The sequence below is a fragment of the Vanacampus margaritifer genome, chromosome 8 (genome assembly GCF_051991255.1).
Source record: "Vanacampus margaritifer isolate UIUO_Vmar chromosome 8, RoL_Vmar_1.0, whole genome shotgun sequence".
NCBI lineage: Eukaryota > Metazoa > Chordata > Actinopteri > Syngnathiformes > Syngnathidae > Vanacampus > Vanacampus margaritifer.
Window position 1 is genome coordinate 28,797,926 of NC_135439.1, and position 72,089 is coordinate 28,870,014.

A 72,089-nucleotide genomic window follows, 5' to 3' on the forward strand; every position below is an offset into this window, starting at 1 on the left:
ACCCTAACCCTAATGTAAAACCCCTTGTTTGTAACCCTAACCCTAATTTGAAACCCTAGTTTGAAACCCTAACCCTAATGTTAAACCCTAGTTTGAAACCCAAACCTTAATGTAAAACCCTATTTTGAAACCCTAACCCTAATTTGAAACCCCTGTTTGAAATCCTAACTCTAATGTGAAACCTTAGTTTGAAACCCTAACCCTCATAAAAAACCCTAGTTTGTAACCCTAACCCAAATGTAAAACCCTAGTTTGAAACACTAACCCTAATGTAAAACCCTAGTTTGAAACCCTAACCCTAATGTAAAACCCTAGTTTGAAACCCTAACCCTAATATAAAACCCTAGTTTGAAACCCTAACCCTAATGTAAAACCCTAGTTTGAAACCCTAACCCTAATGTAAAACCCTAGTTTGAAGCACTAACCCTAATGTAAAACACTAGTTTGAAACACTAACCCTAATGTAAAACCCTAGTTTGAAGCATTAACCCTAATGTTAAACCCTAGTTTGAAACCCTAACACTAAATTGAAACCCCAGTTTGAAACCCTAACCCTAATCTAAAACCCTAGTTTGTAACCCTAACCCTAATGTAAAACCATAGTTTGAAACCCTAACCCTAATGTAAAACCCTAGTTTGAAACCCTAACCCTAATTTGAAACCCTAGTTTGAAACCCTAACCCTAATGTTAAACCCTAGTTTGAAACCCTAACCCTAATGTAAAACCCCTTGTTTGTAACCCTAACCCTAATTTGAAACCCTAGTTTGAAACCCTAACCCTAATGTTAAACCCTAGTTTGAAACCCTAACCCTAATGTAAAACCCTAGTTTGAAACCCTAACCCTAATTTGAAACCCTTGTTTGAAACCCTAACCCTAATTTGAAACCCCTGTTTGAAATCCTAACTCTAATGTGAAACCCTAGTTTGAAACCCTAACCCTAATGTAAAACCTTAGTTTGTAAACTTAACCCAAATGTAAAACCCTAGTTTGAAACACTAACCATAATGTAAAACCCTAGTTTGAAACGCTAACCCTGATGTAAAACCCTAGTTTGAAGCATTAACCCTAAAGTAAAACACTAGTTTCAAACCCTAACCCTAATGTTAAACACTAGTTTGAAACCCTAACCCTAATGTAAAACCCTAGTTTGAAACCCTAACCCTAATGATAAACCCTAGTTTGAAACCCTAACCCTAAATTGAAACCCTAGTTTGAAACCCTAACCCTAATGTAAAACCCTAGTTTGAAACCCTAACCCTAATGTAAAACCCTAGTTTGAAACCCTAACCCTAATGTAAAACCATAGTTTGAAGCACTAACCCTAATGTAAAACACTAGTTTGAAACGCTAACCCTAATGTAAAACCCTAGTTTGAAGCATTAACCCTAATGTTAAACCCTAGTTTGAAACCCTAACACTAAATTGAAACCCCAGTTTGAAACCCTAACACTAATGTAAAACCCTAGTTTGTAACCCTAACCCTAATGTAAAACCTTAGTGTGAAACCCTAACCCTAATGTAAAACCCTAGTTTGAAACCCTAACCCTAATGTAAAACCCTAGTTTGAAACCCTAACCCTAATTTGAAACCCTAGTTTGAAACCCTAACCCTAATGTAAAACACTAGTTTGAAACGCTAACTCTAATGTAAAACCCTAGTTTGAAACCCCAAATCTAATTTGAAACCATAGTTTAAAACCCTAACCCTAATGTAAAACCCTAGTTTGAAGCATTAACCCTAATGTAAAACACTAGTTTGAAACGCTAACCCTAATGTTAAACCCTAATTTGAAACCTAACCCTAATGTAAAACCCTAGTTTGAAACCCTAACCCTAATGATAAACCCTAGTTTGAAACACTAACCCTAAATTTAAACCCAAGTTTGAAACCCTAACCCTAAGGTAAAACCCTAGTTTGAAACCCTAACCCTAATGTAAAACCCTAGTTTGTAACCCTAACACTAATGTAAAACCATAGTTTGAAACCCTAACCCTAATGTAAAACCCTAGTTTGAAACCCTAACCCTAATGTAAAACCCTAGTTTGTAACCCTAACTCTAATGTAAAACCCTAGTTTGAAACCCTAACCCTAATGTAAAACAATAGTTTGAAACCCTAACCCTAATGTAAAACCCTTGTTTGAAAACCTAAACCTAAAACAAAACCCTAGATTGAAACCCTAAGCCTAATTTGAAACCCTAGTTTTAAACCCTAACCCTAATGTAAAGCCCTAGTTTGAAACCCTAACCCTTATTTTAAACCCGAGTTTGAAACCCTAACCCTAATGTAAAATCCTAGTTTGAAACCCTAACCCTAATGTAAAACCCCTTGTTTGTAACCCTAACCCTAATTTGAAACCCTAGTTTGAAACCCTAACCCTAATGTTAAACCCTAGTTTGAAACCCAAACCTTAATGTAAAACCCTATTTTGAAACCCTAACCCTAATTTGAAACCCCTGTTTGAAATCCTAACTCTAATGTGAAACCTTAGTTTGAAACCCTAACCCTCATAAAAAACCCTAGTTTGTAACCCTAACCTAAATGTAAAACCCTAGTTTGAAACACTAACCCTAATGTAAAACCCTAGTTTGAAACCCTAACCCTAATGTAAAACCCTAGTTTGAAACCCTAACCCTAATATAAAACCCTAGTTTGAAACCCTAACCCTAATGTAAAACCCTAGTTTGAAACCCTAACCCTAATGTAAAACCCTAGTTTGAAGCACTAACCCTAATGTAAAACACTAGTTTGAAACACTAACCCTAATGTAAAACCCTAGTTTGAAGCATTAACCCTAATGTTAAACCCTAGTTTGAAACCCTAACACTAAATTGAAACCCCAGTTTGAAACCCTAACCCTAATCTAAAACCCTAGTTTGAAACCCTAACTCTAATGTAAAACCCTAGTTTGTAACCCTAACCCTAATGTAAAACCATAGTTTGAAACCCTAACCCTAATGTAAAACCCTAGTTTGAAACCCTAACCCTAATGTAAAACCCTAGTTTGTAACCCTAACTCTAATGTAAAACCCTAGTTTGAAACCCTAACCCTAATGTAAAACCCTAGTTTGAAACCCTAACCCTAATGTAAAACCCTTGTTTGAAACCCTAACCCTAATTTTAAACCCGAGTTTGAAACCCTAACCCTAATGTAAAACCCTAGTTTGAAACCCTAACCCTAATGTAAAACCCCTTGTTTGTAACCCTAACCCTAATTTGAAACCCTAGTTTGAAACCCTAACCCTAATGTTAAACCCTAGTTTGAAACCCTAACCCTAATGTAAAACCCTAGTTTGAAACCCTAACCCTAATTTGAAACCCTAGTTTGAAACCCTAACCCTAATGTAAAACCCCTTGTTTGTAACCCTAACCCTAATTTGAAACCCTAGTTTGAAACCCTAACCCTAATGTTAAACCCTAGTTTGAAACCCTAACCCTAATGTAAAACCCTAGTTTGAAACCCTAACCCTAATTTGAAACCCTTGTTTGAAACCCTAACCCTAATTTGAAACCCCTGTTTGAAATCCTAACTCTAATGTGAAACCCTAGTTTGAAACCCTAACCCTAATGTAAAACCTTAGTTTGTAAACTTAACCCAAATGTAAAACCCTAGTTTGAAACACTAACCATAATGTAAAACCCTAGTTTGAAACGCTAACCCTGATGTAAAACCCTAGTTTGAAGCATTAACCCTAAAGTAAAACACTAGTTTGAAACCCTAACCCTAATGTTAAACACTAGTTTGAAACCCTAACCCTAATGTAAAACCCTAGTTTGAAACCCTAACCCTAATGATAAACCCTAGTTTGAAACCCTAACCCTAAATTGAAACCCTAGTTTGAAACCCTAACCCTAATGTAAAACCCTAGTTTGAAACCCTAACCTTAATGTAAAACCCTAGTTTGAAACCCTAACCCTAATGTAAAACCATAGTTTGAAGCACTAACCCTTATGTAAAACACTAGTTTGAAACGCTAACCCTAATGTAAAACCCTAGTTTGAAGCATTAACCCTAATGTTAAACCCTAGTTTGAAACCCTAACACTAAATTGAAACCCCAGTTTGAAACCCTAACACTAATGTAAAACCCTAGTTTGTAACCCTAACCCTAATGTAAAACCTTAGTGTGAAACCCTAACCCTAATGTAAAACCCTAGTTTGAAACCCTAACCCTAATGTAAAACCCTAGTTTGAAACCCTAACCCTAATTTGAAACCCTAGTTTGAAACCCTAACCCTAATGTAAAACCCTAGTTTGAAACCCTAACCCTAACGTTAAACCCTAGTTTGAAACCCTAACCGTAATGTAAAACCCTAGTTTGAAACCCTACCCCTAATTTGAAACCCGAGTTTGAAACCCTAGCGCTAATGTAAAACCCTAGTTTGCAACCCTAACCCTAATTTGAAACCCTAGTTTGAAACCCTAACCCTAATGTTAAACCCTATTTTGAAACCCTAACCCTAATGTAAAACCCTATTTTGAAACCCTAACCCTAATGTAAAACCCTAGTTTGAAACCCTAACCCTAATGTAAAACCCTAGTTTGAAACCCTAACCCTAATGTAAAACCCTAGTTTGTAACCCTAACTCTAATGTAAAACCCTAGTTTGAAACCCTAACCCTAATGTAAAACCCTAGTTTGAAACCCTAACCCTAATGTAAAACCCTTGTTTGAAACCCTAACCCTAATTTTAAACCCGTGTTTGAAACCCTAACCCTAATGTAAAACCCTAGTTTGAAACCCTAACCCTAATGTAAAACCCCTTGTTTGTAACCCTAACCCTAATTTGAAACCCTAGTTTGAAACCCTAACCCTAATGTTAAACCCTAGTTTGAAACCCTAACACTAAATTGAAACCCCAGTTTGAAACCCTAACACTAATGTAAAACCCTAGTTTGTAACCCTAACCCTAATGTAAAACCTTAGTGTGAAACCCTAACCCTAATGTAAAACCCTAGTTTGAAACCCTAACCCTAATGTAAAACCCTAGTTTGAAACCCTAACCCTAATTTGAAACCCTAGTTTGAAACCCTAACCCTAATGTAAAACACTAGTTTGAAACGCTAACTCTAATGTAAAACCCTAGTTTGAAACCCCAAATCTAATTTGAAACCATAGTTTAAAACCCTAACCCTAATGTAAAACCCTAGTTTGAAGCATTAACCCTAATGTAAAACACTAGTTTGAAACGCTAACCCTAATGTTAAACCCTAATTTGAAACCTAACCCTAATGTAAAACCCTAGTTTGAAACCCTAACCCTAATGATAAACCCTAGTTTGAAACACTAACCCTAAATTTAAACCCTAGTTTGAAACCCTAACCCTAAGGTAAAACCCTAGTTTGAAACCCTAACCCTAATGTAAAACCCTAGTTTGTAACCCTAACACTAATGTAAAACCATAGTTTGAAACCCTAACCCTAATGTAAAACCCTAGTTTGAAACCCTAACCCTAATGTAAAACCCTAGTTTGTAACCCTAACTCTAATGTAAAACCCTAGTTTGAAACCCTAACCCTAATGTAAAACAATAGTTTGAAACCCTAACCCTAATGTAAAACCCTTGTTTGAAACCCTAAACCTAAAACAAAACCCTACATTGAAACCCTAAGCCTAATTTGAAACCCTAGTTTTAAACCCTAACCCTAATGTAAAGCCCTAGTTTGAAACCCTAACCCTTATTTTAAACCCGAGTTTGAAACCCTAACCCTAATGTAAAACCCTAGTTTGAAACCCTAACCCTAATGTAAAACCCCTTGTTTGTAACCCTAACCCTAATTTGAAACCCTAGTTTGAAACCCTAACCCTAATGTTAAACCCTAGTTTGAAACCCAAACCTTAATGTAAAACCCTATTTTGAAACCCTAACCCTAATTTGAAACCCCTGTTTGAAATCCTAACTCTAATGTGAAACCTTAGTTTGAAACCCTAACCCTCATAAAAAACCCTAGTTTGTAACCCTAACCCAAATGTAAAACTTTAGTTTGAAACACTAACCCTAATGTAAAACCCTAGTTTGAAACCCTAACCCTAATGTAAAACCCTAGTTTGAAACCCTAACCCTAATATAAAACCCTAGTTTGAAACCCTAACCCTAATGTAAAACCCTAGTTTGAAACCCTAACCCTAATGTAAAACCCTAGTTTGAAGCACTAACCCTAATGTAAAACACTAGTTTGAAACACTAACCCTAATGTAAAACCCTAGTTTGAAGCATTAACCCTAATGTTAAACCCTAGTTTGAAACCCTAACACTAAATTGAAACCCCAGTTTGAAACCCTAACCCTAATCTAAAACCCTAGTTTGAAACCCCAACCCTAATGTAAAACCCTAGTTTGTAACCCTAACCCTAATGTAAAACCATAGTTTGAAACCCTAACCCTAATGTAAAACCCTAGTTTGAAACCCTAACCCTAATGTAAAACCCTAGTTTGTAACCCTAACTCTAATGTAAAACCCTAGTTTGAAACCCTAACCCTAATGTAAAACCCTAGTTTGAAACCCTAACCCTAATGTAAAACCCTTGTTTGAAACCCTAACCCTAATTTTAAACCCGAGTTTGAAACCCTAACCCTAATGTAAAACCCTAGTTTGAAACCCTAACCCTAATGTAAAACCCCTTGTTTGTAACACTAACACTAATTTGAAACCCTAGTTTGAAACCCTAACCCTAATGTTAAACCCTAGTTTGAAACCCTAACCCTAATGTAAAACCCTAGTTTGAAACCCTAACCCTAATTTGAAACCCTAGTTTGAAACCCTAACCCTAATGTAAAACCCCTTGTTTGTAACCCTAACCCTAATTTGAAACCCTAGTTTGAAACCCTAACCCTAATGTTAAACCCTAGTTTGAAACCCTAACCCTAATGTAAAACCCTAGTTTGAAACCCTAACCCTAATTTGAAACCCTTGTTTGAAACCCTAACCCTAATTTGAAACCCCTGTTTGAAATCCTAACTCTAATGTGAAACCCTAGTTTGAAACCCTAACCCTAATGTAAAACCTTAGTTTGTAAACTTAACCCAAATGTAAAACCCTAGTTTGAAACACTAACCATAATGTAAAACCCTAGTTTGAAACGCTAACCCTGATGTAAAACCCTAGTTTGAAGCATTAACCCTAAAGTAAAACACTAGTTTGAAACCCTAACCCTAATGTTAAACACTAGTTTGAAACCCTAACCCTAATGTAAAACCCTAGTTTGAAACCCTAACCCTAATGATAAACCCTAGTTTGAAACCCTAACCCTAAATTGAAACCCTAGTTTGAAACCCTAACCCTAATGTAAAACAATAGTTTGAAACCCTAACCCTAATGTAAAACCCTAGTTTGAAACCCTAACCCTAATGTAAAACCCTAGTTTGAAACCCTAACCCTAATGTAAAACCATAGTTTGAAGCACTAACCCTTATGTAAAACACTAGTTTGAAACGCTAACCCTAATGTAAAACCCTAGTTTGAAGCATTAACCCTAATGTTAAACCCTAGTTTGAAACCCTAACACTAAATTGAAACCCCAGTTTGAAACCCTAACACTAATGTAAAACCCTAGTTTGTAACCCTAACCCTAATGTAAAACCTTAGTGTGAAACCCTAACCCTAATGTAAAACCCTAGTTTGAAACCCTAACCCTAATGTAAAACCCTAGTTTGAAACCCTAACCCTAATTTGAAACCCTAGTTTGAAACCCTAACCGTAATGTAAAACCCTAGTTTGAAACCCTACCCCTAATTTGAAACCCGAGTTTGAAACCCTAGCGCTAATGTAAAACCCTAGTTTGCAACCCTAACCCTAATTTGAAACCCTAGTTTGAAACCCTAACCCTAATGTTAAACCCTATTTTGAAACCCTAACCCTAATGTAAAACCCTATTTTGAAACCCTAACCCTAATGTAAAACCCTAGTTTGAAACCCTAACCCTAATGTAAAACCCTAGTTTGAAACCCTAACCCTAATGTAAAACCCTAGTTTGTAACCCTAACTCTAATGTAAAACCCTAGTTTGAAACCCTAACCCTAATGTAAAACCCTAGTTTGAAACCCTAACCCTAATGTAAAACCCTTGTTTGAAACCCTAACCCTAATTTTAAACCCGAGTTTGAAACCCTAACCCTAATGTAAAACCCTAGTTTGAAACCCTAACCCTAATGTAAAACCCCTTGTTTGTAACCCTAACCCTAATTTGAAACCCTAGTTTGAAACCCTAACCCTAATGTTAAACCCTAGTTTGAAACCCTAACCCTAATGTAAAACCCTAGTTTGAAACCCTAACCCTAATTTGAAACCCTAGTTTGAAACCCTAACCCTAATGTAAAACCCCTTTTTTGTAACCCTAACCCTAATTTGAAACCCTAGTTTGAAACCCTAACTCTAATGTGAAACCCTAGTTTGAAACCCTAACCCTAATGTAAAACCTTAGTTTGTAAACCTAACCCAAATGTAAAACCCTAGTTTGAAACACTAACCATAATGTAAAACCCTAGTTTGAAACGCTAACCCTGATGTAAAACCCTAGTTTGAAGCATTAACCCTAAAGTAAAACACTAGTTTGAAACCCTAACCCTAATGTTAAACACTAGTTTGAAACCCTAACCCTAATGTAAAACCCTAGTTTGAAACCCTAACCCTAATGATAAACCCTAGTTTGAAACCCTAACCCTAATGATAAACCCTAGTTTGAAACCCTAACCCTAAATTGAAACCCTAGTTTGAAACCCTAACCCTAATGTAAAACCCTAGTTTGAAACCCTAACCCTAATGTAAAACCATATTTTGAAGCACTAACCCTAATGTAAAACACTAGTTTGAAACGCTAACCCTAATGTAAAACCCTAGTTTGAAGCATTAACCCTAATGTTAAACCCTAGTTTGAAACCCTAACACTAAATTGAAACCCCAGTTTGAAACCCTAACACTAATGTAAAACCCTAGTTTGTAACCCTAACCCTAATGTAAAACCTTAGTGTGAAACCCTAACTCTAATGTAAAACCCTAGTTTGAAACCCTAACCCTAATGTAAAACCCTACTTTGAAACCCTAACCCTAATTTGAAACCCTAGTTTGAAACCCTAACCCTAATGTAAAACCCTAGTTTGAAACCCTAACCCTAACGTTAAACCCTAGTTTGAAACCCTAACCGTAATGTAAAACCCTAGTTTGAAACCCTACCCCTAATTTGAAACCCGAGTTTGAAACCCTAGCGCTAATGTAAAACCCTAGTTTGCAACCCTAACCCTAATTTGAAACCCTAGTTTGAAACCCTAACCCTAATGTTAAACCCTATTTTGAAACCCTAACCCTAATGTAAAACCCTATTTTGAAACCCTAACCCTAATGTAAAACCCTAGTTTGAAACCCTAACCCTAATGTAAAACCCTAGTTTGAAACCCCAAACCTAATTTGAAACCCTAGTTTGAAACCCTAACCCTAATGTAAAACCCTAGTTTGTAACCCTAATCCTAATGTAAAACCTCAATTTGAAACCCAAACCCTAATTTGAAACCCTAGTTTGAAACCCTAAACCTAATGTAAAACCCAAGTTTGAAACCCTAACCCTAATTTAAAACCCCTGTTTTGAAACCCTAACCCTAATGTAAAACCCTTGTTTGAAACCCTAACCCTAATGTAAAACCCTTGTTTGAAACCCTAACCCTAATTTGAAACCCTAGTTTGAAACCCTAACCCTAATATAAAACCCTAGATTGAAACCCTAACCCTAATTAGAAACCCTAGTTTGAAACCCTAACCCTAATGTAAAACCCTAGTTTGAAACCCTAACCCTAATGATAAACCCTAGTTTAAAACCCTAACCCTAATTAGAAAGCCTAGTTTGAAACCCTAACCCTAATGTAAAACCCTAGTTTGAAACCCTAACCCTAATGATAAACCCTAGTTTAAAACCCTAACCCTAATTTGAAACCCTAGTTTGAAACCCTAACCCTAATTTGAAACCCTAGTTTGAAACCCTAACCGTAATGTAAAACCCTAGTTTGAAACCCTACCCCTAATTTGAAACCCGAGTTTGAAACCCTAGCGCTAATGTAAAACCCTAGTTTGCAACCCTAACCCTAATTTGAAACCCTAGTTTGAAACCCTAACCCTAATGTTAAACCCTATTTTGAAACCCTAACCCTAATGTAAAACCCTATTTTGAAACCCTAACCCTAATGTAAAACCCTAGTTTGAAACCCTAACCCTAATGTAAAACCCTAGTTTGAAACCCTAACCCTAATGTAAAACCCTAGTTTGTAACCCTAACTCTAATGTAAAACCCTAGTTTGAAACCCTAACCCTAATGTAAAACCCTAGTTTGAAACCCTAACCCTAATGTAAAACCCTTGTTTGAAACCCTAACCCTAATTTTAAACCCGTGTTTGAAACCCTAACCCTAATGTAAAACCCTAGTTTGAAACCCTAACCCTAATGTAAAACCCCTTGTTTGTAACCCTAACCCTAATTTGAAACCCTAGTTTGAAACCCTAACCCTAATGTTAAACCCTAGTTTGAAACCCTAACACTAAATTGAAACCCCAGTTTGAAACCCTAACACTAATGTAAAACCCTAGTTTGTAACCCTAACCCTAATGTAAAACCTTAGTGTGAAACCCTAACCCTAATGTAAAACCCTAGTTTGAAACCCTAACCCTAATGTAAAACCCTAGTTTGAAACCCTAACCCTAATTTGAAACCCTAGTTTGAAACCCTAACCCTAATGTAAAACACTAGTTTGAAACGCTAACTCTAATGTAAAACCCTAGTTTGAAACCCCAAATCTAATTTGAAACCATAGTTTAAAACCCTAACCCTAATGTAAAACCCTAGTTTGAAGCATTAACCCTAATGTAAAACACTAGTTTGAAACGCTAACCCTAATGTTAAACCCTAATTTGAAACCTAACCCTAATGTAAAACCCTAGTTTGAAACCCTAACCCTAATGATAAACCCTAGTTTGAAACACTAACCCTAAATTTAAACCCTAGTTTGAAACCCTAACCCTAAGGTAAAACCCTAGTTTGAAACCCTAACCCTAATGTAAAACCCTAGTTTGTAACCCTAACACTAATGTAAAACCATAGTTTGAAACCCTAACCCTAATGTAAAACCCTAGTTTGAAACCCTAACCCTAATGTAAAACCCTAGTTTGTAACCCTAACTCTAATGTAAAACCCTAGTTTGAAACCCTAACCCTAATGTAAAACAATAGTTTGAAACCCTAACCCTAATGTAAAACCCTTGTTTGAAACCCTAAACCTAAAACAAAACCCTACATTGAAACCCTAAGCCTAATTTGAAACCCTAGTTTTAAACCCTAACCCTAATGTAAAGCCCTAGTTTGAAACCCTAACCCTTATTTTAAACCCGAGTTTGAAACCCTAACCCTAATGTAAAACCCTAGTTTGAAACCCTAACCCTAATGTAAAACCCCTTGTTTGTAACCCTAACCCTAATTTGAAACCCTAGTTTGAAACCCTAACCCTAATGTTAAACCCTAGTTTGAAACCCAAACCTTAATGTAAAACCCTATTTTGAAACCCTAACCCTAATTTGAAACCCCTGTTTGAAATCCTAACTCTAATGTGAAACCTTAGTTTGAAACCCTAACCCTCATAAAAAACCCTAGTTTGTAACCCTAACCCAAATGTAAAACTTTAGTTTGAAACACTAACCCTAATGTAAAACCCTAGTTTGAAACCCTAACCCTAATGTAAAACCCTAGTTTGAAACCCTAACCCTAATATAAAACCCTAGTTTGAAACCCTAACCCTAATGTAAAACCCTAGTTTGAAACCCTAACCCTAATGTAAAACCCTAGTTTGAAGCACTAACCCTAATGTAAAACACTAGTTTGAAACACTAACCCTAATGTAAAACCCTAGTTTGAAGCATTAACCCTAATGTTAAACCCTAGTTTGAAACCCTAACACTAAATTGAAACCCCAGTTTGAAACCCTAACCCTAATCTAAAACCCTAGTTTGAAACCCTAACCCTAATGTAAAACCCTAGTTTGTAACCCTAACCCTAATGTAAAACCATAGTTTGAAACCCTAACCCTAATGTAAAACCCTAGTTTGAAACCCTAACCCTAATGTAAAACCCTAGTTTGTAACCCTAACTCTAATGTAAAACCCTAGTTTGAAACCCTAACCCTAATGTAAAACCCTAGTTTGAAACCCTAACCCTAATGTAAAACCCTTGTTTGAAACCCTAACCCTAATTTTAAACCCGAGTTTGAAACCCTAACCCTAATGTAAAACCCTAGTTTGAAACCCTAACCCTAATGTAAAACCCCTTGTTTGTAACACTAACACTAATTTGAAACCCTAGTTTGAAACCCTAACCCTAATGTTAAACCCTAGTTTGAAACCCTAACCCTAATGTAAAACCCTAGTTTGAAACCCTAACCCTAATTTGAAACCCTAGTTTGAAACCCTAACCCTAATGTAAAACCCCTTGTTTGTAACCCTAACCCTAATTTGAAACCCTAGTTTGAAACCCTAACCCTAATGTTAAACCCTAGTTTGAAACCCTAACCCTAATGTAAAACCCTAGTTTGAAACCCTAACCCTAATTTGAAACCCTTGTTTGAAACCCTAACCCTAATTTGAAACCCCTGTTTGAAATCCTAACTCTAATGTGAAACCCTAGTTTGAAACCCTAACCCTAATGTAAAACCTTAGTTTGTAAACTTAACCCAAATGTAAAACCCTAGTTTGAAACACTAACCATAATGTAAAACCCTAGTTTGAAACGCTAACCCTGATGTAAAACCCTAGTTTGAAGCATTAACCCTAAAGTAAAACACTAGTTTGAAACCCTAACCCTAATGTTAAACACTAGTTTGAAACCCTAACCCTAATGTAAAACCCTAGTTTGAAACCCTAACCCTAATGATAAACCCTAGTTTGAAACCCTAACCCTAAATTGAAACCCTAGTTTGAAACCCTAACCCTAATGTAAAACAATAGTTTGAAACCCTAACCCTAATGTAAAACCCTAGTTTGAAACCCTAACCCTAATGTAAAACCCTAGTTTGAAACCCTAACCCTAATGTAAAACCATAGTTTGAAGCACTAACCCTTATGTAAAACACTAGTTTGAAACGCTAACCCTAATGTAAAACCCTAGTTTGAAGCATTAACCCTAATGTTAAACCCTAGTTTGAAACCCTAACACTAAATTGAAACCCCAGTTTGAAACCCTAACACTAATGTAAAACCCTAGTTTGTAACCCTAACCCTAATGTAAAACCTTAGTGTGAAACCCTAACCCTAATGTAAAACCCTAGTTTGAAACCCTAACCCTAATGTAAAACCCTAGTTTGAAACCCTAACCCTAATTTGAAACCCTAGTTTGAAACCCTAACCGTAATGTAAAACCCTAGTTTGAAACCCTACCCCTAATTTGAAACCCGAGTTTGAAACCCTAGCGCTAATGTAAAACCCTAGTTTGCAACCCTAACCCTAATTTGAAACCCTAGTTTGAAACCCTAACCCTAATGTTAAACCCTATTTTGAAACCCTAACCCTAATGTAAAACCCTATTTTGAAACCCTAACCCTAATGTAAAACCCTAGTTTGAAACCCTAACCCTAATGTAAAACCCTAGTTTGAAACCCTAACCCTAATGTAAAACCCTAGTTTGTAACCCTAACTCTAATGTAAAACCCTAGTTTGAAACCCTAACCCTAATGTAAAACCCTAGTTTGAAACCCTAACCCTAATGTAAAACCCTTGTTTGAAACCCTAACCCTAATTTTAAACCCGAGTTTGAAACCCTAACCCTAATGTAAAACCCTAGTTTGAAACCCTAACCCTAATGTAAAACCCCTTGTTTGTAACCCTAACCCTAATTTGAAACCCTAGTTTGAAACCCTAACCCTAATGTTAAACCCTAGTTTGAAACCCTAACCCTAATGTAAAACCCTAGTTTGAAACCCTAACCCTAATTTGAAACCCTAGTTTGAAACCCTAACCCTAATGTAAAACCCCTTTTTTGTAACCCTAACCCTAATTTGAAACCCTAGTTTGAAACCCTAACTCTAATGTGAAACCCTAGTTTGAAACCCTAACCCTAATGTAAAACCTTAGTTTGTAAACCTAACCCAAATGTAAAACCCTAGTTTGAAACACTAACCATAATGTAAAACCCTAGTTTGAAACGCTAACCCTGATGTAAAACCCTAGTTTGAAGCATTAACCCTAAAGTAAAACACTAGTTTGAAACCCTAACCCTAATGTTAAACACTAGTTTGAAACCCTAACCCTAATGTAAAACCCTAGTTTGAAACCCTAACCCTAATGATAAACCCTAGTTTGAAACCCTAACCCTAATGATAAACCCTAGTTTGAAACCCTAACCCTAAATTGAAACCCTAGTTTGAAACCCTAACCCTAATGTAAAACCCTAGTTTGAAACCCTAACCCTAATGTAAAACCATATTTTGAAGCACTAACCCTAATGTAAAACACTAGTTTGAAACGCTAACCCTAATGTAAAACCCTAGTTTGAAGCATTAACCCTAATGTTAAACCCTAGTTTGAAACCCTAACACTAAATTGAAACCCCAGTTTGAAACCCTAACACTAATGTAAAACCCTAGTTTGTAACCCTAACCCTAATGTAAAACCTTAGTGTGAAACCCTAACTCTAATGTAAAACCCTAGTTTGAAACCCTAACCCTAATGTAAAACCCTACTTTGAAACCCTAACCCTAATTTGAAACCCTAGTTTGAAACCCTAACCCTAATGTAAAACCCTAGTTTGAAACCCTAACCCTAACGTTAAACCCTAGTTTGAAACCCTAACCGTAATGTAAAACCCTAGTTTGAAACCCTACCCCTAATTTGAAACCCGAGTTTGAAACCCTAGCGCTAATGTAAAACCCTAGTTTGCAACCCTAACCCTAATTTGAAACCCTAGTTTGAAACCCTAACCCTAATGTTAAACCCTATTTTGAAACCCTAACCCTAATGTAAAACCCTATTTTGAAACCCTAACCCTAATGTAAAACCCTAGTTTGAAACCCTAACCCTAATGTAAAACCCTAGTTTGAAACCCCAAACCTAATTTGAAACCCTAGTTTGAAACCCTAACCCTAATGTAAAACCCTAGTTTGTAACCCTAATCCTAATGTAAAACCTCAATTTGAAACCCAAACCCTAATTTGAAACCCTAGTTTGAAACCCTAAACCTAATGTAAAACCCAAGTTTGAAACCCTAACCCTAATTTAAAACCCCTGTTTTGAAACCCTAACCCTAATGTAAAACCCTTGTTTGAAACCCTAACCCTAATGTAAAACCCTTGTTTGAAACCCTAACCCTAATTTGAAACCCTAGTTTGAAACCCTAACCCTAATATAAAACCCTAGATTGAAACCCTAACCCTAATTAGAAACCCTAGTTTGAAACCCTAACCCTAATGTAAAACCCTAGTTTGAAACCCTAACCCTAATGATAAACCCTAGTTTAAAACCCTAACCCTAATTAGAAAGCCTAGTTTGAAACCCTAACCCTAATGTAAAACCCTAGTTTGAAACCCTAACCCTAATGATAAACCCTAGTTTAAAACCCTAACCCTAATTTGAAACCCTAGTTTGAAACCCTAACCCTAATTTGAAACCCTAGTTTGAAACCCTAACCCTAATGTAAAACCCTAGTTTGTAACCTTAACACTAATGTAAAACCCTAGTTTGGAACCCTAACCCTAATGTTAAACGCTAGTTTGAAACCCTAACCCTAATGTAAAACCCTTGTTTGAAACCCTAACCCTAATGTAAAACCCTAGTTTGAAGCAGTAACCCTAATGTAAAACCCTAGTTTGTAACTCTAACCCTAATTTGAAACCCTAGTTTGAAAGCGTAACCCTAATGTAAAACCCTAGTTTGAAGCATTAACCCTAATGTAAAACCCTAGTTTGAAACCCTAACCCTAACGTTAAACCCTAGTTTGAAACCCTAACCGTAATGTAAAACCCTAGTTTGTAACCCTAACCCTAATGTAAAACCCTAGTTTGAAACCCTAACCCTAATGATAAACCCTAGTTTGAAACCCTAAACCTAATGCAAAACACTAGTTTGAAACGCTAACTCTAATGTAAAACCCTAGTTTGAAACCCCAAATCTAATTTGAAACCATAGTTTAAAACCCTAACCCTAATGTAAAACCCTAGTTTGAAGCATTAACCCTAATATAAAACCCTAGTTTGAAACCCTAACCCTAATGTTAAACCCTAGTTTGAAACCCTAACCCTAATGTAAAACCCTTGTTTGAAACCCTAACCCTAATGTAAAACCCTAGTTTGTAACCCTAACCCAAATGTAAAACCCTAATTTGAAAACCTAACACTAATGTAAAACCCTAGTTTGATACCCTAACCCTAATGTAAAACCCTAGTTTGAAGCATTAACCCTAATGTAAAACCCTAGTTTGAAGCACTAACCCTAATGTAAAACACTAGTTTGAAACGCTAACTCTAATGTAAAACCCTAGTTTGAAACCCCAAATCTAATTTGAAACCATAGTTTAAAACCCTAACCCTAATGTAAAACCCTAGTTTGAAGCATTAACCCTAATGTAAAACACTAGTTTGAAACGCTAACCCTAATGTTAAACCCTAATTTGAAACCCTAACCCTAATGTAAAACCCTAGTTTGAAACCCTAACCCTAATGATAAACCCTAGTTTGAAACACTAACCCTAAATTTAAACCCTAGTTTGTAACCCTAACCCTAATGTAAAACCTTAGTGTGAAACCCTAACCCTAATGTAAAACCCTAGTTTGAAACCCTAACCCTAATGTAAAACACTAGTTTGAAACCCTAACCCTAATTTGAAACCCTAGTTTGAAACCCTAACCCTGATGTAAAACCCTAGTTTGAAACCCTAACCCTAACGTTAAACCCTAGTTTGAAACCCTAACCGTAATGTAAAACCCTAGTTTGAAACCCTACCCCTAATTTGAAACCCGAGTTTAAAACCCTAGCGCTAATGTAAAACCCTAGTTTGCAACCCTAACCCTAATTTGAAACCCTAGTTTGAAACCCTAACCCTAATGTTAAACCCTATTTTGAAACCCTAACCCTAATGTAAAACCCTAGTTTGAAACCCTAACCCTAACCCTAATGTAAAACCCTAGTTTGAAACCCCAAACCTAATTTGAAACCCTAGTTTGAAACCCTAACCCTAATGTAAAACCCTAGTTTGTAACCCTAACCCTAATGTAAAACCCTAGTTTGTAACCCTAATCCTAATGTAAAACCTCAATTTGAAACCCAAACCCTAATTTGAAACCCTAGTTTGAAACCCTAACCCTAATGTAAAACCCTAGTTTGTAACCCTAACCCTAATGTAAAACCCTAGTTTGAAACCCTAACCCTAACCCTAATGTAAAACCCTAGTTTGAAACCCCAAACCTAATTTGAAACCCTAGTTTGAAACCCTAACCCTAATGTAAAACCCTAGTTTGTAACCCTAACCCTAATGTAAAACCCTAGTTTGTAACCCTAACCCTAATGTAAAACCTTAGTGTGAAACCCTAACCCTAATGTAAAACCCTAGTTTGAAACCCTAACCCTAATGTAAAACACTAGTTTGAAACCCAAACCCTAATTTGAAACCCTAGTTTGAAACCCTAAACCTAATGTAAAACCCAAGTTTGAAACCCTAACCCTAATGTAAAACCCTAGTTTGTAACCCTAACTCTAATGTAAAACCCTAGTTTGAAACCCTAACCCTAATGTAAAACCCTAGTTTGAAACCCTAACCCTAATGTAAAACCCTTGTTTGAAACCCTAACCCTAATTTTAAACCCGAGTTTGAAACCCTAACCCTAATGTAAAACCCTAGTTTGAATCCCTAACCCTAATGTAAAACCCCTTGTTTGTAACCCTAACCCTAATTTGAAACCCTAGTTTGAAACCCTAACCCTAATGTTAAACCCTAGTTTGAAACCCTAACCCTAATGTAAAACCCTAGTTTGAAACCCTAACCCTAATTTGAAACCCTAGTTTGAAACCCTAACCCTAATGTAAAACCCCTTTTTTGTAACCCTAACCCTAATTTGAAACCCTAGTTTGAAACCCTAACCCTAATGTTAAACCCTAGTTTGAAACCCTAACCCTAATGTAAAACCCTAGTTTGAAACCCTAACCCTAATTTGAAACCCTTGTTTGAAACCCTCACCCTAATTTGAAACCCCTGTTTGAAATCCTAACTCTAATGTGAAACCCTAGTTTGAAACCCTAACCCTAATGTAAAACCTTAGTTTGTAAACCTAACCCAAATGTAAAACCCTAGTTTGAAACACTAACCATAATGTAAAACCCTAGTTTGAAACGCTAACCCTGATGTAAAACCCTAGTTTGAAGCATTAACCCTAAAGTAAAACACTAGTTTGAAACCCTAACCCTAATGTTAAACACTAGTTTGAAACCCTAACCCTAATGTAAAACCCTAGTTTGAAACCCTAACCCTAATGATAAACCCTAGTTTGAAACCCTAAACCTAAATTGAAACCCTAGTTTGAAACCCTAACCCTAATGTAAAACCCTAGTTTGAAACCCTAACCCTAATGTAAAACCCTAGTTTGAAACCCTAACCCTAATGTAAAACCATATTTTGAAGCACTAACCCTAATGTAAAACACTAGTTTGAAACGCTAACCCTAATGTAAAACCCTAGTTTGAAGCATTAACCCTAATGTTAAACCCTAGTTTGAAACCCTAACACTAAATTGAAACCCCAGTTTGAAACCCTAACACTAATGTAAAACCCTAGTTTGTAACCCTAACCCTAATGTAAAACCTTAGTGTGAAACCCTAACCCTAATGTAAAACCCTAGTTTGAAACCCTAACCCTAATGTAAAACCCTACTTTGAAACCCTAACCCTAATTTGAAACCCTAGTTTGAAACCCTAACCCTAATGTAAAACCCTAGTTTGAAACCCCAAACCTAATTTGAAACCCTAGTTTGAAATCCTAACCCTAATGTAAAACCCTAGTTTGTAACCCTAATCCTAATGTAAAACCTCAATTTGAAACCCAAACCCTAATTTGAAACCCTAGTTTGAAACCCTAAACCTAATGTAAAACCCAAGTTTGAAACCCTAACCCTAATTTAAAACCCCTGTTTTGAAACCCTAACCCTAATGTAAAACCCTTGTTTGAAACCCTAACCCTAATGTAAAACCCTTGTTTGAAACCCTAACCCTAATTTGAAACCCTAGTTTGAAACCCTAACCCTAATATAAAACCCTAGTTTGAAACCCTAACCCTAATTAGAAACCCTAGTTTGAAACCCTAACCCTAATGTAAAACCCTAGTTTGAAACCCTAACCCTAATGATAAACCCTAGTTTAAAACCCTAACCCTAATTAGAAAGCCTAGTTTGAAACCCTAACCCTAATGTAAAACCCTAGTTTGAAACCCTAACCCTAATGATAAACCCTAGTTTAAAACCCTAACCCTAATTTGAAACCCTAGTTTGAAACCCTAACCCTAATTTGAAACCCTAGTTTGAAACCCTAACCCTAATGTAAAACCCTAGTTTGTAACCTTAACACTAATGTAAAACCCTAGTTTGGAACCCTAACCCTAATGTTAAACGCTAGTTTGAAACCCTAACCCTAATGTAAAACCCTTGTTTGAAACCCTAACCCTAATGTAAAACCCTAGTTTGAAGCAGTAACCCTAATGTAAAACCCTAGTTTGTAACTCTAACCCTAATTTGAAACCCTAGTTTGAAAGCGTAACCCTAATGTAAAACCCTAGTTTGAAGCATTAACCCTAATGTAAAACCCTAGTTTGAAACCCTAACCCTAACGTTAAACCCTAGTTTGAAACCCTAACCGTAATGTAAAACCCTAGTTTGTAACCCTAACCCTAATGTAAAACCCTAGTTTGAAACCCTAACCCTAATGATAAACCCTAGTTTGAAACCCTAAACCTAATGCAAAACACTAGTTTGAAACGCTAACTCTAATGTAAAACCCTAGTTTGAAACCCCAAATCTAATTTGAAAACATAGTTTAAAACCCTAACCCTAATGTAAAACCCTAGTTTGAAGCATTAACCCTAATGTAAAACCCTAGTTTGAAACCCTAACCCTAATGTTAAACCCTAGTTTGAAACCCTAACCCTAATGTAAAACCCTTGTTTGAAACCCTAACCCTAATGTAAAACCCTAGTTTGTAACCCTAACCCAAATGTAAAACCCTAGTTTGAAAACCTAACACTAATGTAAAACCCTAGTTTGATACCCTAAACCTAATGTAAAACCCTAGTTTGAAGCATTAACCCTAATGTAAAACCCTAGTTTGAAGCACTAACCCTAATGTAAAACACTAGTTTGAAACGCTAACTCTAATGTAAAACCCTAGTTTGAAACCCCAAATCTAATTTGAAACCATAGTTTAAAACCCTAACCCTAATGTAAAACCCTAGTTTGAAGCATTAACCCTAATGTAAAACACTAGTTTGAAACGCTAACCCTAATGTTAAACCCTAATTTAAAACCCTAACCCTAATGTAAAACCCTAGTTTGAAACCCTAACCCTAATGATAAACCCTAGTTTGAAACACTAACCCTAAATTTAAACCCTAGTTTGTAACCCTAACCCTAATGTAAAACCTTAGTGTGAAACCCTAACCCTAATGTAAAACCCTAGTTTGAAACCCTAACCCTAATGTAAAACACTAGTTTGAAACCCTAACCCTAATTTGAAACCCTAGTTTGAAACCCTAACCCTGATGTAAAACCCTAGTTTGAAACCCTAACCCTAACGTTAAACCCTAGTTTGAAACCCTAACCGTAATGTAAAACCCTAGTTTGAAACCCTACCCCTAATTTGAAACCCGAGTTTAAAACCCTAGCGCTAATGTAAAACCCTAGTTTGCAACCCTAACCCTAATTTGAAACCCTAGTTTGAAACCCTAACCCTAATGTTAAACCCTATTTTGAAACCCTAACCCTAATGTAAAACCCTAGTTTGAAACCCTAACCCTAATGTAAAACCCTAGTTTGAAACCCCAAACCTAATTTGAAACCCTAGTTTGAAACCCTAACCCTAATGTAAAACCCTAGTTTGTAACCCTAACCCTAATGTAAAACCCTAGTTTGTAACCCTAATCCTAATGTAAAACCTCAATTTGAAACCCAAACCCTAATTTGAAACCCTAGTTTGAAACCCTAAACCTAATGTAAAACAAAGTTTGAAACCCTAACCCTAATTTAAAACCCCTTTTTTGAAACCCTAACCCTAATGTAAAACCCTTGTTTGAAACCCTAACCCTAATGTAAAACCCTTGTTTGAAACCCTAACCCTAATTTGAAACCCTAGTTTGAAACCCTAACCCTAATATAAAACCCTAGTTTGAAACCCTAACCCTAATTAGAAACCCTAGTTTGAAACCCTAACCCTAATGTAAAACCCTAGTTTGAAACCCTAACCCTAATGATAAACCCTAGTTTAAAACCCTAACCCTAATTAGAAAGCCTAGTTTGAAACCCTAACCCTAATTTGAAACCCTAGTTTGAAACCCTAACACTAATGTAAAACCCTAGTTTGGAACCCTAACCCTAATCTTAAACCCTAGTTTGAAACCCTAACCCTAATGTAAAACCCTTGTTTGAAACCCTAACCCTAATGTAAAACCCTAGTTTGAAGCAGTAACCCTAATGTAAAACCCTAGTTTGAAACTCTAACCCTAATTTTAAACCCTAGTTTGAAACCCTAACCCTAATGTAAAACCCTAATTTGAAAGCGTAACCCTAATGTAAAACCCTAGTTTGAAGCATTAACCCTAATGTAAAACCCTAGTTTGAAACCCTAACCGTAATGTAAAACCCTAGTTTGTAACCCTAACCCTAATGTAAAACCCTAGTTTGAAACCCTAACCCTAATGATAAACCCTTGTTTGTAACCCTAACCCAAATGTAAAGCCCTAGTTTGAAACCCAACCCTAATGTAAAACCCTAGTTTGAAGCATTAACCCTAATGTAAAACACTAGTTTGAAACCCTAACCCTAATTATAAGCCCTAGTTTGAAACCCTAAACCTAATGTAAAACCCTAGTTTGAAACCCTAACCCTAAAACAAAACCCTAGATTGAAACCCTAAGACTAATTTGAAACCCTAGTTTGAAACCCTAACCCTAATGTAAAACCCTAGTTTGAAACCCTAATCCTAATGTTGAACCCTAGTTTGTAACCCTAAACCTAATGTAAAACCCTAGTTTGAAACCCTAACCCTAATGTTAAACCCTAGTTTGAAACCCTAACCCTAATTTAAAACCCTTGTTTGAAACCCTAACCCTAATGTAAAACCCTAGTTTGTAACCCTAACCCAAATGTAAAACCCTAGTCTGAAAACCTAACACTAATGTAAAACCCTAGTTTGAAACCCTAACCCTAATGTAAAACCCTAGTTTGAAGCATTAACCCTAATGTAAAACCCTAGTTTGAAGCACTAACCCTAATGTAAAACACTAGTTTGAAACGCTAACTCTAATGTAAAACCCTAGTTTGAAACCCCAAATCTAATTTGAAACCATAGTTTAAAACCCTAACCCTAATGTAAAACCCTAGTTTGAAGCATTAACCCTAATGTAAAACACTAGTTTGAAACGCTAACCCTAATGTTAAACCCTAATTTGAAACCTAACCCTAATGTAAAACCCTAGTTTGAAACCCTAACCCTAATGATAAACCCTAGTTTGAAACACTAACCCTAAAATTAAACCCTAGTTTGAAACCCTAACCCTAAGGTAAAACCCTAGTTTGAAACCCTAACCCTAATGTAAAACCCTAGTTTGTAACCCTAACCCTAATGTAAAACCATAGTTTGAAACCCTAACCCTAATATAAAACCCTAGTTTGAAACCCTAACCCTAATGTAAAACCCTAGTTTGTAACCCTAACTCTAATGTAAAACCCTAGTTTGAAACCCTAACCCTAATGTAAAACAATAGTTTGAAACCCTAACCCTAATGTAAAACCCTTGTTTGAAACCCTAAACCTAAAACAAAACCCTAGATTGAAACCCTAAGCCTAATTTGAAACCCTAGTTTTAAACACTAACCCTAATGTAAAGCCCTAGTTTGAAACCCTAACCCTTATTTTAAACCCGAGTTTGAAACCCTAAACCTAATGTAAAACCCTAGTTTTAAACCCTAACCCTAATGTAAAACCCCTTGTTTGTAACCCTAACCCTAATTTGAAACCCTAGTTTGAAACCCTAACCCTAATGTTAAACCCTAGTTTGAAACCCAAACCTTAATGTAAAACCCTAGTTTGAAACCCCAACCCTAAATTGAAACCCCTGTTTGTAACCCTAACCCTAATTTGAAACCCTAGTTTGAAACCCTAACTCTAATGTGAAACCTTAGTTTGTAACCCTAACCCTAATTTGAAACCCTAGTTTGAAACCCTAACCCTAATGTTAAACCCTAGTTTGAAACCCTAACCCTAATGTAAAACCCTAGTTTGAAACCCTAACCCTAATTTGAAACCCTAGTTTGAAACCCTAACCCTAATGTAAAACCCCTTGTTTGTAACCCTAACCCTAATTTGAAACCCTAGTTTGAAACCCTAACCCGAATGTTAAACCCTAGTTTGAAACCCTAACCCTAATGTAAAACCCTAGTTTGAAACCCTAACCCTAATGTAAAACCCTAGTTTGTAACCCTAACCCTAATGTAGAACCTTAGTGTGAAACCCTAACCCTAATGTAAAACCCTAGTTTGAAACCCTAACCCTAATGTAAAACCCTAGTTTGAAACCCTAACCCTAATTTGAAACCCTAGTTTGAAACCCTAACCCTAATGTAAAACCCTAGTTTGAAACCCTAACCCTAACGTTAAACCCTAGTTTGAAACCCTAACCGTAATGTAAAACCCTAGTTTGAAACCCTACCCCTAATTTGAAACCCGAGTTTGAAACCCTAACCCTAATGTAAAACCCTAGTTTGAAACCCTAACCCTAATTTGAAACCCTAGTTTGAAACCCTAACCCTAATGTAAAACCCTAGTTTGAAACCCTAACCCTAACGTTGAACCCTAGTTTGAAACCCTAACCCTAATGTAAAACCCTAGTTTGAAAGCGTAACCCTAATGTAAAACCCTAGTTTGAAGCATTAACCCTAATGTAAAACCCTAGTTTGAAACCCTAACCGTAATGTAAAACCCTAGTTTGTAACCCTAACCCTAATGTAAAACCCTAGTTTGAAACCCTAACCCTAATGATAAACCCTAGTTTGAAACCCTAACCCTAATGCAAAACCCTAGTTTGAAACCCTAACCCTAATGTAAAACCCTTGTTTGTAACCCTAACCCAAATGTAAAGCCCTAGTTTGAAACCCAACCCTAATGTAAAACCCTAGTTTGAAGCATTAACCCTAATGTAAAACACTAGTTTGAAACCGTCCGTCCGTCCGTCCGTCTTCTTCCGCTTATCCGGGGTCGGGTCGCGGGGGCAGCAGCTTTAGCAGGGAAGCCCAGACTTCCCTCTCCCCAGCCACTTCAGCCAGCTCATCCGACGGGACCCCAAGGCGTTCCCAGGACAGCCGAGAGACATAGTCTCTCCAGCGTGTCCTGGGTCGTCCCCGGGGCCTCCTGCCGGTAGGACATGCCCGGAACACCTCCCCAGGGAGGCGTCCAGGAGGCATCCGAACCAGATGCCCGAGCCACCTCAACTGGTTCCTCTCAACGTGGAGGAGCAGCGACTCGACGCCGAGTCCCTCTCGGATGACCGAGCTTCTCACCCTATCTCTAAGGGAGAGCCCGGCTACCCTGCGGAGGAAACTCATTTCGGCCGCTTGTATCCGGGATCTTGTTCTTTCGGTCACGACCCACAGCTCGTGACCATAGGTGAGGGTAGGAACGTAGATCGACCGGTAAATCGAGAGCTTCGCCTTTCGGCTCAGCTCCTTCTTCACCACAACGGACCGATACAGCGTCCGCATCACTGCAGACGCTGCACCGATCCGCCTGTCGATCTCCCGCTCTAACCTACCCTCACTCGTGAACAAGACCCCAAGATACTTGAACTCCTCCACTTGGGGCAGGACCTCCTCCCCGACCCGGAGAGGGCACTCCACCCTTTTCCGACTGAGGACCATGGTCTCGGATTTGGAGGTGCTGATCCTCATCCCAACCGCTTCACACTCGGCTGCGAACCGCTCCAGCGAGAGCTGGAGGTCACGGCTTGAAGAAGCCAACAGCACCACATCATCTGCAAAAAGCAGAGATGCAATGCTGAGGCCACCAAACCGGACCCCCTCAACGCCTCGGCTACGCCTAGAAATTCTGTCCATAAAAGTTATGAACAGAATCGGTGACAAAGGGCAACCTTGGCGGAGTCCAACCCTCACCGGAAACAAATTCGACTTACTGCCGGCAATGCGGACCAAACTCTGACATCGGTCGTACAGGGACCGAATGGCCCGTATCAGGGGGCTCGGTAACCCATACTCCCGAAGCACCCCCCACAGAACTCCCCGAGGTACACGGTCAAACGCCTTCTCCAAGTCCACAAAGCACATGTGGACTGGTTGGGCGAATTCCCACGCACCCTCGAGGATCCTGCTGAGGGTGTAGAGCTGGTCCACTGTTCCACGGCCGGGACGAAAACCACACTGCTCCTCCTGGATCCGAGATTCGACCTCCCGACGGACCCTCCTCTCCAGCACCCCTGAATAGACCTTACCTGGGAGGCTGAGGAGTGTGATCCCTCTAAAGTTGGAACACACCCTCCGGTCCCCCTTCTTAAAAAGGGGAACCACCACCCCGGTCTGCCAATCCAGAGGCACCGTCCCCGATGTCCACGCGATGCTGCAGAGACGTGTCAACCACGACAGCCCCACAACATCCAGAGCCTTCAGGAACTCCGGGCGGATCTCATCCACCCCCGAGGCCCTGCCACCGAGAAGCTTTCCAACCACCTCGGCGACTTCGACCCCAGAGATAGGGGAGCCCACTTCAGAGTCCCCAGACCCTGCTTCCTCAAAGGAAGGCGTGTTGGTGGAATTGAGGAGGTCTTCGAAGTACTCTCCCCACCGGTTCACGACGTCCCGAGTCGAGGTCAACAGCACTCCGTCTCCACTATACACAGTGTTAACGGTGCACTGCTTTCCTCTCCTGAGACGCCGGATGGTGGACCAGAATTTCCTCGAAGCCGTCCGGAAGTCGTTTTCCATGGCCTCACCGAACTCCTCCCATGCCCGAGTTTTTGCCTCAGCGACCGCCAAAGCCGCATTCCGCTTGGCCAGCCGGTACCCGTCAGCAGCCTCCGGAGTCCCACAGGCCAAAAAGGCCCGATAGGACTCCTTCTTCAGCTTGACGGCATCCCTTACCGCTGGTGTCCACCAGCGGGTTCGAGGATTGCCGCCACGACAGGCACCAACCACCTTACGGCCACAGCTCCGATCGGCCGCCTCAACAATTGAAGCGCGGAACATGGTCCACTCGGACTCAATGTCCCCCGCCTCCCCCGGGACAATGGAGAAGCTCTGCCGGAGATGGGCGTTGAAACTCTTTCTGACAGGGGATTCTGCCAGACGTTCCCAGCAGACCCTCACAGTACGTTTGGGCCTGCCTGGTCGGACCGGCATCTTACCCCGCCATCGGAGCCAACACACCACCAGGTGGTGATCAGTTGACAGCTCCGCCCCTCTCTTAACCCGAGTGTCCAACACATACGGCCGCAAGTCCGATGACACGACTACAAAGTCGATCATCGAACTACGGCCTAGGGTGTCCTGGTGCCAGGTGCACATATGGACACTCTTGTGCTTGAACATGGTGTTCGTTATGGACAGTCCGTGGCGAGCACAGAAGTCCAGTAACAAAACACCACTCGGGTTTCGATCGGGGGGGCCATTCCTCCCAATCACGCCCCTCCAGGTCTCACTGTCATTACCCACGTGAGCGTTGAAGTCCCCCAGTAGAACGAGGGAGTCTCCAGGGGGTGCGCTCTCCCGCACACCCTCCAAGGACTCCAGAAAGGGTGGGTACTCTGAGCTGCTGTTTGGTGCATAAGCACAAACAACAGTCATGACCCGTCCCCCCACCCGAAGGCGGAGGGAGGCTACCCTCTCATTCACCGGGGTAAACCCCAACGTACAGGCGGCTAGCTGGGGGGCAATGAGTATGCCCACACCTGCTCTGCGCCTCTCACCGTGGGCAACTCCAGAGTGGAAGAGGGTCCAGCCCCTCTCGAGAGGATTGGTACCAGAACCCAAGCCGTGTGTGGAGGTGAGTCCGACTATATCTAGTCGGAACTTCTCAGCCTCGCACACCAGTTCGAGTTCCTTCCCTGTCAGAGAGGTGACATTCCATGTCCCCAGAGCTAGCTTCAGTAGCCGGGGGTCAGACCGCCAAGGCCCCCGCCTTTGGCTGCCACCCAACTCACTGCGCACCCGACCCCTTTGGCCCCTTCCACCGGTGGTGAGCCCATGGGAAGGGGGACCCACGTTGCCTTTTCGGGCTGTGCCCGGCCGGTCCCCATGGGTATAGGCCCGGCCACCAGACGCTCGCCTTCGAGCCCCACCTCCAGGCCTAGCTCCAGAGGGGGGCCCCGGTGACCCGCGTCCGGGCAAGGGAAACGAAAATCCAATGTTTGTACTCATCATTGGGGTCGTTTGAGCCATGCTTTGTCTGGTCCCTCACCTAGGACCTGTTTGCCTTGGGTGGCCCTACCAGGGGCATGAAGCCCCGGACAACATAGCTCCCAGGCTCATTGGGACACGCAAACCCCTCCACCACGATAAGGTGATGACTCACGGAGGGGTAGTTTGAAACCCTAACCCTAATTATAAGCCCTAGTTTGAAACCCTAACCCTAATGTAAAACCCTAGTTTGAAATCCTAACTCTAATGATAAACCCTAGTTTGAAACCCTAACCCTAAATTGAAACCCTAGTTTGAAACCCTAACCCTAATGTAAAACCCTAGTTTGAAACCCTAACCCTAATGTAAAACCCTAGTTTGTAACCCTAACCCTAATGTAAAACCCTAGTTTGAAACCCTAAACCTAATGTAAAACCCTAGTTTGAAACCCTAACCCTAAAACAAAACCCTAGATTGAAACCCTAAGACTAATTTGAAACCCTAGTTTGAAACCCTAACCCTAATGTAAAACCCTAGTTTGAAACCCTAATCCTAATGTTGAACCCTAGTTTGTAACCCTAAACCTAATGTAAAACCCTAGTTTGAAACCCTAACCCTAATGTTAAACCCTAGTTTGAAACCCTAACCCTAATTTAAAACCCTTGTTTGAAACCCTAACCCTAATGTAAAACCCTAGTTTGTAACCCTAACCCAAATGTAAAACCCTAGTCTGAAAACCTAACACTAATGTAAAACCCTAGTTTGAAACCCTAACCCTAATGTAAAACCCTAGTTTGAAGCATTAACCCTAATGTAAAACCCTAGTTTGAAGCACTAACCCTAATGTAAAACACTAGTTTGAAACGCTAACTCTAATGTAAAACCCTAGTTTGAAACCCCAAATCTAATTTGAAACCATAGTTTAAAACCCTAACCCTAATGTAAAACCCTAGTTTGAAGCATTAACCCTAATGTAAAACACTAGTTTGAAACGCTAACCCTAATGTTAAACCCTAATTTGAAACCTAACCCTAATGTAAAACCCTAGTTTGAAACCCTAACCCTAATGATAAACCCTAGTTTGAAACACCAACCCTAAAATTAAACCCTAGTTTGAAACCCTAACCCTAAGGTAAAACCCTAGTTTGAAACCCTAACCCTAATGTAAAACCCTAGTTTGTAACCCTAACCCTAATGTAAAACCATAGTTTGAAACCCTAACCCTAATATAAAACCCTAGTTTGAAACCCTAACCCTAATGTAAAACCCTAGTTTGTAACCCTAACTCTAATGTAAAACCCTAGTTTGAAACCCTAACCCTAATGTAAAACAATAGTTTGAAACCCTAACCCTAATGTAAAACCCTTGTTTGAAACCCTAAACCTAAAACAAAACCCTAGATTGAAACCCTAAGCCTAATTTGAAACCCTAGTTTTAAACACTAACCCTAATGTAAAGCCCTAGTTTGAAACCCTAACCCTTATTTTAAACCCGAGTTTGAAACCCTAAACCTAATGTAAAACCCTAGTTTTAAACCCTAACCCTAATGTAAAACCCCTTGTTTGTAACCCTAACCCTAATTTGAAACCCTAGTTTGAAACCCTAACCCTAATGTTAAACCCTAGTTTGAAACCCAAACCTTAATGTAAAACCCTAGTTTGAAACCCTAACCCTAAATTGAAACCCCTGTTTGTAACCCTAACCCTAATTTGAAACCCTAGTTTGAAACCCTAACTCTAATGTGAAACCTTAGTTTGTAACCCTAACCCTAATTTGAAACCCTAGTTTGAAACCCTAACCCTAATGTTAAACCCTAGTTTGAAACCCTAACCCTAATGTAAAACCCTAGTTTGAAACCCTAACCCTAATTTGAAACCCTAGTTTGAAACCCTAACCCTAATGTAAAACCCCTTGTTTGTAACCCTAACCCTAATTTGAAACCCTAGTTTGAAACCCTAACCCGAATGTTAAACCCTAGTTTGAAACCCTAACCCTAATGTAAAACCCTAGTTTGAAACCCTAACCCTAATTTGATACCCTTGTTTGAAACCCTAACCCTAATTTGAAACCCCTGTTTGAAATCCTAACTCTAATGTGAAACCCTAGTTTGAAACCCTAACCCTAATGTAAAACCCTAGTTTGTAACCCTAACCCTAATGTAGAACCTTAGTGTGAAACCCTAACCCTAATGTAAAACCCTAGTTTGAAACCCTAACCCTAATGTAAAACCCTAGTTTGAAACCCTAACCCTAATTTGAAACCCTAGTTTGAAACCCTAACCCTAATGTAAAACCCTAGTTTGAAACCCTAACCCTAACGTTAAACCCTAGTTTGAAACCCTAACCGTAATGTAAAACCCTAGTTTGAAACCCTACCCCTAATTTGAAACCCGAGTTTGAAACCCTAGCGCTAATGTAAAACCCTAGTTTGCAACCCTAACCCTAATTTGAAACCCTAGTTTGAAACCCTAACCCTAATGTTAATCCCTATTTTGAAACCCTAACCCTAATGTAAAACCCTATTTTGAAACCCTAACCCTAATGTAAAACCCTAGTTTGAAACCCTAACCCTAATGTAAAACCCTAGTTTGAAACCCCAAACCTAATTTGAAACCCTAGTTTGAAACCCTAACCCTAATGTAAAACCCTAGTTTGTAACCCTAATCCTAATGTAAAACCTCAATTTGAAACCCAAACCCTAATTTGAAAGCCTAGTTTGAAACCCTAAACCTAATGTAAAACCCAAGTTTGAAACCCTAACCCTAATTTAAAACCCCTGTTTTGAAACCCTAACCCTAATGTAAAACCCTTGTTTGAAACCCTAACCCTAATGTAAAACCCTTGTTTGAAACCCTAACCCTAATTTGAAACCCTAGTTTGAAACCCTAACCCTAATATAAAACCCTAGTTTGAAACCCTAACCCTAATTAGAAACCCTAGTTTGAAAACCTAACCCTAATGTAAAACCCTAGTTTGAAACCCTAACCCTAATGATAAACCCTAGTTTAAAACCCTAACCCTAATTAGAAAGCCTAGTTTGAAACCCTAACCCTAATGTAAAACTCTAGTTTGAAACCCTAACCCTAATGATAAACCCTAGTTTAAAACCCTAACCCTAATTTGAAACCCTAGTTTGAAACCCTTACCCTAAATTGAAACCCTAGTTTGAAACCCTAACCCTAATGTAAAACCATAGTTTGTAACCTTAACACTAATGTAAAACCCTAGTTTGGAACCCTAACCCTAATGTTAAACCCTAGTTTGAAACCCTAGCCCTAATGTAAAACCCTTGTTTGAAACCCTAACACTAATGTAAAACCCTAGTTTGAAGCAGTAACCCTAATGTAAAACCCTAGTTTGAAACTCTAATCCTAATTTGAAACCCTAGTTTGAAACCCTAACCCTAATGTAAAACCCTAGTTTGAAAGCGTAACCCTAATGTAAAACCCTAGTTTGAAGCATTAACCCTTATGTAAAACCCTAGTTTGAAACCCTAACCCTAACGTTAAACCCTAGTTTGAAACCCTAACCGTAATGTAAAACCCTAGTTTGGAACCCTAACCCTAATGTAAAACCCTAGTTTGAAACCCTAACCCTAATGATAAACCCTAGTTTGAAACCCTAAACCTAATGCAAAACACTAGTTTGAAACGCTATCTCTAATGTAAAACCCTAGTTTGAAACCCCAAATCTAATTTGAAACCATAGTTTAAAACCCTAACCCTAATGTAAATCCCTAGTTTGAAGCATTAACCCTAATGTAAAACACTAGTTTGAAACGCTAACCCTAATGTTAAACCCTAATTTGAAACCCTAACCCTAAGGTAAAACCCTAGTTTGAAACCCTAACCCTAATGTAAAACCCTAGTTTGTAACCCTAACCCTAATGTAAAACCATAGTTTGAAACCCTAACCCTAATGTAAAACCCTAGTTTGAAACCCTAACCCTAATGTAAAACCCTAGTTTGTAACCCTAACTCTAATGTAAAACCCTAGTTTGAAACCCTAACCCTAATGTAAAACAATAGTTTGAAACCCTAACCCTAATGTAAAACCCTTGTTTGAAACCCTAACCCTAAAACAAAACCCTAGATTGAAACCCTAAGCCTAATTTGAAACCCTAGTTTTAAACCCTAACCCTAATGTAAAACCCTAGTTTGTAACCCTAACTCTAATGTAAAACCCTAGTTTGAAACCCTAACCCTAATGTAAAACCCTAGTTTGAAACCCTAACCCTAATGTAAAACCCTTGTTTGAAACCCTAACCCTAATTTTAAACCCGAGTTTGAAACCCTAACCCTAATGTAAAACCCTAGTTTGAAACCCTAACCCTAATGTAAAACCCCTTGTTTGTAACCCTAACCCTAATTTGAAACCCTAGTTTGAAACCCTAACCCTAATGTTAAACCCTAGTTTGAAACCCTAACCCTAATGTAAAACCCTAGTTTGAAACCCTAACCCTAATTTGAAACCCTAGTTTGAAACCCTAACCCTAATGTAAAACCCCTTGTTTGTAACCCTAACCCTAATTTGAAACCCTAGTTTGAAACCCTAACCCTAATGTTAAACCCTAGTTTGAAACCCTAACCCTAATGTAAAACCCTAGTTTGAAACCCTAACCCTAATTTGAAACCCTTGTTTGAAACCCTAACCCTAATTTGAAACCCCTGTTTGAAATCCTAACTCTAATTATGAAACCCTAGTTTGAAACCCTAACCCTAATGTAAAACCTTAGTTTGTAAACCTAACCCAAATGTAAAACCCTAGTTTGAAACACTAACCATAATGTAAAACCCTAGTTTGAAACGCTAACCCTGATGTAAAACCCTAGTTTGAAGCATTAACCCTAAAGTAAAACACTAGTTTGAAACCCTAACCCTAATGTTAAACACTAGTTTGAAACCCTAACCCTAATGTAAAACCCTAGTTTGAAACCCTAACCCTAATGATAAACCCTAGTTTGAAACCCTAACCCTAAATTGAAACCCTAGTTTGAAACCCTAACCCTAATGTAAAACCCTAGTTTGAAACCCTAACCCTAATGTAAAACCCTAGTTTGAAACCCTAACCCTAATGTAAAACCATAGTTTGAAGCACTAACCCTAATGTAAAACACTAGTTTGAAACGCTAACCCTAATGTAAAACCCTAGTTTGAAGCATTAACCCTAATGTTAAACCCTAGTTTGAAACCCTAACACTAAATTGAAACCCCAGTTTGAAACCCTAACACTAATGTAAAACCCTAGTTTGTAACCCTAACCCTAATGTAAAACCTTAGTGTGAAACCCTAACCCTAATGTAAAACCCTAGTTTGAAACCCTAACCCTAATGTAAAACCCTAGTTTGAAACCCTAACCCTAATTTGAAACCCTAGTTTGAAACCCTAACCCTAATGTAAAACCCTAGTTTGAAACCCTAACCCTAACGTTAAACCCTAGTTTTAAACCCTAACCGTAATGTAAAACCCTAGTTTGAAACCCTACCCCTAATTTGAAACCCGAGTTTGAAACCCTAGCGCTAATGTAAAACCCTAGTTTGCAACCCTAACCCTAATTTGAAACCCTATTTTGAAACCCTAACCCTAATGTAAAACCCTAGTTTGAAACCCTAACCCTAATGTAAAACCCTAGTTTGAAACCCTAACCCTAATGTAAAACCCTAGTTTGTAACCCTAACTCTAATGTAAAACCCTAGTTTGAAACCCTAACCCTAATGTAAAACCCTAGTTTGAAACCCTAACCCTAATGTAAAACCCTTGTTTGAAACCCTAACCCTAATTTTAAACCCGAGTTTGAAACCCTAACCCTAATGTAAAACCCTAGTTTGAAACCCTTACCCTAATGTAAAACCCCTTGTTTGTAACCCTAACCCTAATTTGAAACCCTAGTTTGAAACCCTAACCCTAATGTTAAACACTAGTTTGAAACCCTAACCCTAATGTAAAACCCTAGTTTGAAACCCTAACCCTAATTTGAAACCCTAGTTTGAAACCCTAACCCTAATGTAAAACCCCTTGTTTGTAACCCTAACCCTAATTTGAAACCCTAGTTTGAAACCCTAACCCTAATGTTAAACCCTAGTTTGTAACCCTAACCCTAATGTAGAACCTTAGTGTGAAACCCTAACCCTAATGTAAAACCCTAGTTTGAAACCCTAACCCTAATGTAAAACCCTAGTTTGAAACCCTAACCCTAATTTGAAACCCTAGTTTGAAACCCTAACCCTAATGTAAAACCCTAGTTTGAAACCCTAACCCTAACGTTAAACCCTAGTTTGAAACCCTAACCGTAATGTAAAACCCTAGTTTGAAACCCTACCCCTAATTTGAAACCCGAGTTTGAAACCCTAGCGCTAATGTAAAACACTAGTTTGCAACCCTAACCCTAATTTGAAACCCTAGTTTGAAACCCTAACCCTAATGTTAATCCCTATTTTGAAACCCTAACCCTAATGTAAAACCCTATTTTGAAACCCTAACCTTAATCTAAAACCCTAGTTTGAAACCCTAACCCTAATGTAAAACCCTAGTTTGAAACCCCAAACCTAATTTGAAACCCTAGTTTGAAACCCTAACCCTAATGTAAAACCCTAGTTTGTAACCCTAATCCTAATGTAAAACCTCAATTTGAAACCCAAACCCTAATTCTAAAGCCTAGTTTGAAACCCTAAACCTAATGTAAAACCCAAGTTTGAAACCCTAACCCTAATTTAAAACCCCTGTTTTGAAACCCTAACCCTAATGTAAAACCCTTGTTTGAAACCCTAACCCTAATGTAAAACCCTTGTTTGAAACCCTAACCCTAATTTGAAACCCTAGTTTGAAACCCTAACCCTAATATAAAACCCTAGTTTGAAACCCTAACCCTAATTAGAAACCCTAGTTTGAAAACCTAACCCTAATGTAAAACCCTAGTTTGAAACCCTAACCCTAATGATAAACCCTAGTTTAAAACCCTAACCGTAATTAGAAAGCCTAGTTTGAAACCCTAACCCTAATGTAAAACTCTAGTTTGAAACCCTAACCCTAATGATAAACCCTAGTTTAAAACCCTAACCCTAATTTGAAACCCTAGTTTGAAACCCTAACCCTAATTTGAAACCCTAGTTTGAAACCCTAACCCTAATGTAAAACCATAGTTTGTAACCTTAACACTAATGTAAAACCCTAGTTTGGAACCCTAACCCTAATGTTAAACCCTAGTTTGAAACCCTAACCCTAATGTAAAACCCTTGTTTGAAACCCTAACACTAATGTAAAACCCTAGTTTGAAGCAGTAACCCTAATGTAAAACCCTAGTTTGAAACTCTAATCCTAATTTGAAACCCTAGTTTGAAACCCTAACCCTAATGTAAAAACCTTGTTTGAAAGCGTAACCCTAATGTAAAACCCTAGTTTGAAGCATTAACCCTTATGTAAAACCCTAGTTTGAAACCCTAACCCTAACGTTAAACCCTAGTTTGAAACCCTAACCGTAATGTAAAACCCTAGTTTGAAACCCTAACCCTAATGTAAAACCCTAGTTTGAAACCCTAACCCTAATGATAAACCCTAGTTTGAAACCCTAAACCTAATGCAAAACACTAGTTTGAAACGCTAACTCTAATGTAAAACCCTAGTTTGAAACCCCAAATCTAATTTGAAACCATAGTTTAAAACCCTAACCCTAATGTAAAACCCTAGTTTGAAGCATTAACCCTAATGTAAAACACTAGTTTGAAACGCTAACCCTAATGTTAAACCCTAATTTGAAACCCTAACCCTAAGGTAAAACCCTAGTTTGAAACCCTAACCCTAATGTAAAACCCTAGTTTGTAACCCTAACCCTAATGTAAAACCATAGTTTGAAACCCTAACCCTAATGTAAAACCCTAGTTTGAAACCCTAACCCTAATGTAAAACCCTAGTTTGTAACCCTAACTCTAATGTAAAACCCTAGTTTGAAACCCTAACCCTAATGTAAAACAATAGTTTGAAACCCTAACCCTAATGTAAAACCCTTGTTTGAAACCCTAACCCTAAAACAAAACCCTAGATTGAAACCCTAAGCCTAATTTGAAACCCTAGTTTTAAACCCTAACCCTAATGTAAAACCCTAGTTTGTAACCCTAACTCTAATGTAAAACCCTAGTTTGAAACCCTAACCCTAATGTAAAACCCTAGTTTGAAACCCTAACCCTAATGTAAAACCCTTGTTTGAAACCCTAACCCTAATTTTAAACCCGAGTTTGAAACCCTAACCCTAATGTAAAACCCTAGTTTGAAACCCTAACCCTAATGTAAAACCCTAGTTTGAAACCCTAACCCTAAATTGAAACCCTAGTTTGAAACCCTAACCCTAATGTAAAACCCTAGTTTGAAACCCTAACCCTAATGTAAAACCCTAGTTTGAAACCCTAACCCTAATGTAAAACCATAGTTTGAAGCACTAACCCTAATGTAAAACACTAGTTTGAAACGCTAACCCTAATGTAAAACCCTAGTTTGAAGCATTAACCCTAATGTTAAACCCTAGTTTGAAACCCTAACACTAAATTGAAACCCCAGTTTGAAACCCTAACACTAATGTAAAACCCTAGTTTGTAACCCTAACCCTAATGTAAAACCTTAGTGTGAAACCCTAACCCTAATGTAAAACCCTAGTTTGAAACCCTAACCCTAATGTAAAACCCTAGTTTGAAACCCTAACCCTAATTTGAAACCCTAGTTTGAAACCCTAACCCTAATGTAAAACCCTAGTTTGAAACCCTAACCCTAACGTTAAACCCTAGTTTTAAACCCTAACCGTAATGTAAAACCCTAGTTTGAAACCCTACCCCTAATTTGAAACCCGAGTTTGAAACCCTACCCCTAATTTGAAACCCGAGTTTGAAACCCTAGCGCTAATGTAAAACCCGAGTTTGAAACCCTAACCCTAATGTAAAACCCTAGTTTGAAACCCTTACCCTAATGTAAAACCCCTTGTTTGTAACCCTAACCCTAATTTGAAACCCTAGTTTGAAACCCTAACCCTAATGTTAAACACTAGTTTGAAACCCTAACCCTAATGTAAAACCCTAGTTTGAAACCCTAACCCTAATTTGAAACCCTAGTTTGAAACCCTAACCCTAATGTAAAACCCCTTGTTTGTAACCCTAACCCTAATTTGAAACCCTAGTTTGAAACCCTAACCCTAATGTTAAACCCTAGTTTGAAACCCTAACCCTAATGTAAAACCCTAGTTTGAAACCCTAACCCTAATTTGAAACCCTTGTTTGAAACCCTAACCCTAATTTGAAACCCCTGTTTGAAATCCTAACTCTAATGTGAAACCCTAGTTTGAAACCCTAACCCTAATGTAAAACCTTAGTTTGTAAACCTAACCCAAATGTAAAACCCTAGTTTGAAACACTAACCATAATGAAAAACCCTAGTTTGAAACACTAACCATAATGTAAAACCCTAGTTTGAAACGCTAACCCTGATGTAAAACCCTAGTTTGAAGCATTAACCCTAAAGTAAAACACTAGTTTGAAACCCTAACCCTAATGTTAAACACTAGTTTGAAACCCTAACCCTAATGTAAAACCCTAGTTTGAAACCCTAACCCTAATGATAAACCCTAGTTTGAAACCCTAACCCTAAATTGAAACCCTAGTTTGAAACCCTAACCCTAATGTAAAACCCTAGTTTGAAACCCTAACCCTAATGTAAAACCCTAGTTTGAAACCCTAACCCTAATGTAAAACCATATTTTGAAGCACTAACCCTAATGTAAAACACTAGTTTGAAACGCTAACCCTAATGTAAAACCCTAGTTTGAAGCATTAACCCTAATGTTAAACCCTAGTTTGAAACCCTAACCCTAACGTTAAACCCTAGTTTGAAACCCTAACCGTAATGTAAAACCCTAGTTTGAAACCCTACCCCTAATGTAAAACCTTAGTGTGAAACCCTAACCCTAATGTAAAACCCTAGTTTGAAACCCTAACCCTAATGATAAACCCTAGTTTAAAACCCTAACCCTAATTTGAAACCCTAGTTTGAAACCCTAACCCTAATTTGAAACCCTAGTTTGAAACCCTAACCCTAATGTAAAACCCTAGTTTGTAACCTTAACACTAATGTAAAACCCTAGTTTGGAACCCTAACCCTAATGTTAAACGCTAGTTTGAAACCCTAACCCTAATGTAAAACCCTTGTTTGAAACCCTAACCCTAATGTAAAACCCTAGTTTGAAGCAGTAACCCTAATGTAAAACCCTAGTTTGAAACTCTAACCCTAATTTGAAACCCTAGTTTGAAACCCTAACCCTAATGTAAAACCCTAGTTTGAAAGCGTAACCCTAATGTAAAACCCTAGTTTGAAGCATTAACCCTAATGTAAAACCCTAGTTTGAAACCCTAACCCTAACGTTAAACCCTAGTTTGAAACCCTAACCGTAATGTAAAACCCTAGTTTGTAACCCTAACCCTAATGTAAAACCCTAGTTTGAAACCCTAACCCTAATGATAAACCCTAGTTTGAAACCCTAAACCTAATGCAAAACACTAGTTTGAAACGCTAACTCTAATGTAAAACCCTAGTTTGAAACCCCAAATCTAATTTGAAACCATAGTTTAAAACCCTAACCCTAATGTAAAACCCTAGTTTGAAGCATTAACCCTAATGTAAAACCCTAGTTTGAAACCCTAACCCTAATGTTAAACCCTAGTTTGAAACCCTAACCCTAATGTAAAACCCTTGTTTGAAACCCTAACCCTAATGTAAAACCCTAGTTTGTAACCCTAACCCAAATGTAAAACCCTAGTTTGTTAACCTAACACTAATGTAAAACCCTAGTTTGATACCCTAACCCTAATGTAAAACCCTAGTTTGAAGCATTAACCCTAATGTAAAACCCTAGTTTGAAGCACTAACCCTAATGTAAAACACTAGTTTGAAACGCTAACTCTAATGTAAAACCCTAGTTTGAAACCCCAAATCTAATTTGAAACCATAGTTTAAAACCCTAACCCTAATGTAAAACCCTAGTTTGAAGCATTAACCCTAATGTAAAACACTAGTTTGAAACGCTAACCCTAATGTTAAACCCTAATTTGAAACCCTAACCCTAATGTAAAACCCTAGTTTGAAACCCTAACCCTAATGATAAACCCTAGTTTGAAACACTAACCCTAAATTTAAACCCTAGTTTGTAACCCTAACCCTAATGTAAAACCTTAGTGTGAAACCCTAACCCTAATGTAAAACCCTAGTTTGAAACCCTAACCCTAATGTAAAACACTAGTTTGAAACCCTAACCCTAATTTGAAACCCTAGTTTGAAACCCTAACCCTGATGTAAAACCCTAGTTTGAAACCCTAACCCTAACGTTAAACCCTAGTTTGAAACCCTAACCGTAATGTAAAACCCTAGTTTGAAACCCTACCCCTAATTTGAAACCCGAGTTTAAAACCCTAGCGCTAATGTAAAACCCTAGTTTGCAACCCTAACCCTAATTTGAAACCCTAGTTTGAAACCCTAACCCTAATGTTAAACCCTATTTTGAAACCCTTACCCTAATGTAAAACCCTAGTTTGAAACCCTAACCCTAACCCTAATGTAAAACCCTAGTTTGAAACCCCAAACCTAATTTGAAACCCTAGTTTGAAACCCTAACCCTAATGTAAAACCCTAGTTTGTAACCCTAACCCTAATGTAAAACCCTAGTTTGTAACCCTAATCCTAATGTAAAACCTCAATTTGAAACCCAAACCCTAATTTGAAACCCAAACCCTAATTTGAAACCCTAGTTTGAAACCCTAAACCTAATGTAAAACCCAAGTTTGAAACCCTAACCCTAATTTAAAACCCCTTTTTTGAAACCCTAACCCTAATGTAAAACCCTTGTTTGAAACCCTAACCCTAATATAAAACCCTAGTTTGAAACCCTAACCCTAATTAGAAACCCTAGTTTGAAACCCTAACCCTAATGTAAAACCCTAGTTTGAAACCCTAACCCTAATGATAAACCCTAGTTTAAAACCCTAACCCTAATTAGAAAGCCTAGTTTGAAACCCTAACCCTAATTTGAAACCCTAGTTTGAAACCCTAACCCTAATGTAAAACCCTAGTTTGTAACCTTAACACTAATGTAAAACCCTAGTTTGGAACCCTAACCCTAATCTTAAACCCTAGTTTGAAACCCTAACCCTAATGTAAAACCCTTGTTTGAAACCCTAACCCTAATGTAAAACCCTAGTTTGAAGCAGTAACCCTAATGTAAAACCCTAGTTTGAAACTCTAACCCTAATTTTAAACCCTAGTTTGAAAGCCTAACCCTAATGTAAAACCCTAGTTTGAAAGCGTAACCCTAATGTAAAACCCTAGTTTGAAGCATTAACCCTAATGTAAAACCCTAGTTTGAAACCCTAACCGTAATGTAAAACCCTAGTTTGTAACCCTAACCCTAATGTAAAACCCTAGTTTGAAACCCTAACCCTAATGATAAACCCTAGTTTGAAACCCTAACCCTAATGCAAAACCCTTGTTTGTAACCCTAACCCAAATGTAAAGCCCTAGTTTGAAACCCAACCCTAATGTAAAACCCTAGTTTGAAGCATTAACCCTAATGTAAAACACTAATTTGAAACCCTAACCCTAATTATAAGCCCTAGTTTGAAACCCTAACCCTAATGTAAAACCCTAGTTTGAAACCCTAACTCTAATGATAAACCCTAGTTTGAAACCCTAACCCTAAATTGAAACCCTAGTTTGAAACCCTAACCCTAAAACAAAACCCTAGATTGAAACCCTAAGACTAATTTGAAACCCTAGTTTGAAACCCTAACCCTAATGTAAAACCCTAGTTTGAAACCCTAATCCTAATGTTGAACCCTAGTTTGTAACCCTAAACCTAATGTAAAACCCTAGTTTGAAACCCTAACCCTAATGTTAATACCTAGTTTGAAACCCTAACCCTAATTTAAAACCCTTGTTTGAAACCCTAACCCTAATGTAAAACCCTAGTTTGTAACCCTAACCCAAATGTAAAACCCTAGTTTGAAAACCTAACACTAATGTAAAACCCTAGTTTGATACCCTAACCCTAATGTAAAACCCTAGTTTGAAGCATTAACCCTAATGTAAAACCCTAGTTTGAAGCACTAACCCTAATGTAAAACACTAGTTTGAAACGCTAACTCTAATGTAAAACCCTAGTTTGAAACCCCAAATCTAATTTGAAACCATAGTTTAAAACCCTAACCCTAATGTAAAACCCTAGTTTGAAGCATTAACCCTAATGTAAAACACTAGTTTGAAACGCTAACCCTAATGTTAAACCCTAATTTGAAACCTAACCCTAATGTAAAACCCTAGTTTGAAACCCTAACCCTAATGATAAACCCTAGTTTGAAACACTAACCCTAAATTTAAACCCTAGTTTGAAACCCTAACCCTAAGGTAAAACCCTAGTTTGAAACCCTAACCCTAATGTAAAACCCTAGTTTGTAACCCTAACCCTAATGTAAAACCATAGTTTGAAACCCTAACCCTAATATAAAACCCTAGTTTGAAGCACTAACCCTAATGTAAAACACTAGTTTGAAACGCTAACTCTAATGTAAAACCCTAGTTTGAAACCCCAAATCTAATTTGAAACCATAGTTTAAAACCCTAACCCTAATGTAAAACCCTAGTTTGAAGCATTAACCCTAATGTAAAACACTAGTTTGAAACGCTAACCCTAATGTTAAACCCTAATTTGAAACCTAACCCTAATGTAAAACACTAGTTTGAAACCCTAACCCTAATTATAAGCCCTAGTTTGAAACCCTAACCCTAATGTAAAACCCTAGTTTGAAACCCTAACTCTAATGATAAACCCTAGTTTGAAACCCTAACCCTAAATTGAAACCCTAGTTTGAAACCCTAACCCTAAAACAAAACCCTAGATTGAAACCCTAAGACTAATTTGAAACCCTAGTTTGAAACCCTAACCCTAATGTAAAACCCTAGTTTGAAACCCTAATCCTAATGTTGAACCCTAGTTTGTAACCCTAAACCTAATGTAAAACCCTAGTTTGAAACCCTAACCCTAATGTTAATACCTAGTTTGAAACCCTAACCCTAATTTAAAACCCTTGTTTGAAACCCTAACCCTAATGTAAAACCCTAGTTTGTAACCCTAACCCAAATGTAAAACCCTAGTTTGAAAACCTAACACTAATGTAAAACCCTAGTTTGAAACCCTAACCCTAATGTAAAACCCTAGTTTGAAGCATTAACCCTAATGTAAAACCCTAGTTTGAAGCACTAACCCTAATGTAAAACACTAGTTTGAAACGCTAACTCTAATGTAAAACCCTAGTTTGAAACCCCAAATCTAATTTGAAACCATAGTTTAAAACCCTAACCCTAATGTAAAACCCTAGTTTGAAGCATTAACCCTAATGTAAAACACTAGTTTGAAACCCTAACCCTAATGTTAAACCCTAATTTGAAACCTAACCCTAATGTAAAACCCTAGTTTGAAACCCTAACCCTAATGATAAACCCTAGTTTGAAACACTAACCCTAAATTTAAACCCTAGTTTGAAACCCTAACCCTAAGGTAAAACCCTAGTTTGAAACCCTAACCCTAATGTAAAACCCTAGTTTGTAACCCTAACCCTAATGTAAAACCATAGTTTGAAACCCTAACCCTAATATAAAACCCTAGTTTGAAACCCTAACCCTAATGTAAAACCCTAGTTTGTAACCCTAACTCTAATGTAAAACCCTAGTTTGAAACCCTAACCCTAATGTAAAACAATAGTTTGAAACCCTAACCCTAATGTAAAACCCTTGTTTGAAACCCTAAACCTAAAACAAAACCCTAGATTGAAACCCTAAGCCTAATTTGAAACCCTAGTTTTAAACACTAACCCTAATGTAAAGCCCTAGTTTGAAACCCTAACCCTTATTTTAAACCCGAGTTTGAAACCCTAAACCTAATGTAAAACCCTAGTTTTAAACCCTAACCCTAATGTAAAACCCCTTGTTTGTAACCCTAACCCTAATTTGAAACCCTAGTTTGAAACCCTAACCCTAATGTTAAACCCTAGTTTGAAACCCAAACCTTAATGTAAAACCCTAGTTTGAAACCCTAACCCTAATTTGAAACCCCTGTTTGTAACCCTTACCCTAATTTGAAACCCTAGTTTGAAACCCTAACTCTAATGTGAAACCTTAGTTTGTAACCCTAACCCTAATTTGAAACCCTAGTTTGAAACCCTAACCCTAATGTTAAACCCTAGTTTGAAACCCTAACCCTAATGTAAAACCCTAGTTTGAAACCCTAACCCTAATTTGAAACCCTAGTTTGAAACCCTAACCCTAATGTTAAACCCTATTTTGAAACCCTAACCCTAATGTAAAACCCTATTTTGAAACCCTAACCCTAATGTAAAACCCTAGTTTGAAACCCCAAACCTAATTTGAAACCCTAGTTTGAAACCCTAACCCTAATGTAAAACCCTAGTTTGTAACCCTAATCCTAATGTAAAACCTCAATTTGAAACCCAAACCCTAATTTGAAACCCTAGTTTGAAACCCTAAACCTAATGTAAAACCCAAGTTTGAAACCCTAACCCTCATAAAAAACCCTAGTTTGTAACCCTAACCCAAATGTAAAACCCTAGTTTGAAACACTAACCCTAATGTAAAACCCTAGTTTGAAACCCTAACCCTAATGTAAAACCCTAGTTTGAAACCCTAACCCTAATGTAAAACCCCTTTTTGAAACCCTAACCCTAATGTTAACCCTAGTTTGAAGCACTAACCCTAATGTAAAACACTAGTTTGAAACACTAACCCTAATGTAAAACCCTAGTTTGAAGCATTAACCCTAATGTTAAACCCTAGTTTGAAACCCTAACACTAAATTGAAACCCCAGTTTGAAACCCTAACCCTAATCTAAAACCCTAGTTTGAAACCCTAACCCTAATGTAAAACCCTAGTTTGTAACCCTAACCCTAATGTAAAACCATAGTTTGAAACCCTAACCCTAATGTAAAATCCTAGTTTGAAACCCTAACCCTAATGTAAAACCCTAGTTTGTAACCCTAACTCTAATGTAAAACCCTAGTTTGAAACCCTAACCCTAATGTAAAACCCTAGTTTGAAACCCTAACCCTAATGTAAAACCCTTGTTTGAAACCCTAACCCTAATTTTAAACCCGAGTTTGAAACCCTAACCCTAATGTAAAACCCTAGTTTGAAACCCTAACCCTAATGTAAAACCCCTTGTTTGTAACCCTAACCCTAATTTGAAACCCTAGTTTGAAACCCTAACCCTAATGTTAAACCCTAGTTTGAAACCCTAACCCTAATGTAAAACCCTAGTTTGAAACCCTAACCCTAATTTGAAACCCTTGTTTGAAACCCTAACCCTAATTTGAAACCCCTGTTTGAAATCCTAACTCTAATGTGAAACCCTAGTTTGAAACCCTAACCCTAATGTAAAACCTTAGTTTGTAAACCTAACCCAAATGTAAAACCCTAGTTTGAAACACTAACCATAATGTAAAACCCTAGTTTGAAACGCTAACCCTGATGTAAAACCCTAGTTTGAAGCATTAACCCTAAAGTAAAACACTAGTTTGAAACCCTAACCCTAATGTTAAACACTAGTATGAAACCCTAACCCTAATGTAAAACCCTAGTTTGAAACCCTAACCCTAATGATAAACCCTAGTTTGAAACTCTAACCCTAAATTGAAACCCTAGTTTGAAACCCTAACCCTAATGTAAAACCCTAGTTTGAAACCCTAACCCTAATGTAAAACCCTAGTTTGAAACCCTAACCCTAATGTAAAACCATAGTTTGAAGCACTAACCCTAATGTAAAACACTAGTTTGAAACGCTAACCCTAATGTAAAACCCTAGTTTGAAGCATTAACCCTAATGTTAAACCCTAGTTTGAAACCCTAACACTAAATTGAAACCCCAGTTTGAAACCCTAACACTAATGTAAAACCCTAGTTTGTAACCCTAACCCTAATGTAAAACCTTAGTGTGAAACCCTAACCCTAATGTAAAACCCTAGTTTGAAACCCTAACCCTAATGTAAAACCCTAGTTTGAAACCCTAACCCTAATTTGAAACCCTAGTTTGAAACCCTAACCCTAATGTAAAACCCTAGTTTGAAACCCTAACCCTAACGTTAAACCCTAGTTTGAAACCCTCACCATAATGTAAAACCCTAGTTTGAAACCCTACCCCTAATTTGAAACCCGAGTTTGAAATCCTAGCGCTAATGTAAAACCCTAGTTTGCAACCCTAACCCTAATTTGAAACCCTAGTTTGAAACCCTAACCCTAATGTTAAACCCTATTTTGAAACCCTAACCCTAATGTAAAACCCTAGTTTGAAACCCTAACCCTAATGTAAAACCCTATTTTGAAACCCTTACCCTAATGTAAAACCCTAGTTTGAAACCCTAACCCTAATGTAAAACCCTAGTTTGAAACCCCAAACCTAATTTGAAACCCTAGTTTGAAACCCTAACCCTAATGTAAAACCCTAGTTTGTAACCCTAATCCTAATGTAAAACCTCAATTTGAAACCCAAACCCTAATTTGAAACCCTAGTTTGAAACCCTAAACCTAATGTAAAACCCAAGTTTGAAACCCTAACCCTAATTTAAAACCCCTGTTTTGAAACCCTAACCCTAATGTAAAACCCTTGTTTGAAACCCTAACCCTAATGTAAAACCCTTGTTTGAAACCCTAACCCTAATTTGAAACCCTAGTTTGAAACCCTAACCCTAATATAAAACCCTAGTTTGAAACCCTAACCCTAATTAGAAACCCTAGTTTGAAACCCTAACCCTAATTTGAAACCCTAGTTTGAAACCCTAACCCTAATGTTAAACCCTATTTTGAAACCCTAACCCTAATGTAAAACCCTATTTTGAAACCCTAACCCTAATGTAAAACCCTAGTTTGAAACCCCAAACCTAATTTGAAACCCTAGTTTGAAACCCTAACCCTAATGTAAAACCCTAGTTTGTAACCCTAATCCTAATGTAAAACCTCAATTTGAAACCCAAACCCTAATTTGAAACCCTAGTTTGAAACCCTAAACCTAATGTAAAACCCAAGTTTGAAACCCTAACCCTCATAAAAAACCCTAGTTTGTAACCCTAACCCAAATGTAAAACCCTAGTTTGAAACACTAACCCTAATGTAAAACCCTAGTTTGAAACCCTAACCCTAATGTAAAACCCTAGTTTGAAACCCTAACCCTAATGTAAAACCCCTTTTTGAAACCCTAACCCTAATGTTAACCCTAGTTTGAAGCACTAACCCTAATGTAAAACACTAGTTTGAAACACTAACCCTAATGTAAAACCCTAGTTTGAAGCATTAACCCTAATGTTAAACCCTAGTTTGAAACCCTAACACTAAATTGAAACCCCAGTTTGAAACCCTAACCCTAATCTAAAACCCTAGTTTGAAACCCTAACCCTAATGTAAAACCCTAGTTTGTAACCCTAACCCTAATGTAAAACCATAGTTTGAAACCCTAACCCTAATGTAAAATCCTAGTTTGAAACCCTAACCCTAATGTAAAACCCTAGTTTGTAACCCTAACTCTAATGTAAAACCCTAGTTTGAAACCCTAACCCTAATGTAAAACCCTAGTTTGAAACCCTAACCCTAATGTAAAACCCTTGTTTGAAACCCTAACCCTAATTTTAAACCCGAGTTTGAAACCCTAACCCTAATGTAAAACCCTAGTTTGAAACCCTAACCCTAATGTAAAACCCCTTGTTTGTAACCCTAACCCTAATTTGAAACCCTAGTTTGAAACCCTAACCCTAATGTTAAACCCTAGTTTGAAACCCTAACCCTAATGTAAAACCCTAGTTTGAAACCCTAACCCTAATTTGAAACCCTTGTTTGAAACCCTAACCCTAATTTGAAACCCCTGTTTGAAATCCTAACTCTAATGTGAAACCCTAGTTTGAAACCCTAACCCTAATGTAAAACCTTAGTTTGTAAACCTAACCCAAATGTAAAACCCTAGTTTGAAACACTAACCATAATGTAAAACCCTAGTTTGAAACGCTAACCCTGATGTAAAACCCTAGTTTGAAGCATTAACCCTAAAGTAAAACACTAGTTTGAAACCCTAACCCTAATGTTAAACACTAGTATGAAACCCTAACCCTAATGTAAAACCCTAGTTTGAAACCCTAACCCTAATGATAAACCCTAGTTTGAAACTCTAACCCTAAATTGAAACCCTAGTTTGAAACCCTAACCCTAATGTAAAACCCTAGTTTGAAACCCTAACCCTAATGTAAAACCCTAGTTTGAAACCCTAACCCTAATGTAAAACCATAGTTTGAAGCACTAACCCTAATGTAAAACACTAGTTTGAAACGCTAACCCTAATGTAAAACCCTAGTTTGAAGCATTAACCCTAATGTTAAACCCTAGTTTGAAACCCTAACACTAAATTGAAACCCCAGTTTGAAACCCTAACACTAATGTAAAACCCTAGTTTGTAACCCTAACCCTAATGTAAAACCTTAGTGTGAAACCCTAACCCTAATGTAAAACCCTAGTTTGAAACCCTAACCCTAATGTAAAACCCTAGTTTGAAACCCTAACCCTAATTTGAAACCCTAGTTTGAAACCCTAACCCTAATGTAAAACCCTAGTTTGAAACCCTAACCCTAACGTTAAACCCTAGTTTGAAACCCTCACCATAATGTAAAACCCTAGTTTGAAACCCTACCCCTAATTTGAAACCCGAGTTTGAAATCCTAGCGCTAATGTAAAACCCTAGTTTGCAACCCTAACCCTAATTTGAAACCCTAGTTTGAAACCCTAACCCTAATGTTAAACCCTATTTTGAAACCCTAACCCTAATGTAAAACCCTAGTTTGAAACCCTAACCCTAATGTAAAACCCTATTTTGAAACCCTTACCCTAATGTAAAACCCTAGTTTGAAACCCTAACCCTAATGTAAAACCCTAGTTTGAAACCCCAAACCTAATTTGAAACCCTAGTTTGAAACCCTAACCCTAATGTAAAACCCTAGTTTGTAACCCTAATCCTAATGTAAAACCTCAATTTGAAACCCAAACCCTAATTTGAAACCCTAGTTTGAAACCCTAAACCTAATGTAAAACCCAAGTTTGAAACCCTAACCCTAATTTAAAACCCCTGTTTTGAAACCCTAACCCTAATGTAAAACCCTTGTTTGAAACCCTAACCCTAATGTAAAACCCTTGTTTGAAACCCTAACCCTAATTTGAAACCCTAGTTTGAAACCCTAACCCTAATATAAAACCCTAGTTTGAAACCCTAACCCTAATTAGAAACCCTAGTTTGAAACCCTAACCCTAATGTAAAACCCTAGTTTGAAACCCTAACCCTAATGATAAACCCTAGTTTAAAACCCTAACCCTAATTAGAAAGCCTAGTTTGAAACCCTAACCCTAATGTAAAACCCTAGTTTGAAACCCTAACCCTAATGATAAACCCTAGTTTAAAACCCTAACCCTAATTTGAAACCCTAGTTTGAAACCCTAACCCTAATTTGAAACCCTAGTTTGAAACCCTAACCCTAATGTAAAACCCTAGTTTGTAACCTTAACACTAATGTTAAACCCTAGTTTGGAACCCTAACCCTAATGTTAAACGCTAGTTTGAAACCCTAACCCTAATGTAAAACCCCTTTTTGAAACCCTAACCCTAATGTAAAACCCTAGTTTGAAGCACTAACCCTAATGTAAAACCCTAGTTTGAAACACTAACCCTAATGTAAAACCCTAGTTTGTAACCCTAACTCTAATGTAAAACCCTAGTTTGAAACCCTAACCCTAATGTAAAACCCTAGTTTGAAACCCTAACCCTAATGTAAAACCCTTGTTTGAAACCCTAACCCTAATATTAAACCCGAGTTTGAAACCCTAACCCTAATGTAAAACCCTAGTTTGAAACCCTAACCCTAATGTAAAACCCCTTGTTTGTTACCCTAACCCTAATTTGAAACCCTAGTTTGAAACCCTAACCCTAATGTTAAACCCTAGTTTGAAACCCTAACCCTAATGTAAAACCCTAGTTTGAAACCCTAACCCTAATTTGAAACCCTTGTTTGAAACCCTAACCCTAATTTGAAACCCCTGTTTGAAATCCTAACTCTAATGTGAAACCCTAGTTTGAAACCCTAACCCTAATGTAAAACCTTAGTTTGTAAACCTAACCCAAATGTAAAACCCTAGTTTGAAACACTAACCATAATGTAAAACCCTAGTTTGAAACGCTAACCCTGATGTAAAACCCTAGTTTGAAGCATTAACCCTAAAGTAAAACACTAGTTTGAAACCCTAACCCTAATGTTAAACACTAGTATGAAACCCTAACCCTAATGTAAAACCCTAGTTTGAAACCCTAACCCTAATGATAAACCCTAGTTTGAAACCCTAACCCTAAATTGAAACCCTAGTTTGAAACCCTAACCCTAATGTAAAACCCTAGTTTGAAACCCTAACCCTAATGTAAAACCCTAGTTTGAAACCCTAACCCTAATGTAAAACCCTAGTTTGAAGCATTAACCCTAATGTTAAACCCTAGTTTGAAACCCTAACACTAAATTGAAACCCCAGTTTGAAACCCTAACACTAATGTAAAACCCTAGTTTGTAACCCTAACCCTAATGTAAAACCTTAGTGTGAAACCCTAACCCTAATGTAAAACCCTAGTTTGAAACCCTAACCCTAATGTAAAACCCTAGTTTGAAACCCTAACCCTAATTTGAAACCCTAGTTTGAAACCCTAACCCTAATGTAAAACCCTAGTTTGAAACCCTAACCCTAACGTTAAACCCTAGTTTGAAACCCTCACCGTAATGTAAAACCCTAGTTTGAAACCCTACCCCTAATTTGAAACCCGAGTTTGAAACCCTAGCGCTAATGTAAAACCCTAGTTTGCAACCCTAACCCTAATTTGAAACCCTAGTTTGAAACCCTAACCCTAATGTTAAACCCTATTTTGAAACCCTAACCCTAATGTAAAACCCTATTTTGAAACCCTAACCCTAATGTAAAACCCTAGTTTGAAACCCCAAACCTAATTTGAAACCCTAGTTTGAAACCCTAACCCTAATGTAAAACCCTAGTTTGTAACCCTAATCCTAATGTAAAACCTCAATTTGAAACCCAAACCCTAATTTGAAACCCTAGTTTGAAACCCTAAACCTAATGTAAAACCCAAGTTTGAAACCCTAACCCTAATTTAAAACCCCTGTTTTGAAACCCTAACCCTAATGTAAAACCCTTGTTTGAAACCCTAACCCTAATGTAAAACCCTTGTTTGAAACCCTAACCCTAATTTGAAACCCTAGTTTGAAACCCTAACCCTAATATAAAACCCTAGTTTGAAACCCTAACCCTAATTAGAAACCCTAGTTTGAAACCCTAACCCTAATGTAAAACCCTAGTTTGAAACCCTAACCCTAATGATAAACCCTAGTTTAAAACCCTAACCCTAATTAGAAAGCCTAGTTTGAAACCCTAACCCTAATGTAAAACCCTAGTTTGAAACCCTAACCCTAATGATAAACCCTAGTTTAAAACCCTAACCCTAATTTGAAACCCTAGTTTGAAACCCTAACCCTAATTTGAAACCCTAGTTTGAAACCCTAACCCTGATGTAAAACCCTAGTTTGTAACCTTAACACTAATGTAAAACCCTAGTTTGGAACCCTAACCCTAATGTTAAACGCTAGTTTGAAACCCTAACCCTAATGTAAAACCCTTGTTTGAAACCCTAACCCTAATGTAAAACCCTAGTTTGAAGCAGTAACCCTAATGTAAAACCCTAGTTTGAAACTCTAACCCTAATTTGAAACCCTAGTTTGAAACCCTAACCCTAATGTAAAACCCTAGTTTGAAAGCGTAACCCTAATGTAAAACCCTAGTTTGAAGCACTAACCCTAATGTAAAACACTAGTTTGAAACGCTAACTCTAATGTAAAACCCTAGTTTGAAACCCCAAATCTAATTTGAAACCATAGTTTAAAACCCTAACCCTAATGTAAAACCCTAGTTTAAAACCCTAACCCTAATGATAAACCCTAGTTAGAAACCCTAAACCTAATGCAAAACACTAGTTTGAAACGCTAACTCTAATGTAAAACCCTAGTTTGAAACCCCAAATCTAATTTGAAACCATAGTTTAAAACCCTAACCCTAATGTAAAACCCTAGTTTGAAGCATTAACCCTAATGTAAAACCCTAGTTTGAAACCCTAACCCTAATGTTAAACCCTAGTTTGAAACCCTAACCCTAATGTAAAACCCTTGTTTGAAACCCTAACCCTAATGTAAAACCCTAGTTTGTAACCCTAACCCAAATGTAAAACCCTAGTTTGAAAACCTAACACTAATGTAAAACCCTAGTTTGAAACCCTAACCCTAATGTAAAACCCTAGTTTGAAGCATTAACCCTAATGTAAAACCCTAGTTTGAAGCACTAACCCTAATGTAAAACACTAGTTTGAAACGCTAACTCTAATGTAAAACCCTAGTTTGAAACCCCAAATCTAATTTGAAACCATAGTTTAAAACCCTAACCCTAATGTAAAACCATAGTTTAAAACCCTAACCCTAATGTAAAACACTAGTTTGAAACGCTAACCCTAATGTTAAACCCTAATTTGAAACCCTAACCCTAATGTAAAACCCTAGTTTGAAACCCTAACCCTAATGATAAACCCTAGTTTGAAACACTAACCCTAAATTTAAACCCTAGTTTGTAACCCTAACCCTAATGTAAAACCTTAGTGTGAAACCCTAACCCTAATGTAAAACCCTAGTTTGAAACCCTAACCCTAATGTAAAACACTAGTTTGAAACCCTAACCCTAATTTGAAACCCTAGTTTGAAACCCTAACCCTGATGTAAAACCCTAGTTTGAAACCCTAACCCTAACGTTAAACCCTAGTTTGAAACCCTAACCGTAATGTAAAACCCTAGTTTGAAACCCTACCCCTAATTTGAAACCCGAGTTTGAAACCCTAGCGCTAATGTAAAACCCTAGTTTGCAACCCTAACCCTAATTTGAAACCCTAGTTTGAAACCCTAACCCTAATGTTAAACCCTATTTTGAAACCCTAACCCTAATGTAAAACCCTAGTTTGAAACCCTAACCCTAATGTAAAACCCTAGTTTGAAACCCTAACCCTAATGTAAAACCCTAGTTTGAAACCCCAAACCTAATTTGAAACCCTAGTTTGAAACCCTAACCCTAATGTAAAACCCTAGTTTGTAACCCTAATCCTAATGTAAAACCTCAATTTGAAACCCAAACCCTAATTTGAAACCCTAGTTTGAAACCCTAAATCTAATGTAAAACCCAAGTATGAAACCCTAACCCTAATTTAAAACCCCTGTTTTGAAACCCTAACCCTAATGTAAAACCCTTGTTTGAAACCCTAACCCTAATGTAAAACCCTTGTTTGAAACCCTAACCCTAATTTGAAACCCTAGTTTGAAACCCTAACCCTAATATAAAACCCTAGTTTGAAACCCTAACCCTAATTAGAAACCCTAGTTTGAAACCCTAACCCTAATGTAAAACCCTAGTTTGAAACCCTAACCCTAATGATAAACCCTAGTTTAAAACCCTAACCCTAATTAGAAAGCCTAGTTTGAAACCCTAACCCTAATGTAAAACCCTAGTTTGTAACCCTAACCCAAATGTAAAACCCTAGTTTGAAAACCTAACACTAATGTAAAACCCTAGTTTGAAACCCTAACCCTAATGTAAAACCCTAGTTTGAAGCATTAACCCTAATGTAAAACCCTAGTTTGAAGCACTAACCCTAATGTAAAACACTAGTTTGAAACGCTAACTCTAATGTAAAACCCTAGTTTGAAACCCCAAATCTAATTTGAAACCATAGTTTAAAACCCTAACCCTAATGTAAAACCCTAGTTTGAAGCATTAACCCTAATGTAAAACACTAGTTTGAAACGCTAACCCTAATGTTAAACCCTAATTTGAAACCCTAACCCTAATGTAAAACCCTAGTTTGAAACCCTAACCCTAATGATAAACCCTAGTTTGAAACACTAACCCTAAATTTAAACCCTAGTTTGTAACCCTAACCCTAATGTAAAACCTTAGTGTGAAACCCTAACCCTAATGTAAAACCCTAGTTTGAAACCCTAACCCTAATGTAAAACCCTAGTTTGAAGCAGTAACCCTAATGTAAAACCCTAGTTTGAAACTCTAACCCTAATTTTAAACCCTAGTTTGAAAGCCTAACCCTAATGTAAAACCCTAGTTTGAAAGCGTAACCCTAATGTAAAACCCTAGTTTGAAGCATTAACCCTAATGTAAAACCCTAGTTTGAAACCCTAACCGTAATGTAAAACCCTAGTTTGTAACCCTAACCCTAATGTAAAACCCTAGTTTGAAACCCTAACCCTAATGATAAACCCTAGTTTGAAACCCTAACCCTAATGCAAAACCCTAGTTTGAAACCCTAACCCTAAAGTAAAACCCTTGTTTGTAACCCTAACCCAAATGTAAAGCCCTAGTTTGAAACCCAACCCTAATGTAAAACCCTAGTTTGAAGCATTAACCCTAACGTAAAACACTAGTTTGAAACCCTAACCCTAATTATAAGCCCTAGTTTGAAACCCTAACCCTAATGTAAAACCCTAGTTTGAAACCCTAACTCTAATGATAAACCCTAGTTTGAAACCCTAACCCTAAATTGAAACCCTAGTTTGAAACCCTAACCCTAAAACAAAACCCTAGATTGAAACCCTAAGACTAATTTGAAACCCTAGTTTGAAACCCTAACCCTAATGTAAAACCCTAGTTTGAAACCCTAATCCTAATGTTGAACCCTAGTTTGTAACCCTAAACCTAATGTAAAACCCTAGTTTGAAACCCTAACCCTAATGTTAATACCTAGTTTGAAACCCTAACCCTAATTTAAAACCCTTGTTTGAAACCCTAACCCTAATGTAAAACCCTAGTTTGTAACCCTAACCCAAATGTAAAACCCTAGTTTGAAAACCTAACACTAATGTAAAACCCTAGTTTGAAACCCTAACCCTAATGTAAAACCCTAGTTTGAAGCATTAACCCTAATGTAAAACCCTAGTTTGAAGCACTAACCCTAATGTAAAACACTAGTTTGAAACGCTAACTCTAATGTAAAACCCTAGTTTGAAACCCCAAATCTAATTTGAAACCATAGTTTAAAACCCTAACCCTAATGTAAAACCCTAGTTTGAAGCATTAACCCTAATGTAAAACACTAGTTTGAAACGCTAACCCTAATGTTAAACCCTAATTTGAAACCTAACCCTAATGTAAAACCCTAGTTTGAAACCCTAACCCTAATGATAAACCCTAGTTTGAAACACTAACCCTAAATTTAAACCCTAGTTTGAAACCCTAACCCTAAGGTAAAACCCTAGTTTGAAACCCTAACCCTAATGTAAAACCCTAGTTTGTAACCCTAACCCTAATGTAAAACCATAGTTTGAAACCCTAACCCTAATATAAAACCCTAGTTTGAAACCCTAACCCTAATGTAAAACCCTAGTTTGTAACCCTAACTCTAATGTAAAACCCTAGTTTGAAACCCTAACCCTAATGTAAAACAATAGTTTGAAACCCTAACCCTAATGTAAAACCCTTGTTTGAAACCCTAAACCTAAAACAAAACCCTAGATTGAAACCCTAAGCCTAATTTGAAACCCTAGTTTTAAACACTAACCCTAATGTAAAGCCCTAGTTTGAAACCCTAACCCTTATTTTAAACCCGAGTTTGAAACCCTAAACCTAATGTAAAACCCTAGTTTTAAACCCTAACCCTAATGTAAAACCCCTTGTTTGTAACCCTAACCCTAATTTGAAACCCTAGTTTGAAACCCTAACCCTAATGTTAAACCCTAGTTTGAAACCCAAACCTTAATGTAAAACCCTAGTTTGAAACCCTAACCCTAATTTGAAACCCCTGTTTGTAACCCTTACCCTAATTTGAAACCCTAGTTTGAAACCCTAACTCTAATGTGAAACCTTAGTTTGTAACCCTAACCCTAATTTGAAACCCTAGTTTGAAACCCTAACCCTAATGTTAAACCCTAGTTTGAAACCCTAACCCTAATGTAAAACCCTAGTTTGAAACCCTAACCCTAATTTGAAACCCTAGTTTGAAACCCTAACCCTAATGTAAAACCCCTTGTTTGTAACCCTAACCCTAATTTGAAACCCTAGTTTGAAACCCTAACCCGAATGTTAAACCCTAGTTTGAAACCCTAACCCTAATGTAAAACCCTAGTTTGAAACCCTAACCCTAATTTGAAACCCTTGTTTGAAACCCTAACCCTAATTTGAAACCCCTGTTTGAAATCCTAACTCTAATGTGAAACCCTAGTTTGAAACCCTAACCCTAATGTAAAACCCTAGTTTGTAACCCTAACCCTAATGTAGAACCTTAGTGTGAAACCCTAACCCTAATGTAAAACCCTAGTTTGAAACCCTAACCCTAATGTAAAACCCTAGTTTGAAACCCTAACCCTAATTTGAAACCCTAGTTTGAAACCCTAACCCTAATGTAAAACCCTAGTTTGAAACCCTAACCCTAACGTTAAACCCTAGTTTGAAACCCTAACCGTAATGTAAAACCCTAGTTTGAAACCCTACCCCTAATTTGAAACCCGAGTTTGAAACCCTAGCGCTAATGTAAAACCCTAGTTTGCAACCCTAACCCTAATTTGAAACCCTAGTTTGAAACCCTAACCCTAATGTTAAACCCTATTTTGAAACCCTAACCCTAATGTAAAACCCTATTTTGAAACCCTAACCCTAATGTAAAACCCTAGTTTGAAACCCTAACCCTAATGTAAAACCCTAGTTTGAAACCCCAAACCTAATTTGAAACCCTAGTTTGAAACCCTAACCCTAATGTAAAACCCTAGTTTGTAACCCTAATCCTAATGTAAAACCTCAATTTGAAACCCAAACCCTAATTTGAAACCCTAGTTTGAAACCCTAAACCTAATGTAAAACCCAAGTTTGAAACCCTAACCCTAATTTAAAACCCCTGTTTTGAAACCCTAACCCTAATGTAAAACCCTTGTTTGAAACCCTAACCCTAATGTAAAACCCTTGTTTGAAACCCTAACCCTAATTTGAAACCCTAGTTTGAAACCCTAACCCTAATATAAAACCCTAGTTTGAAACCCTAACCCTAATTAGAAACCCTAGTTTGAAAACCTAACCCTAATGTAAAACCCTAGTTTGAAACCCTAACCCTAATGATAAACCCTAGTTTAAAACCCTAACCCTAATTAGAAAGCCTAGTTTGAAACCCTAACCCTAATGTAAAACCCTAGTTTGAAACCCTAACCCTAATGATAAACCCTAGTTTAGAACCCTAACCCTAATTTGAAACCCTAGTTTGAAACCCTAACCCTAATTTGAAACCCTAGTTTGAAACCCTAACCCTAATGTAAAACCATAGTTTGTAACCTTAACACTAATGTAAAACCCTAGTTTGGAACCCTAACCCTAATGTTAAACCCTAGTTTGAAACCCTAACCCTAATGTAAAACCCTTGTTTGAAACCCTAACACTAATGTAAAACCCTAGTTTGAAGCAGTAACCCTAATGTAAAACCCTAGTTTGAAACTCTAATCCTAATTTGAAACCCTAGTTTGAAACCCTAACCCTAATGTAAAACCCTAGTTTGAAAGCGTAACCCTAATGTAAAACCCTAGTTTGAAGCATTAACCCTAATGTAAAACCCTAGTTTGAAACCCTAACCCTAACGTTAAACCCTAGTTTGAAACCCTAACCGTAATGTAAAACCCTAGTTTGGAACCCTAACCGTAATGTAAAACCCTAGTTTGAAACCCTAACCCTAATGATAAACCCTAGTTTGAAACCCTAAACCTAATGCAAAACACTAGTTTGAAACGCTAACTCTAATGTAAAACCCTAGTTTGAAACCCCAAATCTAATTTGAAACCATAGTTTAAAACCCTAACCCTAATGTAAAGCCCTAGTTTGAAACCTTAACCCTTATTTTAAACCCGAGTTTGAAACCCTAACCCTAATGTAAAACCCTAGTTTGAAACCCTAACCCTAATGTAAAACCCCTTGTTTGTAACCCTAACCCTAATTTGAAACCCTAGTTTGAAACCCTAACCCTAATGTTAAACCCTAGTTTGAAACCCAAACCTTAATGTAAAACCCTAGTTTGAAACCCTAACCCTAATTTGAAACCCTAGTTTGAAATCCTAACTCTAATGTGAAACCTTAGTTTGAAACCCTAACCCTCATAAAAAACCCTAGTTTGTAACCCTAACCCAAATGTATAAAACCCTAGTTTGAAACACTAACCCTAATGTAAAACCCTAGTTTGAAACCCTAACCCTAATGTAAAACCCTAGTTTGAAACCCTAACCCTAATGTAAAACCCTAGTTTGAAACCCTAACCCTAATGTAAAACCCTAGTTTGAAGCACTAACCCTAATGTAAAACACTAGTTTGAAACACTAACCCTAATGTAAAACCCTAGTTTGAAGCATTAACCCTAATGTTAAACCCTAGTTTGAAACCCTAACACTAAATTGAAACCCCAGTTTGAAACCCTAACCCTAATCTAAAACCCTAGTTTGAAACCCTAACCCTAATGTAAAACCCTAGTTTGTAACCCTAACCCTAATGTAAAACCATAGTTTGAAACCCTAACCCTAATGTAAAACCCTAGTTTGAAACCCTAACCCTAATGTAAAACCCTAGTTTGTAACCCTAACTCTAATGTAAAACCCTAGTTTGAAACCCTAACCCTAATGTAAAACCCTAGTTTGAAACCCTAACCCTAATGTAAAACCCTTGTTTGAAACCCTAACCCTAATTTTAAACCCGAGTTTGAAACCCTAACCCTAATGTAAAACCCTAGTTTGAAACCCTAACCCTAATGTAAACCCCCTTGTTTGTAACCCTAACCCTAATTTGAAACCCTAGTTTGAAACCCTAACCCTAATGTTAAACCCTAGTTTGAAACCCTAACCCTAATGTAAAACCCTAGTTTGAAACCCTAACCCTAATTTGAAACCCTTGTTTGAAACCCTAACCCTAATTTGAAACCCCTGTTTGAAATCCTAACTCTAATGTGAAACCCTAGTTTGAAACCCTAACCCTAATGTAAAACCTTAGTTTGTAAACCTAACCCAAATGTAAAACCCTAGTTTGAAACACTAACCATAATGTAAAACCCTAGTTTGAAACGCTAACCCTGATGTAAAACCCTAGTTTGAAGCATTAACCCTAAAGTAAAACACTAGTTTGAAACCCTAACCCTAATGTTAAACACTAGTATGAAACCCTAACCCTAATGTAAAACCCTAGTTTGAAACCCTAACCCTAATGATAAACCCTAGTTTGAAACCCTAACCCTAAATTGAAACCCTAGTTTGAAAACCTAACCCTAATGTAAAACCCTAGTTTGAAACCCTAACCCTAATGTAAAACCCTAGTTTGAAACCCTAACCCTAATGTAAAACCATAGTTTGAAGCACTAACCCTAATGTAAAACACTAGTTTGAAACGCTAACCCTAATGTAAAACCCTAGTTTGAAACATTAACCCTAATGTTAAACCCTAGTTTGAAACCCTAACACTAAATTGAAACCCCAGTTTGAAACCCTAACACTAATGTAAAACCCTAGTTTGTAACCCTAACCCTAATGTAAAACCTTAGTGTGAAACCCTAACCCTAATGTAAAACCCTAGTTTGAAACCCTAACCCTAATGTAAAACCCTAGTTTGAAACCCTAACCCTAATTTGAAACCCTAGTTTGAAACCCTAACCCTAATGTAAAACCCTAGTTTGAAACCCTAACCCTAACGTTTAACCCTAGTTTGAAACCCTAACCGTAATGTAAAACCCTAGTTTGAAACCCTACCCCTAATTTGAAACCCGAGTTTGAAACCCTAGCGCTAATGTAAAACCCTAGTTTGCAACCCTAACCCTAATTTGAAACCCTAGTTTGAAACCCTAACCCTAATGTTAAACCCTATTTTGAAACCCTAACCCTAATGTAAAAGCCTATTTTGAAACCCTAACCCTAATGTAAAACCCTATTTTGAAACCCTAACCCTAATGTAAAACCCTAGTTTGAAACCCCAAACCTAATTTGAAACCCTAGTTTGAAACCCTAACCCTAATGTAAAACCATAGTTTGTAACGCTAATCCTAATGATAAACCCCTGTTTTGAAACCCTAACCCTAATGTAAAACCCTTGTTTGAAACCCTAACCCTAATGTAAAACCCTTGTTTGAAACCCTAACCCTAATTTGAAACCCTAGTTTGAAACCCTAACCCTAATATAAATCCCTAGTTTGAAACCCTAACCCTAATTAGAAACCCTAGTTTGAAACCCTAACCCTAATGTAAAACCCTAGTTTGAAACCCTAACCCTAATGATAAACCCTAGTTTAAAACCCTAACCCTAATTAGAAAGCCTAGTTTGAAACCCTAACCCTAATGTAAAACCCTAGTTTGAAACCCTAACCCTAATGATAAACCCTAGTTTAAAACCCTAACCCTAATTTGAAACCCTAGTTTGAAACCCTAACCCTAATTTGAAACCCTAGTTTGAAACCCTAACCCTAATGTAAAACCCTAGTTTGTAACCTTAACACTAATGTAAAACCCTAGTTTGGAACCCTAACCCTAATGTTAAACGCTAGTTTGAAACCCTAACCCTAATGTAAAACCCTTGTTTGAAACCCTAACCCTAATGTAAAACCCTAGTTTGAAGCAGTAACCCTAATGTAAAACCCTAGTTTGAAACTCTAACCCTAATTTGAAACCCTAGTTTGAAACCCTAACCCTAATGTAAAACCCTAGTTTGAAAGCGTAACCCTAATGTAAAACCCTAGTTTGAAGCATTAACCCTAATGTAAAACCCTAGTTTGAAACCCTAACCCTAACGTTAAACCCTAGTTTGAAACCCTAACCATAATGTAAAACCCTAGTTTGTAACCCTAACCCTAATGTAAAACCCTAGTTTGAAACCCTAACCCTAATGATAAACCCTAGTTTGAAACCCTAAACCTAATGCAAAACACTAGTTTGAAACGCTAACTCTAATGTAAAACCCTTGTTTGAAACCCCAAATCTAATTTGAAACCATAGTTTAAAACCCTAACCCTAATGTAAAACCCTAGTTTGAAGCATTAACCCTAATGTAAAACACTAGTTTGAAACGCTAACCCTAATGTTAAACCCTAATTTGAAACCCTAACCCTAAGGTAAAACCCTAGTTTGAAACCCTAACCCTAATGTAAAACCCTAGTTTGTAACCCTAACCCTAATGTAAAACCATAGTTTGAAACCCTAACCCTAATGTAAAACCCTAGTTTGAAACCCTAACCCTAATGTAAAACCCTAGTTTGTAACCCTAACTCTAATGTAAAACCCTAGTTTGAAACCCTAACCCTAATGTAAAACAATAGTTTGAAACCCTAACCCTAATGTAAAACCCTTGTTTGAAACCCTAACCCTAAAACAAAACCCTAGATTGAAACCCTAAGCCTAATTTGAAACCCTAGTTTTAAACCCTAACCCTAATGTAAAGCCCTAGTTTGAAACCTTAACCCTTATTTTAAACCCGAGTTTGAAACCCTAACCCTAATGTAAAACCCTAGTTTGAAACCCTAACCCTAATGTAAAACCCTAGTTTGAAACCCTAACCCTAATTTGAAACCCCTGTTTGAAATCCTAACTCTAATGTGAAACCTTAGTTTGAAACCCTAACCCTCATAAAAAACCCTAGTTTGTAACCCTAACCCAAATGTAAAACCCTAGTTTGAAACACTAACCCTAATGTAAAACCCTAGTTTGAAACCCTAACCCTAATGTAAAACCCTAGTTTGAAACCCTAACCCTAATGTAAAACCCCTTTTTGAAACCCTAACCCTAATGTTAACCCTAGTTTGAAGCACTAACCCTAATGTAAAACACTAGTTTGAAACACTAACCCTAATGTAAAACCCTAGTTTGAAGCATTAACCCTAATGTTAAACCCTAGTTTGAAACCCTAACACTAAATTGAAACCCCAGTTTGAAACCCTAACCCTAATCTAAAACCCTAGTTTGAAACCCTAACCCTAATGTAAAACCCTAGTTTGTAACCCTAACCCTAATGTAAAACCATAGTTTGAAACCCTAACCCTAATGTAAAATCCTAGTTTGAAACCCTAACCCTAATGTAAAACCCTAGTTTGTAACCCTAACTCTAATGTAAAACCCTAGTTTGAAACCCTAACCCTAATGTAAAACCCTAGTTTGAAACCCTAACCCTAATGTAAAACCCTTGTTTGAAACCCTAACCCTAATTTTAAACCCGAGTTTGAAACCCTAACCCTAATGTAAAACCCTAGTTTGAAACCCTAACCCTAATGTAAAACCCCTTGTTTGAAACCCTACCCCTAACGTTAAACCCTAGTTTGAAATCCTAACTCTAATGTGAAACCCTAGTTTGAAACCCTAACCCTAATGTAAAACCTTAGTTTGTAAACCTAACCCAAATGTAAAACCCTAGTTTGAAACACTAACCATAATGTAAAACCCTAGTTTGAAACGCTAACCCTGATGTAAAACCCTAGTTTGAAGCATTAACCCTAAAGTAAAACACTAGTTTGAAACCCTAACCCTAATGTTAAACACTAGTATGAAACCCTAACCCTAATGTAAAACCCTAGTTTGAAACCCTAACCCTAATGATAAACCCTAGTTTGAAACTCTAACCCTAAATTGAAACCCTAGTTTGAAACCCTAACCCTAATGTAAAACCCTAGTTTGAAACCCTAACCCTAATGTAAAACCCTAGTTTGAAACCCTAACCCTAATGTAAAACCATAGTTTGAAGCACTAACCCTAATGTAAAACACTAGTTTGAAACGCTAACCCTAATGTAAAACCCTAGTTTGAAGCATTAACCCTAATGTTAAACCCTAGTTTGAAACCCTAACACTAAATTGAAACCCCAGTTTGAAACCCTAACACTAATGTAAAACCCTAGTTTGTAACCCTAACCCTAATGTAAAACCTTAGTGTGAAACCCTAACCCTAATGTAAAACCCTAGTTTGAAACCCTAACCCTAATGTAAAACCCTAGTTTGAAACCCTAACCCTAATTTGAAACCCTAGTTTGAAACCCTAACCCTAATGTAAAACCCTAGTTTGAAACCCTAACCCTAACGTTAAACCCTAGTTTGAAACCCTCACCATAATGTAAAACCCTAGTTTGAAACCCTACCCCTAATTTGAAACCCGAGTTTGAAATCCTAGCGCTAATGTAAAACCCTAGTTTGCAACCCTAACCCTAATTTGAAACCCTAGTTTGAAACCCTAACCCTAATGTTAAACCCTATTTTGAAACCCTAACCCTAATGTAAAACCCTAGTTTGAAACCCTAACCCTAATGTAAAACCCTATTTTGAAACCCTAACCCTAATGTAAAACCCTAGTTTGAAACCCTAACCCTAATGTAAAACCCTAGTTTGAAACCCCAAACCTAATTTGAAACCCTAGTTTGAAACCCTAACCCTAATGTAAAACCCTAGTTTGTAACCCTAATCCTAATGTAAAACCTCAATTTGAAACCCAAACCCTAATTTGAAACCCTAGTTTGAAACCCTAAACCTAATGTAAAACCCAAGTTTGAAACCCTAACCCTAATTTAAAACCCCTGTTTTGAAACCCTAACCCTAATGTAAAACCCTTGTTTGAAACCCTAACCCTAATGTAAAACCCTTGTTTGAAACCCTAACCCTAATTTGAAACCCTAGTTTGAAACCCTAACCCTAATTAGAAACCCTAGTTTGAAACCCTAACCCTAATGTAAAACCCTAGTTTGAAACCCTAACCCTAATGATAAACCCTAGTTTAAAACCCTAACCCTAATTAGAAAGCCTAGTTTGAAACCCTAACCCTAATGTAAAACCCTAGTTTGAAACCCTAACCCTAATGATAAACCCTAGTTTAAAACCCTAACCCTAATTTGAAACCCTAGTTTGAAACCCTAACCCTAATTTGAAACCCTAGTTTGAAACCCTAACCCTAATGTAAAACCCTAGTTTGTAACCTTAACACTAATGTAAAACCCTAGTTTGGAACCCTAACCCTAATGTTAAACGCTAGTTTGAAACCCTAACCCTAATGTAAAACCCCTTTTTGAAACCCTAACCCTAATGTAAAACCCTAGTTTGAAGCACTAACCCTAATGTAAAACCCTAGTTTGAAACACTAACCCTAATGTAAAACCCTAGTTTGTAACCCTAACTCTAATGTAAAACCCTAGTTTGAAACCCTAACCCTAATGTAAAACCCTAGTTTGAAACCCTAACCCTAATGTAAAACCCTTGTTTGAAACCCTAACCCTAATTTTAAACCCGAGTTTGAAACCCTAACCCTAATGTAAAACCCTAGTTTGAAACCCTAACCCTAATGTTAAACCCTAGTTTGAAACCCTAACCCTAATGTAAAACCCTAGTTTGAAACCCTAACCCTAATTTGAAACCCTTGTTTGAAACCCTAACCCTAATTTAAAACCCCTGTTTGAAATCCTAACTCTAATGTGAAACCCTAATTTGAAACCCTAACCCTAATGTAAAACCTTAGTTTGTAAACCTAACCCAAATGTAAAACCCTAGTTTGAAACACTAACCATAATGTAAAACCCTAGTTTGAAACGCTAACCCTGATGTAAAACCCTAGTTTGAAGCATTAACCCTAAAGTAAAACACTAGTTTGAAACCCTAACCCTAATGTTAAACACTAGTATGAAACCCTAACCCTAATGTAAAACCCTAGTTTGAAACCCTAACCCTAATGATAAACCCTAGTTTGAAACCCTAACCCTAAATTGAAACCCTAGTTTGAAACCCTAACCCTAATGTAAAACCCTAGTTTGAAACCCTAACCCTAATGTAAAACCCTAGTTTGAAACCCTAACCCTAATGTAAAACCCTAGTTTGAAGCATTAACCCTAATGTTAAACCCTAGTTTGAAACCCTAACACTAAATTGAAACCCCAGTTTGAAACCCTAACACTAATGTAAAACCCTAGTTTGTAACCCTAACCCTAATGTAAAACCTTAGTGTGAAACCCTAACCCTAATGTAAAACCCTAGTTTGAAACCCTAACCCTAATGTAAAACCCTAGTTTGAAACCCTAACCCTAATTTGAAACCCTAGTTTGAAACCCTAACCCTAATGTAAAACCCTAGTTTGAAACCCTAACCCTAACGTTAAACCCTAGTTTGAAACCCTCACCGTAATGTAAAACCCTAGTTTGAAACCCTACCCCTAATTTGAAACCCGAGTTTGAAACCCTAGCGCTAATGTAAAACCCTAGTTTGCAACCCTAACCCTAATTTGAAACCCTAGTTTGAAACCCTAACCCTAATGTTAAACCCTATTTTGAAACCCTAACCCTAATGTAAAACCCTATTTTGAAACCCTAACCCTAATGTAAAACCCTAGTTTGAAACCCCAAACCTAATTTGAAACCCTAGTTTGAAACCCTAACCCTAATGTAAAACCCTAGTTTGTAACCCTAATCCTAATGTAAAACCTCAATTTGAAACCCAAACCCTAATTTGAAACCCTAGTTTGAAACCCTAAACCTAATGTAAAACCCAAGTTTGAAACCCTAACCCTAATTTAAAACCCCTGTTTTGAAACCCTAACCCTAATGTAAAACCCTTGTTTGTAACCCTAACCCTAATGTAAAACCCTTGTTTGAAACCCTAACCCTAATTTGAAACCCTAGTTTGAAACCCTAACCCTAATATAAAACCCTAGTTTGAAACCCTAACCCTAATTAGAAACCCTAGTTTGAAACCCTAACCCTAATGTAAAACCCTAGTTTGAAACCCTAATCCTAATGATAAACCCTAGTTTAAAACCCTAACCCTAATTAGAAAGCCTAGTTTGAAACCCTAACCCTAATGTAAAACCCTAGTTTGAAACCCTAACCCTAATGATAAACCCTAGTTTAAAACCCTAACCCTAATTTGAAACCCTAGTTTGAAACCCTAACCCTAATTTGAAACCCTAGTTTGAAACCCTAACCCTAATTTTAAACCCTAGTTTGTAACCTTAACACTAATGTAAAACCCTAGTTTGGAACCCTAACCCTAATGTTAAACGCTAGTTTGAAACCCTAACCCTAATGTAAAACCCTTGTTTGAAACCCTAACCCTAATGTAAAACCCTAGTTTGAAGCAGTAACCCTAATGTAAAACCCTAGTTTGAAACTCTAACCCTAATTTGAAACCCTAGTTTGAAACCCTAACCCTAATGTAAAACCCTAGTTTGAAAGCGTAACCCTAATGTAAAACCCTAGTTTGAAGCATTAACCCTAATGTAAAACCCTAGTTTGAAACCCTAACCCTAACGTTAAAACCTAGTTTGAAACCCTAACCGTAATGTAAAACCCTAGTTTGTAACCCTAACCCTAATGTAAAACCCTAGTTTGAAACCCTAACCCTAATGATAAACCCTAGTTAGAAACCCTAAACCTAATGCAAAACACTAGTTTGAAACGCTAACTCTAATGTAAAACCCTAGTTTGAAACCCCAAATCTAATTTGAAACCATAGTTTAAAACCCTAACCCTAATGTAAAACCCTAGTTTGAAGCATTAACCCTAATGTAAAACCCTAGTTTGAAACCCTAACCCTAATGTTAAACCCTAGTTTGAAACCCTAACCCTAATGTAAAACCCTTGTTTGAAACCCTAACCCTAATGTAAAACCCTAGTTTGTAGCCCTAACCCAAATGTAAAACCCTAGTTTGAAAACCTAACACTAATGTAAAACCCTAGTTTGAAACCCTAACCCTAATGTAAAACCCTAGTTTGAAGCATTAACCCTAATGTAAAACCCTAGTTTGAAGCACTAACCCTAATGTAAAACACTAGTTTGAAACGCTAACTCTAATGTAAAACCCTAGTTTGAAACCCCAAATCTATTTTGAAACCATAGTTTAAAACCCTAACCCTAATGTAAAACCCTAGTTTGAAGCATTAACCCTAATGTAAAACACTAGTTTGAAACGCTAACCCTAATGTTAAACCCTAATTTGAAACCCTAACCCTAATGTAAAACCCTAGTTTGAAACCCTAACCCTAATGATAAACCCTAGTTTGAAACACTAACCCTAAATTTAAACCCTAGTTTGTAACCCTAACCCTAATGTAAAACCTTAGTGTGAAACCCTAACCCTAATGTAAAACCCTAGTTTGAAACCCTAACCCTAATGTAAAACACTAGTTTGAAACCCTAACCCTAATTTGAAACCCTAGTTTGAAACCCTAACCCTGATGTAAAACCCTAGTTTGAAACCCTAACCCTAACGTTAAACCCTAGTTTGAAACCCTAACCGTAATGTAAAACCCTAGTTTGAAACCCTACCCCTAATTTGAAACCCGAGTTTGAAACCCTAGCGCTAATGTAAAACCCTAGTTTGCAACCCTAACCCTAATTTGAAACCCTAGTTTGAAACCCTAACCCTAATGTTAAACCCTATTTTGAAACCCTAACCCTAATGTAAAACCCTAGTTTGAAACCCTAACCCTAATGTAAAACCCTAGTTTGAAACCCTAACCCTAATGTAAAACCCTAGTTTGAAACCCCAAACCTAATTTGAAACCCTAGTTTGAAACCCTAACCCTAATGTAAAACCCTAGTTTGTAACCCTAATCCTAATGTAAAACCTCAATTTGAAACCCAAACCCTAATTTGAAACCCTAGTTTGAAACCCTAAATCTAATGTAAAACCCAAGTATGAAACCCTAACCCTAATTTAAAACCCCTGTTTTGAAACCCTAACCCTAATGTAAAACCCTTGTTTGAAACCCTAACCCTAATGTAAAACCCTTGTTTGAAACCCTAACCCTAATTTGAAACCCTAGTTTGAAACCCTAACCCTAATATAAAACCCTAGTTTGAAACCCTAACCCTAATTAGAAACCCTAGTTTGAAACCCTAACCCTAATGTAAAACCCTAGTTTGAAACCCTAACCCTAATGATAAACCCTAGTTTAAAACCCTAACCCTAATTAGAAAGCCTAGTTTGAAACCCTAACCCTAATGTAAAACCCTAGTTTGTAACCCTAACCCAAATGTAAAACCCTAGTTTGAAAACCTAACACTAATGTAAAACCCTAGTTTGAAACCCTAACCCTAATGTAAAACCCTAGTTTGAAGCATTAACCCTAATGTAAAACCCTAGTTTGAAGCACTAACCCTAATGTAAAACACTAGTTTGAAACGCTAACTCTAATGTAAAACCCTAGTTTGAAACCCCAAATCTAATTTGAAACCATAGTTTAAAACCCTAACCCTAATGTAAAACCCTAGTTTGAAGCATTAACCCTAATGTAAAACACTAGTTTGAAACGCTAACCCTAATGTTAAACCCTAATTTGAAACCCTAACCCTAATGTAAAACCCTAGTTTGAAACCCTAACCCTAATGATAAACCCTAGTTTGAAACACTAACCCTAAATTTAAACCCTAGTTTGTAACCCTAACCCTAATGTAAAACCTTAGTGTGAAACCCTAACCCTAATGTAAAACCCTAGTTTGAAACCCTAACCCTAATGTAAAACACTAGTTTGAAACCCTAACCCTAATTTGAAACCCTAGTTTGAAACCCTAACCCTGATGTAAAACCCTAGTTTGAAACCCTAACCCTAACGTTAAACCCTAGTTTGAAACCCTAACCGTAATGTAAAACCCTAGTTTGAAACCCTACCCCTAATTTGAAACCCGAGTTTGAAACCCTAGCGCTAATGTAAAACCCTAGTTTGCAACCCTAACCCTAATTTGAAACCCTAGTTTGAAACCCTAACCCTAATGTTAAACCCTATTTTGAAACCCTAACCCTAATGTAAAACCCTAGTTTGAAACCCTAACCCTAATGTAAAACCCTAGTTTGAAACCCTAACCCTAATGTAAAACCCTAGTTTGAAACCCCAAACCTAATTTGAAACCCTAGTTTGAAACCCTAACCCTAATGTAAAACCCTAGTTTGTAACCCTAATCCTAATGTAAAACCTCAATTTGAAACCCAAACCCTAATTTGAAACCCTAGTTTGAAACCCTAAACCTAATGTAAAACCCAAGTTTGAAACCCTAACCCTAATTTAAAACCCCTGTTTTGAAACCCTAACCCTAATGTAAAACCCTTGTTTGAAACCCTAACCCTAATGTAAAACCCTTGTTTGAAACCCTAACCCTAATTTGAAACCCTAGTTTGAAACCCTAACCCTAATATAAAACCCTAGTTTGAAACCCTAACCCTAATTAGAAACCCTAGTTTGAAACCCTAACCCTAATGTAAAACCCTAGTTTGAAACCCTAACCCTAATGATAAACCCTAGTTTAAAACCCTAACCCTAATTAGAAAGCCTAGTTTGAAACCCTAACCCTAATGTAAAACCCTAGTTTGAAACCCTAACCCTAATGATAAACCCTAGTTTAAAACCCTAACCCTAATTTGAAACCCTAGTTTGAAACCCTAACCCTAATTTGAAACCCTAGTTTGAAACCCTAACCCTAATGTAAAACCCTAGTTTGTAACCTTAACACTAATGTAAAACCCTAGTTTGGAACCCTAACCCTAATGTTAAACGCTAGTTTGAAACCCTAACCCTAATGTAAAACCCTTGTTTGAAACCCTAACCCTAATGTAAAACCCTAGTTTGAAGCAGTAACCTTAATGTAAAACCCTAGTTTGAAACTCTAACCCTAATTTGAAACCCTAGTTTGAAACCCTAACCCTAATGTAAAACCCTAGTTTGAAAGCGTAACCCTAATGTAAAACCCTAGTTTGAAGCATTAACCCTAATTTAAAACCCTAGTTTGAAACCCTAACCCTAACGTTAAACCCTAGTTTGAAACCCTAACCGTAATGTAAAACCCTAGTTTGTAACCCTAACCCTAATGTAAAACCCTAGTTTGAAACCCTAACCCTAATGATAAACCCTAGTTTGAAACCCTAAACCTAATGCAAAACACTAGTTTGAAACGCTAACTCTAATGTAAAACCCTAGTTTGAAACCCCAAATCTAATTTGAAACCATAGTTTAAAACCCTAACCCTAATGTAAAACCCTAGTTTGAAGCATTAACCCTAATGTAAAACCCTAGTTTGAAACCCTAACCAGAATGTTAAACCCTAGTTTGAAACCCTAACCCTAATGTAAAACCCTTGTTTGAAACCCTAACCCTAATGTAAAACCCTAGTTTGTAACCCTAACCCAAATGTAAAACCCTAGTTTGAAACCCTAACCCTAATGTAAAACCCTAGTTTGAAGCATTAACCCTAATGTAAAACCCTAGTTTGAAGCACTAACCCTAATGTAAAACACTAGTTTGAAACGCTAACTCTAATGTAAAACCCTAGTTTGAAGCACTAACCCTAATGTAAAACACTAGTTTGAAACGCTAACTCTAATGTAAAACCCTAGTTTGAAACCCCAAATCTAATTTGAAACCATAGTTTAAAACCCTAACCCTAATGTAAAACCCTAGTTTGAAGCATTAACCCTAATGTAAAACACTAGTTTGAAACGCTAACCCTAATGTTAAACCCTAATTTGAAACCCTAACCCTAATGTAAAACCCTAGTTTGAAACCCTAACCCTAATGATAAACCCTAGTTTGAAACACTAACCCTAAATTTAAACCCTAGTTTGTAACCCTAACCCTAATGTAAAACCTTAGTGTGAAACCCTAACCCTAATGTAAAACCCTAGTTTGAAACCCTAACCCTAATGTAAAACACTAGTTTGAAACCCTAACCCTAATTTGAAACCCTAGTTTGAAACCCTAACCCTGATGTAAAACCCTAGTTTGAAACCCTAACCCTAACGTTAAACCCTAGTTTGAAACCCTAACCGTAATGTAAAACCCTAGTTTGAAACCCTACCCCTAATTTGAAACCCGAGTTTGAAACCCTAGCACTAATGTAAAACCCTAGTTTGCAACCCTAACCCTAATTTGAAACCCTAGTTTGAAACCCTAACCCTAATGTTAAACCCTATTTTGAAACCCTAACCCTAATGTAAAACCCTAGTTTGAAACCCTAACCCTAACCCTAATGTAAAACCCTAGTTTGAAACCCCAAACCTAATTTGAAACCCTAGTTTGAAACCCTAACCCTAATGTAAAACCCTAGTTTGTAACCCTAACCCTAATGTAAAACCCTAGTTTGTAACCCTAATCCTAATGTAAAACCTCAATTTGAAACCCAAACCCTAATTTGAAACCCTAATTTGAAACCCTAAACCTAATGTAAAACCCAAGTTTGAAATCCTAACCCTAATTTAAAACCCCTGTTTTGAAACCCTAACCCTAATGTAAAACCCTTGTTTGAAACCCTAACCCTAATGTAAAACCCTAGTTTGAAGCAGTAACCCTAATGTAAAACCCTAGTTTGAAACTCTAACCCTAAATTTAAACCCTAGTTTGAAACCCTAACCCTAATGATAAACCCTAGTTTGAAACCCTAACCCTAATGCAAAACCCTAGTTTGAAACCCTAACCCTAATGTAAAACCCTAGTTTGAAACCCTAACCCTAATGTAAAACCCTAGTTTGAAACCCTAACCCTAATGTAAAACACTAGTTTGAAACCCTAACCCTAATTTGAAACCCTAGTTTGAAACCCTAACCCTGATGTAAAACCCTAGTTTGAAACCCTAACCCTAACGTTAAACCCTAGTTTGAAACCCTAACCGTAATGTAAAACCCTAGTTTGAAACCCTACCCCTAATTTGAAACCCGAGTTTGAAACCCTAGCGCTAATGTAAAACCCTAGTTTGCAACCCTAACCCTAATTTGAAACCCTAGTTTGAAACCCTAACCCTAATGTTAAACCCTATTTTGAAACCCTAACCCTAATGTAAAACCCTAGTTTGAAACCCTAACCCTAATGTAAAACCCTAGTTTGAAACCCTAACCCTAATGTAAAACCCTAGTTTGAAACCCCAAACCTAATTTGAAACCCTAGTTTGAAACCCTAACCCTAATGTAAAACCCTAGTTTGTAACCCTAATCCTAATGTAAAACCTCAATTTGAAACCCAAACCCTAATTTGAAACCCTAGTTTGAAACCCTAAACCTAATGTAAAACCCAAGTTTGAAACCCTAACCCTAATTTAAAACCCCTGTTTTGAAACCCTAACCCTAATGTAAAACCCTTGTTTGAAACCCTAACCCTAATGTAAAACCCTTGTTTGAAACCCTAACCCTAATTTGAAACCCTAGTTTGAAACCCTAACCCTAATATAAAACCCTAGTTTGAAACCCTAACCCTAATTAGAAACCCTAGTTTGAAACCCTAACCCTAATGTAAAACCCTAGTTTGAAACCCTAACCCTAATGATAAACCCTAGTTTAAAACCCTAACCCTAATTAGAAAGCCTAGTTTGAAACCCTAACCCTAATGTAAAACCCTAGTTTGAAACCCTAACCCTAATGATAAACCCTAGTTTAAAACCCTAACCCTAATTTGAAACCCTAGTTTGAAACCCTAACCCTAATTTGAAACCCTAGTTTGAAACCCTAACCCTAATGTAAAACCCTAGTTTGTAACCTTAACACTAATGTAAAACCCTAGTTTGGAACCCTAACCCTAATGTTAAACGCTAGTTTGAAACCCTAACCCTAATGTAAAACCCTTGTTTGAAACCCTAACCCTAATGTAAAACCCTAGTTTGAAGCAGTAACCCTAATGTAAAACCCTAGTTTGAAACTCTAACCCTAATTTGAAACCCTAGTTTGAAACCCTAACCCTAATGTAAAACCCTAGTTTGAAAGCGTAACCCTAATGTAAAACCCTAGTTTGAAGCATTAACCCTAATTTAAAACCCTAGTTTGAAACCCTAACCCTAACGTTAAACCCTAGTTTGAAACCCTAACCGTAATGTAAAACCCTAGTTTGTAACCCTAACCCTAATGTAAAACCCTAGTTTGAAACCCTAACCCTAATGATAAACCCTAGTTTGAAACCCTAAACCTAATGCAAAACACTAGTTTGAAACGCTAACTCTAATGTAAAACCCTAGTTTGAAACCCCAAATCTAATTTGAAACCATAGTTTAAAACCCTAACCCTAATGTAAAACCCTAGTTTGAAGCATTAACCCTAATGTAAAACCCTAGTTTGAAACACTAACCCTAATGTAAAACCCTAGTTTGAAACCCTAACCCTAATGTAAAACCCTAGTTTGAAACCCTAACCCTAATGTAAAACCCCTTTTTGAAACCCTAACCCTAATGTAAAACCCTAGTTTGAAGCACTAACCCTAATGTAAAACACTAGTTTGAAACACTAACCCTAATGTAAAACCCTAGTTTGAAGCATTAACCCTAATGTTAAACCCTAGTTTGAAACCCTAACACTGAATTG